Source organism: Dipteris shenzhenensis, chromosome 33, assembly GCF_047967505.1.
Source record: "Dipteris shenzhenensis isolate YYH24624 ecotype China chromosome 33, Dip_SZ_1.0, whole genome shotgun sequence".
NCBI lineage: Eukaryota > Viridiplantae > Streptophyta > Polypodiopsida > Gleicheniales > Dipteridaceae > Dipteris > Dipteris shenzhenensis.
Window position 1 is genome coordinate 14,849,295 of NC_141628.1, and position 72,089 is coordinate 14,921,383.

Consider the following 72,089-nt stretch of genomic DNA (forward strand, 5'->3'; position numbering starts at 1 on the left):
TTATGTTCCTACGCTTTAGGAAATAGTACTTCCGCGCTCTGGCCGGATGGCCCTCGAGCGTGTTGTAACCTAATGGACCTACTGTGTTGTGGCTCCTTATGTAGTACTGCTCTAAAGTTCGTGCTTTGTCTACGGTGTCTGTTGTTTCCAAAACTTTGATTTCGAAATTTTCTTCGAAGGGCTTGTAACGTTGCAAGTCCTCTTTCATTTTCGCCGGTGGTTTTTTATTGTGCTGTTTGATCCTCCGCGGCAGGTCCGTCGTGCTCCCTATGTACTTTCTGTTGTTGGGCTTGCACGTGATGTAGTAGACGACGAGGCTCGCGCGATTCCCTTGCGCGGGCGCTTCAGTGGAGGCTCCTCCTTCATCTTGAGGCTCGCGTCTTTCAATGTCGTACCTGCGTAAACATTGACAGTTACGTTAGTCATCGAGGTTTTCAGACTTTTTTTTCTCGTTTGACTTCCATAATAGAATGCATTATTTACTTGCCCTGGTTTTTCTCTGTTGGCGTGAAAGGATCGTTTCCAATACCGAAGCGCTCCTCGTATAAGTCCCTGTCGAAAATATACGACGTTAGCTTCTCCATTGTTATCACCGGGTGCGTCGCGTCGTGCATCCCTCCAAATTGTTCCATGAATTGTTCGAGTATAGCCGTTGCTTGATCGCGTGTCGTGTCCCTCAGCAATTCCAAGGATACGTTGTACCCGTAATGCAGCAGCTTGCATGCATACGCTGTGATTCCTTTCGTCTTCGTGTCTAGTAGCTTCTGGCCCTCCAAACTTTCCATCATCCTATCGGTCTCATCGAACTCAATGTCAAGCTTGACAAGGATCTCTTTGAGGAGTCCTGCAGGAGAAGTGCAATCGATGATGAGTTTGTTGTTCTTGCAACTCGTTAATTCTTTTTCTCAACTGTTGTGTTTTTTTTAAATTTTCGGAAGCATTACGCACCATTTGCGAATCTCAAGCCTCCCGGCTCTCTTTTAGCTGGCAAACGCCTATTGCAGTTGTCAATGAAGTCGCGTAGTTCCGCATACGTGTTGAAGCCGTTGATGTAAGCTCCCGGATGTTCTCCTGCATTGTTTGCTAGCCGGAATTGCTTTGTGGTTAGGAAGAACCTCCTCTTTGCTGGTGGAGGTTTTGTTGCCTTCGCATATAGCGCAAATAGCTACTTGCAGGCACGACTTATTACACCGTCTTTTCAAATGAGCCGTCTTTTTAAATCTTCAAGAAAAAAAGATTCTTTCATGCTGGTGGAATTTACCTTGTCTGCGTCCATGTCTTATGCTGCAATGTCCCGAGCTTTATGATTCTCTGCACCTGTTCTCGACAATAGACAAGATATTAATACCATTTTCCTTGCACGCATGTTTGACGCAACATATTCATGACTTGCCTCTGCCTTTTTAAATCTCTGGTAGTGAATACCTTTATGCACGTGGTTGTGTTGTCGGCTGTGAGAACTCTCGTGGAATTGGTCTGAATATGTCTGGATGTGGGCAATGTAGTATGCGCAGCCTCGTTCTCTCAGTCACTCTGGACAACATCACGTATGCCAGGCCAAGGGCAAACACTCCTCGGAATATGAGCAGCGCTTTGTTGGATATGGTTGCACCTTGGGATTTGTGTCCCGTGATAGCGTATGCTAGGGTCAGTGGAAATGTGGACTTGTGGAACCATTTTCCATTTATTGCCTTTCACTGATGCTTCGAGCGTCGTAATGTGAGCACGGCCGCTGTTGTGTCCACGACGACAGTGATACCGTTGATTTCCCCCCTGCTAGTTGCATTGATGCTCTTGATTTTGCACATTGCTCCATTTACGGCACCTATTGCGAGGTCGATGTTTTCCGTTATCATTGCCTTCGCCCCCACGCAAATTTTTCCTATCTCGTTGAAGCTTTTGTCCTCCAACCATTCTTTGAGAGCTGGTTCGCTCGCGGCGTTACTGTGTATTTGAACATGCACAATCGTCTCGGGAGTGTTGAATTTCTCCACAAGCTCATCGTTGAAGGTAGCGACATCGACTCTGTGTGTGCAAATGATGGTTGTTTCGGCATCGATGAAGTGGCATGCACCTTCCTTGTCGACAATGCACTGCCCCAAACAGTCGGAAATCTCGTCAGTTGTGGGCGTCCTGAGTCTTATGGTATGCAAGAATGCGAGGAACGGCATGTCTCGTGCATGTCGCACCGAGAATTGCATGTGGTACATTTTCGCTGCACGCCAGTGCGCGGAGGACGTGATGTGGCACGGCTCGCAGAGATCCTCGCGGTGTTTGCAGACTGGCGGTAATTGTGCCAGGTCACCAAAAATTATCAGCATTTTGTGTCTGAATGGCTCATGCAATGTGCCATTAGTGACATTGACGATTTGTCTTACCACGAGATCGAAAGTCATCCTTGTTAGCATGGACATCTCGTCAATGATGATCGCGTTGGCTTCCTTGATTGCGAGGTGTCGCTCATCCGTCTCATGGATGTTTAGTGGGTATTGACTGCTGCGCACAGGGATCTTGAATTGGTAGTGTACAGTAGTTGCAATCCCGCTCAACCGCGTCGCAGCCGCCCCTGTTGATGCACAGAGTATTGCCGTTTTGTTTTGCGCTACCAGATGCGAAACATAGTACCGTATCAAGAAGCTTTTGCCGCTACCTGGTGTTCCACAGACAACGTGTAGCCCCGAGCTTGTTGAAGCTAGGCTTTCGAAGACTCTTTGTTGTTCTACTGTCAATGCGGCATTGGCAATGGTGCGAAACTCGGCCATTTTTTGCAACATCCTCGCGCGTCTTGGCCCTTCGACGATTTGCTAGTCGATGTTAGGCGCTTCCATCGGGCAGTCTCGGATGATCACAACCTTTTGCAATATCATATTGATCAACTGGTCCGTGTGGTCAGTCGCTAGCAAGTTCCTTTGCGTGTATTCGGTCACATACATCTCGAGGTCCTCGTTGCTCAATATGAGGCCGCGCATTTGGCATTCGACAAAGTAGGATCCAGCTCTGTTGGCAGGTGATATGAGCTCCGTTTCATTCCTGAAGCTGAGTTTTCGCAAGAGCACGTTGTAGAAGTACCCCTCTGGTTGATGTCCAGGGTGGTAGTCAGTGAATCTGACTACTCGCTCACATTTTGCGATCCTGTTGCCGAAGAGGTCAAGACCGACCATTCCACGTTGCGTTTCCTTGGGCTTTCGTATCACATATTGCCTATGGTAATCGTAGAATGTGCTCTCCTCGATGACGCTCGGTCTCCCGCAGTATATGTCGACCGGGTGTAGGGTGACGTTGTTGTTTCGCGAGACGATGCGTCGTCTTAGAGATGGTGGCGAGGAGTCGACATAGTGAACGGTCTCGCTCCTTGTGATTGTTGGTATCTGCATGCAGTTTAGCGCGGCCTCTGTTGGAGAGGTTGGTTTTGATAGGAGGCTCGCGGCGATGAGTTTCAGCTTTACTTCGTCGAGATGTTGCAACCCCAAACGTGAGGCGTCTTCTGAACGGATGTTCAGTTTGCCCATTGGTTCAGATTTCATCGCGTACTTGAGGAGGTAGTGAGAGATTGAAGAGTTTGTTGTCACCCGCTGTATGTTCATGTGCGCACCCCACAACAGTAACACGGAAGGGTGGTAGGGGACGACGTTTCGGTGCTCATGTCCCGGCCGGTAATACAACCAACGTTGCGTCAGAGGGTCGAGGATGGGTTCATATTCTGGCTGTGTTGCGAAAGGGAAGCCGTGCTTGCAACTGTGGTGTGACGATCCGACGTAGCACGCTTTCCTGCATACGTGCAATTGCTTCCTGAGAACTAGTTCTCGCAACCTTGTGTTTCGAGGATCCAGGGCCTCGTCCCTGGGGACGTAAGCTGCAATCTCATTTTGCAATTCGCTGACGGTCATCATGGTGGACCCACAATATGACATGGGCGTGTAGGGAGCCCCTGTTTTGTATCTCATAACGAACGACATGGTGTTGTATTCGGCCAAGTAGACCGTCGGATGAAAGCAAATGCTTGCGCATGAACATGTGGAAGCGTGCGTGGAAAAGTGCCACGCATTCAACAAGACAGTCCTTCCAAGTGAATTGCGCATTATAATGCGTTGCGATGCTCTCGATCACATTAATTTCTTGCCACCGTGTATCGGTGACCTCGTCTGCAGTGAATGTCAGAAAGAAATCTGGGAGGCCCCAAGCATCGACCATCGTTATGAGGTCCTTCGTTGCTGTCGATGCCACGATGGGGACCCCGGCATTGTTGATGGCATGCTGTAGCGAAGCACGTGTCTCATTGCGTCTTCATCGGTCGTGGCAGGGTTGGCTTTCCTATATTGGTCGATGTCTCATTGCAAGCATGTAGAGTTGCTTGAATTGGCAATCATCACTGCCTGTTTTAACTGGAACATGATCAACAGGTACGGCTTGTAGAGCATGTAGATAGAGAATAAGGTGCATATTCTCATTTTCACATAGTTGCTGAACTGTATGCAGCCATCATAGTAGCCCCGTCCGAAAGGGAACAGGAATGGGAACACTGCTGACTCCATGGTTATGTCAACGCACGCACTGCAGCTGCTGCTACTCCGTTGATGTGGAATGAAGCGACCTTTCTTATGCTAAATATAATCAAAACCATTGGCACATAGCAAAATTTGCAACTAAATTTTGATCACATCGTTTAACACAATCATTAACAATTCCATACTAGTATTCATACTCACAAAGTAGCTCATCTCCGAAGGAGATATCCTTTATTGTTTGCATAGTAATGTAGCCATGGGCACTCAAATCTCCTTGTGACTTTTGAGCCCAAGGTGGTAGCTTAGGGATGTATACAAATATAACATTTGTTCTTTCTTTATAATACATTGAGCTATTTGTATATCCAGCAATGTTTCCATATAATAAATCTCCCACAATACATTTCACATCTGTCAATGGCTCAATGAATGGATCTTTTAACATTCCATAAATCTTTATCCTTGGGAAAAACTTGAGGAGAGATCTCCAAGTATCATAATCATACTTTGGACCATTATATACCATCAAATCTTGTTTCTTCTTGATGCTCATATGTACAAAGACCATATACTGCCCGAGGTATTGTTGATTTCTTTACTTCATAATGCATGCCATTCATTTCGAACACGTGCTCAAAGGGTATGGGCAATTCATGTTTCCATAAACCATTAGATGCAGGATCAAAATTTGTAATAAGATAGCTCTTCAACTTTTTAGGACAATCTGCAACACCTATTATCCTTAGGTATGTTATCTGACCAAGAACTTATCGGATGGGTGTGCCTCTTTGAGAAAATTTCAATACCACCTATGTTGAGGCATAGGAAAATTATTGTGCCCATCGGATATCCTTTGCATGGTCAATCGAGCATTAAATACTATTTTTACTCTAGTGTCATGCACATCCATAAAAAAACATGCTGCTAGGTATGTTATCCGATCAAGTACTTATGGCATGGGTGTGCCACTTTTCATGTAAGTAAATTGCACCTAGTTGAAGGTGTGTGCAAAGTATTGTGCCCATCGGATATGCTTTGCATTGTCGATTAAGCATAAAACTCTGTTTTTGCCTTAGTGTCATGCATAACCATAAAAAAACACGTCCTAGGTGTGTTATTCAAACATGTACTTCTCTAATGGGGGCTCTACTTTGCATGAAAGTCAGTTACAACTAGGTTGAAGTTCATGCAAAGTATTGTGACCATCAGATATGCTTTGCATGGCTGATTGTGCATTATACACCGTTTTTTCCCTAGTGATATGCACATCCGTAAAAAAACACGCCCTTAGGTATGTTATCTGACCAAGTAATTCCCGGATGGGTGTGCTTGTTTGAAAACATCTCAATGCCACCTAGGTTGAGATGTAGGAAAAGTATTGTGCCCATCGGATATGCTTTGCATGGTTGATCGAGCATTAAATACCGTTTTTGCCTTGGTGTCATGCACATCCAAAAAAAACACGCTCCTAGGTATGTTATCCGATCAAGTACTTATGGGATGGGCATGCCACTTTGCATGTAAGTATATTCCACCTATTTTTAGGTGTGTGCAAAGTATTGTACCCATTGGATATGCTTTTCATTGTCGATCAAGCGTAAAACACCATTTTTGCCTTAGTGTCATGCACAACCATAAAAAAACGCGGTCCTAGGTGTGTTAGTTCAACAAGTAATTCTCAGATGGGGGATCCACTTTGCATGTAAGTCTGTTTTAACAAGGTTGAGGTGCATGCAAAGTATTGTGACCATCGGATATGCTTTGCATGGTCGATCACGCATTATACATCGTTTTTTCCCTAGTGATATGCACATCCATAAAAAAACAGGCCCTTAGGTGTGTTATCCAACCAAGTACTTATCTGATGGGTGTGACCCTTTGAGAACATGTCAATACCACCTAGGTTGAGGCATAGGAAAAGTATTGTGCCCATCGGATATCCTTTGCATTGTCGATCGAGCATTAAATACCATTTTTGCTCTAGTGTCACGCACATCCATAAAAAAACACACTGGTAGGTATGTTATCTGATCAAGTACTTATGGGATGGGCGTGCCACTTTGCATGTAAGTTAAATCCACCTATTTGAAGGTGTTTGCAAAGTATGGTTCCCATCGGATATGCTTTGCATTATCGATCAAGTATAAAATGCCATTTTTGCCTTAGTGTCATGCACATCTGTAAAAAAACATGCTGCTAGGTATGTTATTCGATCAAGTACTTATGGGATGGGCGATCCACTTTTCACGCAAGTCTGTTTCAACTAGGTTGAGGTGCATGCAAAGTATTGTGACCATTGGATATGTTTCGCATAGTCGATCACGCATTATCCACCGTTTTTCCCGTAGTGATATGCACATCTGCAAAAAAACATGCCCTTAGGTATGTTATCTCACCAAGTACTTATCGAATGGATGTGACTCTTTGAGAATATTTCAATACCACCTAGGTTGAGGCATAGGAAAAGTCTTGTGCCCATCGGATATCCTTTGCATTGTCGATCGAGCATTAATTACTATTTTTGCTTGTGTCATGCACATCCCTAAAAAAACATGCTGCTAGGTATGTTATCCGATCAAGTACTTAAGGTTTGGGAATGCCACTTGGCATGCAAGTCAATTCCATCTAGTTGAAGGTGTGTGCAAAGTATTGTGCCCTCGGATATGCTTTGCATTGTCGATCAAGCATAAAACATCGTTTTTGCCTTAGTGTAATGCACAACCATAAAAAAACACGGTCCTAGGCATGTTATTCAAACAAGTACTTATCGGATGGGGGCTCCACTTTGCATGCAAGTATCTTTCAACTAGGTTGAGGTGCATGCAAAGTATTGTGACCATTGGATATGCTTTGCAAGGTCAATCATGCATTATACACCGTTTTTCCCCTAGTGATATGCACCTCCGCAAAAAAACACGCCCTTAGGTGTGTTATCTGACCAAGTACTTATTAGATGGGTGTGCGTGTTTGAAAACATGTCTATACCACCTAGGTTGAGGGGTAGGAAAAGTATTGTGCCCATCGGATATGCTTTGCATGGTTGATCGAGCATTAAATACCATTTTTGCCTTGGTGTCATGCACATCCATAAAAAAACACGCTGGTAGGTATGTTATCCGATCAAGTACTTATGGGATGGGCATGCCACTTTGCATGTAAGTCAATTCCACTTAGTTTAAGGTGTGTGCAAAGTATTATGCCCATCGGATATGCTTTGCATTGTCGATGAAGCATAAAACACCATTTTTGCTCTAGTGTAATGCACAACCATAAAAAAACACGATCCTAGGTGTGTTATTCAAACAAGTGTGAAGATAGTGGGAGAGGAAGGAGTCTCACTTGTGGCTTTCTCACAAGCACAATGGGGGAATACACACAAAGATGGAGGCTAAAAACAGTTTTCCTCTTCTTAGTTGTGAAAGCCAAAAGAACTCTATAAAGAAATAGAAGAACCCTATATGTGGGTCTCAAACCAAACTCAGCTAACTAAGGTGGCATACTAACTGAGCCACAAACTAGAGTACATAAGGATAGCTGTCATCTAGCTATTATTCATGGGCGATGTACCAACCGCATCTGCAGCTAACAAGTCGGTGACATAAATGCACAACGGTCACCTTGGCATATCACGAGTGGAGCTCGATATCTCAACACCCCCTCGAGCTCAATCCCAATTCGTGCACACCAAGCACATCTCTAAACTTATGCAGCTTCTCTGTGCCCAGTGCCTTCATGAATATGTCAGCTACCTGATCCTCTATACTGACATAAACTAGATCAATAAGACCTAATAAAACCTTCTCCCGCACATAGTGATAATTCACCTCAATGTGCTTTGTTCTAGCATGATAGACTAGGTTATTTGCCAAGTGTATACTTCTCATGTTGTCATAATAAATGACAACTGTCCCATCTGTAGATTGATGCATATCATAAAGTAGCTTATGCAACCAAGCTACCTCACATGCAGCCATTACTGCACCCCTGTACTCAGCCTCTGTGCTCGACAAGGCAACTGTAGTCTGTTTCTTGCTGCTCCAAGTGACTGCAGCACTCCTAAAAGAGAACAAATATCCACTGGTAGATCGTCTATCAAAAATACTACCAACCCAATCAGCATCAATGTATCCATGCAACTGTATTTGAACCCCAGCCTCATAAAATAGTCCATACTACAATGTGGACTTCACATACCTAAGTATGCATCTAGCCGCATCCAAATGTGGTTTCCTTGGAGCCTGCATGGCCTAGTAATAGTCATATAAATCAAACTTCCTACTATGCGTCTGTACATGGTAGGGTCTTCCAGAAGCTCACTTGCATTTGCGCTCAGCTTCACATTCTGCTCCAAAGAAACTGAAATAGGCTTACAGCCTATCATCCCATATTTGGACAGCATGTCCAATCCATACTGCCTCTGTAAGAGCCATATCCCACTTGGTGATCTAATCACCTCAATGCCCAAAAAATAACGCAGCTCTCCCAAATCCTTTATCTCAAACTTCTAATTTGCATGCAAGTATCTTTCAACTAGGTTGAGGTGTGTGCAAAGTATTGTTGTATATGAAACTCACAGTTTGGAGTGTGAATGTTCTGAATTAGCCGAGAAAAAAACATCATATCTTTGAGTTTAGCGAAGCATTTTTTGTCTCTTCTCGAAAAAAGGTGGGGTTCAAAAACACCATTTTAGTTTAGTTGGAGAAAAAGTAAGAATGCAACACTAGTCCTTGATATTTTGTCAAGTGTGCAAAACTTGCAACCACAAAGCAATGGTTTGCAAAAAAAAAGATAAAGAAAAAATATCAATGTCATACCTTCCAAATGTTTGTCAGTATTCAATTAAATTATCGTTGTGCAAGGAAAAAAAAGTCATGCTTTTCAAGTACCTTCACTCCATTGTGGAGTCAGCATCAGAGTTGGAATCTGTACTATGACACAAACTAGATAAAGCTTACTTGCATGCAATGGTTGGTATCTTGACTTTGATGGGGAGGTTGCTGCTCTTTGAGGAAACCTTCTTTGAGAGGTTACCTTTTGGAACCCATGACCATACAATAGCATCAACAGATTCCCAATGTGGAGGATCACCTTTATTGCACATTTAAATCTTGTTCCAACAATCTACATACACCTCCTCAATTTGTGCATTGCGTCTTTTGCATATAGGTGCCCAATATTGTATGAAAACCTTCTTGAAATTTTTAGATTTATTATCCTTCTGTACATCAGTTTGAGCAATGCCTAGCCAAATTGGGTAAATTTTTTTTGCTTGTCAGACCAAAATAAAGTGTCCTTTTTGTACATCAACCATTAGATCAAATGATTGTTTTGGCTTTTTCCTTTGAGGTCCACAGTAGTGATCATTTGACTCTTCAATTCCTTGAAACTCATAGTTTTCATTATCAACTACTTACACAGAATCAATATGTTGCATCTTTGGCCAAAATCTCTTGTACATGCCCTCTATACTATTGTTTGGTTTATCAAACTCATCAATCATGTTCTTCCAGTACTTCACTACCGGCTTGTAAAACTTTGTGAAAGATGCTTCTGGACCTTGCAGGTGTGCCCATTTTCCCCAAAAGTGTACATACTCCTTGATACCAACTATCACATCTGAGTGATCCTTCACATACTTGAACATGGGTACACAAGGTGGCTCTCCACTTGGTAGCATTGGATGACCATCCGGATGTCTCTTCCACAACTCAATGCCACTATCACTTGGTTGCCAATCTAACGATCATGGATGCACTTTATTTTGCATGATAGGAACTTCATTTCACATAAAGAACCGAAATTGGAGAGGCTTTGAGTGTCCCACTAAATCATCTTGCCCATTGCATAGGCATCCATCAACATAGCTCTTGAAATCAGGGACTTCCGTTACCAAAAATGGTGTTGGAGAAGACTCCTCACATTGTCTAAAAGTATCCATGAGATGTGCAAATGTCAATGTTTGGCTAGTTCTTAACCTCTCTGAAAACCTGCTGAACATTGCATCAATATCGTCATGTGTATGCCCAACCATCAAGAATCCCAATTGAATTGACTTGAAAATCCCTCGAGCAACAAGTAATGATAGGTATGCAAACAAGTACCTATTCTTGTTTTCAGAACGACAATTATCCAACTGCAACAATATGTGTTCGGGTAGTTTCTTATAAGGATTTTCTTGATGGGAACTTCCAAGTCCAAGGTCTTTGAATGTTCCACCCACTACTCCAAGATGAAGTTGTTGCTTGTCATTAGAAACATAGTGAGAATCCAATGCTTCTCTTGAGGTTAGTGCATTTAACAGAGCATTGTCAGACCTTGGCATCCCATCATGTACCAAATCTCCAAGTGCATGGTTATCAAATCTTTCAAGATTTCTCAAACACAAAGCCAATGAACCGATTGTGAAGTTAGGATCCGACGGCCTCAAGGATAAAGAAAAGTGGCCATAACGTCCTTGACCATGTCCATGTGTTATCATGCCAATCAAAGCCACTAGGTGCTGAAAGGATTTGTCTGTGTCCTTTGAACGATTGCATAATCTAGGGATGGCTATCTTCTTTTGGTCCATCTTATCATGGATAATGCACAAGTATGTCTGAGGATACATTTTAGAAAATCTGCACCAAGTGCAATACACATTTCTATAACTTTTTTGTTGTAACATGTGCTTTCTTCTATCTTCCATCAACTTATTACATTCATTTTGGCATTTTGTTGCTGCAAGCTAATTGCACTACATAAACCACACTTAGAGAATTCACTTTTTTTTGACAAAGTTACATGCTTGAATTTAGAGTTCCATATACAATTGAATGTGGAAGTTGACATCTCCTTACAACCCAAACTATGCTTTAACTACATGTTAACCTCATAGAGAATATCAACTTGCTTGTATACATCCAGTATCACCAGCTATGTTTCCCTTGATCCATCTTGAAGTGTTCTACTTTTGTGTGGCATACGCTCAAAATTGTTATCCACAAAATCTTGGATTATGGCTCTACCCAGTTCTGTGTGGTCCCAACCTCTCCGCATGATTGCTTTATTACCATGCACACCTTTGTTACCAATTTCAAATTGCTTCCTATATCGATAAAATGTTGTTTTTGGAATACCATGCATTTCATACCATGCTCTACAACAAACTTGAATACCATTCAATGAAAAGACATTTTTGAGCTGCCCATTGTCATCTTTTCGACAAGCAACCCCAAGAATGTCATATACATAATTGGTGCGAGCCTCCAAACTTTGGCCCCAATAAACTATGTGTAATTTGGATATCATTTGATGATCTGCAAATTGACAACAATTTTGTTTACAACAATCAGTCATAGATACTTATGTGACTGCATCCCTTGTGAGTCTAGATGATGCCTATGGCATGGCAATTTTTTAGCTTTCTTCTTTATCATGCAGTAACGCCTCTTTTTTGTGGATTTTCCTTTGGGTCCTCATCTTCCATGTGATTTTGCCTAGAACCACCTGGAAAATTCATGGTGTCATCGATTCTTAATGAAGTTCCATCTAAAAAGGTTATTTGTGCAATGGGCCATTTTATTAAGTGGATAATATCGATGCCTGATACATCACTATGATACTTTTTAATTCCCACACCCATACACCAAGCATCTAAAAATTTATAGGTTCAAATGGGTAGACATACAAAACAACACCCTCAGCAATGCTCTTCGTTTTCTGCTCATCCCATATTAAAACTTTCTTTTCCTTCCATGATTCTCAAATGGAAAACTCATCATATTCACATAGAGGTTCAACATTAATGGTATCGGATGTTATATCATTCATTGGTACAATAGCTCCATTGACACTGTCCACACAACTCATTGATCGTGCTTTCCAACGAACAACACTACCCAAATCCTCATAGACTAAGAATGCATCCATTGTAGGAAATGGAAGAAGTGCACTTTCATCCATACAAATATCGATCGCCACTGATACATTGTTTTCTTCCAAGGGCACACCTTGGCACATGTCATCATGTGATGTAGAGAATATTGTCCCAATGGCAACAATCTTTCCATTGACAAGCAAGTTGACTTTAACCCCCACTTTCAATGTGGCACCTGCATACACAACATTTGTTATAGTTCAATATTGATATCTGATGGTGTGACTTAGGATGAAAGTGCTTTACAAGATTTCACTACACAACCAAATCTTCCTAAACCTTGGTGCTTTGAATTTTAGCCAGCAAAATCTGGCTACATGGCCAAATATTCACAGACCATGGTGCTTTGAAAGGTGGCAAGAAGGACCTGATTGACCACAAGGGCCTTGCCTGCCAAAGATAGCCGAGCCATGTAGCAAGATTTGTCCACACAACCAAATCTCTCGAGACGCTGGTGCATTTAAGAGACCATCAAGATTTATCCACAAAACCAAATCTACTTAGACCTTGGTGGTTTGAAAGAAGCCAAATCTCCACATACCCTGGTACTTTCAAAGAAGCCCACAAGATTTGGCCACATGGTCAAAACCCTGGTGCTTTGAAAGGAGCCAACAAGAGTTGGCCACATGGCCAAATCTCCTAAGACACTAGTGCTTTGAAAGAAGCAATAAGATTTGGCCACATAGCCAAATCTACTCAGACCTTGGTGCTTTCGAAGAAGCTAGCAAGATTTGGATGCACGACCAAATCCTTCGAGACCTTGATGACTTCTTTCAAAGCACTGAGAAGATTTGGTTGTGGCCAAATCTTGTAGGCTTCTTTCAAAGCACTAGGGTATGGGGAGTTTTGGCCGTGCAACCAAATCTTGCATGCTTCTTTCAAATCACCAGGTTCTAGGAGATTTGGCTATGTGGGCAAATCTTTCAAAGCACCAGGGATTGACAAAATTTTGCCGTGCTTCCAAATGTTGCTAGCTTCTTTCAAATTAGTGGGAAGATTTGGCCACATGGCCAAATCTTCAAACATTCAAACATTAAATTTAAAAATTGAAAATTCAAATTTTAAAATTTAAAATTTAAAGTTCAAAATTCAAAATTCAAATTTTAAATTTTAAAATTCAAATTTTAAATTTTAAAATTCAAATTTCAAGTTTCAAATTTTGAAATTAGTATCTAGAGATCCTACTTTCAAAACCATCGTACATGCTTTTCATGATTCACGCTATAACACTTTAAAATCATACTTTTACTTTAAAAGCAAACCTGAAAATCTAAAACTATTAAAAAACGAAAACTTTAAAAAGCAAAGCTAAACAAAGCTTTTAAGCCAGCATAAAAAGTAAAACTATGAGAAGGAATTGAATTCGTCTTCATGGGAGATCAAGTGCTAGGCTCACTTTGTTCTCTCCCTTCCTAGATCTCAAATGTGTAACTAGGGTGGTTTGAGAGCCTTAGGACAATGTCTTAGATGGGGTAGTTCTTGGAAAACACTCCTCCACCCTTGGTTAGCTAATTGCAAGCAAAAAAGTTCAAAAATATGTCAAAATGAGAGGTCCCCCCATCCTAGATTTGTCCTAACAATGTGCACTTAACTATGTAGATTTTAAACTTACATTACTAATTAAACTTTCCATAGGTTCCACACTCAATAGTTGGATTAGAAAGAGGTCCTTTTTTTTTTTTTGGGCTCTACACCCTTTGTTGGGGGATTGGAGGGAGCATGCTTTTTGTGGACATTGCCTTCCCTCCAAGCTTCCCTTTTTCTCCATCCTTCCCTCGCTCCCTCGCAGCCCCCTCCTCCTCCTTTTGTTGTCTCCTCTTGCATCTTCTGGCCTCTTCTCCTTGCGCCCTCTTCTCATCCTTGCGCCCTCTCCTTGTGCCCTCTCCTCTTGTGTCTTTCGGCCCTCACTCTCGCACAGCCCTCGCTCGTGCATCTTCTAGCCTCTTGCACCCTCTCCTCTCTTCCACACCTTCTAGTTCTGTGCAGCCTCCTCCCTCAACAGTTCCGTGCTCGAGGCCTCTTCTCCCTCAATAGTTCCATGCTCGAGGTCTCTCCTCCCTTAACAGTTCTGTGCGGCCTCTCCTCCCTCAACAGTTCCATGCTCGAGGTCTCTCCTTCCTCAATAGTTTCGTGCAGCATCTCCTCCCTCAAGAGTTCCATGCGGCATCCAAAGAGCACAAGCTCACAAACAAGAATGGCAGCTCAATCATCCAAGTAAGAATACAAAAGAAAAATCAAGTGTACCTGATTCTTGCATGTTCTCCATCTTTTCCATTTCGAAACACTACGATTTGAAAGCAACAGTCTTGTAAAAGTACGAATCTTGAAGTGTGACTTGAAAGTAAGGTCTTGAGTATCTGATTTGACTTTCAGATCTTGAAATTTGAAATTTGAATTTTGTATCTAAGATTCAGAATTTCAATTTTGAATTTTGAATTTTAAATTTTGAATCTAAGATTTTGAATTTTGAATTTTCAAATTTGAAATTTCACTCTTAAGATTTGAATTTTGAATTTTCAATGGGGAGATTTGGCCATGCAGCCAAATCTTCCTAGCTTCTTTCAAAACATACAAGATTTGGCCGTGCAGCCAAATCTCCCTAGACCTTGGTGATTTGAAAGAAGCTAGGAAGAAACTTGCTACTTCTCCCTAGACACTCGTGATTAGAAACAAGCTAGCAAGATTTGGCCACAGAGCCAAAACTCCCCAAACCTTGCTGCTTTGAAAAGATTTAGCCGCATGGCCAAATCTCCCTAGACCCTCCTGATTAGAAAGAATTTAGCAAGATTTGGCTGCATAGCCAAATCTCCCCAAACCTTAGTGCTTTGAAAAGATTTGGGGAGAAAAAAGCATACCTTGGTACTTTGACATATAAAGTATTGAGGGAGCACAGTTGACACGAGTTCACTTATTTGTTTTGTTACCTAACAAAAGTGCATACACTTGTGTTGGATCGGTACAGCAAATCACAGAAGATGTGGTTGGAAAAGAGGGAGATAGAGGATTGTTAATCATTATAAATCAAAATAAGAAATTTCTCTTAGATCCTAGTGATTATGAAGCATCTCGTATGAAGTTTGATGTAGATGACAACATGCACTCAAGAGGCTAGATAAGTGTTGAATCAATTGATGGAAATGAAATTGACACAGTGACAACAATCATTGAATCATATCACAAAGTTTTAGCAACATTAAAGAAGCGCAAGAGTGGGGAAGATAGTGGGGAAGGAATAAAGAAAGGAAAGTTGACTATGGTTCAAGCACCGAGTGGTAGTGGAGAAGGGGCAAAGAAAGGAAAGCTCACTATAATTGATATACCAGAGGAAGGAGCACCAATAGAGGGTATGCTAGTAGTTGTGGAAAGAAGCAGTGGTAGTGAATTGGAGCCAAGTGGAAAGGTCATAGGAAAAAAAGCGCAAAAGAAACCATCAGGCTTGGTGGAATATGAAAAATACTACCCATTCGGGTTGCATGCAACATTTCCAATTCCAATTGCAAGATGTCGAAAAGCTCCTCCAAGCTATGTATATAGAGGATTGAATAAAGAGCATGTGGAGAATTTTGCTACAGACTTCAGTTATAACTCTAGGCCTCCTGCTGCTGTAGCAGATTTAATGCCTTTCAATCTTGAAACAAAGCAGCCCCTAGAAATTGTAGATAAAAAGGATTTCACCAAGTGCCACTACTGGATACTATTTGGACAACATTCAATATATGCTACTAAAATATTCACATCTAATGATGATAACAGCATGGCACAAAGAAAGAACTATTACTGCACCCGTCAGGTGAGGATTGTAGTGAATTGTCCCGCACACTTTTGTGTGGAGATATCAAAGATGGCAAACCTGGAGTCTCAAAATATCTTGAGACAATCTCCATACATTGATATACTTAAGCAAGTGAGGGGACAATGGATTCTCTTTAACAAACCCAAGAAAGCACAACAAGGGCTTGCAAAAGGACATCCAGATCGTGAGAATTGGGATGTCAGTACATATTTTAATTATGAATCATTTTTTACAAGAATTTTTTCTTAATTATTGCATTCTAATGGATTCATATATTTTTTATGCTTTCATTGACACTGGCAAGGTAACATTGGGCAATAGCTTTGCCACGAAGGATGTACATGTGATAATTACAAGCGATGCCATTCATGATGGTTGGATCTCCATCCTTGAGGATTACATTGCAGGCAAATATTCACAAGATGGAAAATGCCATAGGCAACCCACAGTCTCAATGTTTAGATGTTTGCGTGGATTGAGTGATGATCAAATTGGTCAAATTCAAAATGACATTAAGGAAGGTAGAGTTGTCATAACTAAAACAAAGACTGATGCCATGATTCTTGATATTGAAGGATGAGCTATGCACTACAAGAAGAACTTTATATGTTTATATCGGCAGAACGGCCTTCTTTAATGTTAAAAATTTGGGATGAGTGCAGATTACATTTTAAAATTACTCCAGAATTGTATCATCAGATTCGTGGTTGCTCTGATTCATGGTTAAAACTGAAGCTTCAATAGGGCAAGGAAACTCCACCATTGCCTGATCCTGCAAAGGGGTATCTGAGGTGGATTATGGGACAAAGTGAAGGTTCAAGTCATGGACCGAATTCCACCCAGCCTTGGAGGTTCTACACAGTCAGTTCAAACATGGAGGGAATGGAATTTATACATAATGTGTACCAAGAGCCAATGGCAATAGGGGTTGCTTTTTTGGATGTAATGTATGGACCAAGCAGAAGTAGAAATTGGAACGAGGATCGCTTTGAGTGTTTGTTGAAAAGCTTGATGACAATCGCTTCTCCCCCAGTGCAATTCCTTCTTGTGGTGTTCTTAACCATGGATCATGTATCTATGAAGATAGTGGGAGAGAAGGAAGGAGTCTCACTTGTGGCTTTCTCACATACACAATGGGGGAATACACACAAAGGTGGAGGCTGAAAATAGTTTTCCTCTTCTTAGTTGTGTAAGCCAAAAGAACTCTAGTACAAAGAAAACTCAGCTAACTAAGGTGGCATACTAACTGAGCCACGAACTAGAGTACATAAGGATAGTTCTCATCCAGCTATTATTCGTGGGCAGTGTACCAACCGCATTTGCAGCTAACAAGTCGGTGACATAAATGCACAATGGTCACCCTGGCATATCACTAGTGAAGCTCGATATCTCAACACTCCCCCTCAAGCTCAATCCCAATTCCTGCACACCAAGCAGGTCTCTAAACTTGCATAGCTTCTCTGCACCCAATGCCTTCGTGAATATGTTAGCTACTTGATCCTCTGTGCTGACGTAAACTAGATCAATAAGACCTAGTAAAACCTTCTCCTGCACATAATATGTTCAAACCTCTAGGAGGACAAGTGGAGGGTTGGCACAAGGAATCTTGCCACCTCATCCTACTTTCCCCATTATTTAACTTGCTCTCTTGGACCTTCTATACCTCCCCCACATGGGCCTATCCCATATGGAGGGAATAACTCAATATAATATCCATCTCCACCTATTTTATATTACTTCTCCCATGGACTTTGAGCCATATCTCACTAAATGCAGCCTAGGTGGAGGGGTGGCACATGGAGGAGCCATGCCACCTTACATTTTATAATATTACTATCATGGATTATGTACAACACACCTTATGGGTCCTCTTACATGGAAGGATGGCACATGGTCATGCCCTGCCACCTCAACCCTGGGCCCTATGCACACCATATTTTATTATACTATTGCCACATATACAAACACACACACATATTAATGCCTTTTTCCTTAGACAATATTATCCATAACAATTCCCCCCCCCAAGCAAGGAATGCATAGCATTTCCATGCCTGGGTCCATCATGCACAAAGAAAGGCTTGAGGTAATGCTTGTTGATCACCTTCTTGCCATATGGTTCATGCAGTTCTTAAACTTGTATAGACCCATTGCTACGTTCCTTGATGACTTTGTATGGACCAGTCCACAGTGGTAGAAACTTCTTATCCATTTGGTGTTCCAATCTGTTATCAAAGCATAGCACAACATCCCCCTCAGCAAAGTGTCTTTCCCATCCCTTGCGAATCTTAGCATCCAAGCGAGCCTTTTGTCGATTATTTTGGACCTTTGTTTGGTGTAGTGCAAGGCATCGGGTTTCATCTAACTTCTCAAGTTGTACCAATCTGGCCTCTACATGTTCATCTTCTATCATCCTCTATTCTTGTGCCAATCTCAAAGCTGGAATCTCTATCTCTAGTGGTAAAATGGCCTCAGTACCATACACCACCTTAAAAGGAGTGTGACCTGTAGATATTTTATGAGTGATGTTGTAAGCCCACACGGCTTCAGTGACCTTCTGATCCAATTGGCTCTTGTTCCCTATGGCCATTTTTCCCATGGTTTTACAAAGGAGGCCATTGGTCTGCTCTGTTTGACCCATGGATGTCGGATAATAGATGCTAGAAGTGTGATGATCAATACCCATGTGATCCATGAGTAACTCCACTACTTCATTTAAGAATGGACTCCCATGGTCAGAGACAATCTCCATGGGTGTCCCAAACCTTGTGCACATACGTTCAAATATGAAATTTAATACTGCCTTACCATTTGCAACAGGGAGGGCGATAGCTTGAGCCCACTTAGTGACATACTGAGTGGCTACCAAAAGATACTTCTTTTTGCGAGCAGTCATGGGCAAGGGCCTGACAAAGTCTATTCCCCACTTCTGAAACGGATGGATGGACATCACTGGGTGATGTTGCCCAGGATGCAAATTCTTCCTACCAAAGAATTGGCATGGTTCACAGGTTTTGCAATACAAAGGGACATCCTTGAACAAGGTCAGCCAATAGTATCCAGCATGTAAAATCTTCTTAGCTGTATAGTCACTGGCATAGTGGCCTCTACAAAATCCATCATGATAATGCTTCAAAACCTTAGGCACTTCATTTGCATCAATGGCCCATCTTAGTACCCCATCCATGCCTTGACGGTACAACACCCCATCAAGGAGGGTGTAGTGCCTACTATCTCTGTGAATCTTCTTTCTCTCATAGCTAGTACTTTCTGAAGGAAAGGAGAAAGCAGTCAAAAACTTATAGATACCACCATACCATGGACCCCCAACTTCTATGGCTACTACAAGGGTTACATCAAGGCACTCCTCTAAATCAATCAAAGCATTCTTCAAGTTGGAACGACCCCCTTTTACAATTTTGAAAGAAAAATCATATTCTTGTAGAACTGCCAACCATTTCACCAACTAGCCCATGGGATTTGGTGATTGAAGAACCTACTTTGCAAGACCAGTGCTACTGAGTATAATGAAGGACTTTCGAGCCACATAATGCTTAAATTTATCAATGCAAAACACCAAAGACAAGGCATGCTTGTCAGCCTCTGAATAGCATCGTTCAGTGTCGAGCAATTGTCGAGAAGCAAATCGAATGGGATACATGAACTGATCCTCCCCTTGCTAGAGAATAATTCCTACCAGAGTGTGCTCACCAAACCTAGAATTGATATAAAAACTCTTTGACCAATCTTGATTCCAGAGAATGGGTTCTGAAGCCAGAGCATTCTTGATTTGTGCAAACCCATGATCACAATCCTCATCCCAAGAGAAATCAACCCCATCTTTTAATAGCATAGTCATGGGTCATGTCAAAGCAGCATATTGATCAATGAAGCGGTGATAGTATCCTGCTAGATTAACAAATGAGCATACCTAATGTCTGGTTGTAGACAGGGAGAGCTTGAGGATGGCTTCTACCTTCTCGGGGTCAGGCTTGATGCCCTTGAATGAGACAATATGTCCTAGTAACCTCCCTTGAGTGGCTCTAATGGTGCATTTCTCAGGGTTGAGATTGCCATTTGCATCGTTGACCCTTTGGAAGGCTAATCTAACCTTCATGACATGCTCCTTACTTGACGAGAATTTACAGAAATGATCTAAAAACACCTCCAAGAAATCCCCCAAATAAGGAGCAAACATCATCTGCATAAATCTTTGAAAGGTAGCAGGAGCATTGGTGAGGCCAAATGGCATTACTTTGAATACAAATGTCCCCCACCAGGGTGTGGCAAATGTGGTTTTAAGCACATCTTCTTTGGCAATTCTGATTTAATAAAACCTAGAGTAACCATCACTGAAAGTATACATCTCATGACCACTTACCTTCTCAAGAATGAGGTCTTGAAAGGGTAGAGGATGATGATCCCTCTTGGTGGTTGCATTGAGTTTCTTATAGTCGATGTAGACCCGCCACTTGTTGTTTTTCTTTGGGGTGACTACCACTGGTGAAACCCATTCAGTATTGTGAACTGGAACAATAAACCTAGCCTCTACAAGCTTCTGCAACTCCGAGCACAAAGCATCGGTCTACAGGGGCCCTAATATCTGATACTTCTGAGTCACAGGCTTCGCATTAGGCTTCAGCTCTATCTTGTCCTCTATGCAGTCACATGGCGAAGGTGGTGGTAGCTAGTTGCAAAGAGGTCAGGGAAATCTTTGAACATTTCTAGAAACTCATCTTCTCACTTGGAGTGAGGTCTGGGGAAAGCATAGATTCAAGCTGTTGAGGACTAGCTGTTACCTTTTCTGCAAGTGGCGGGGTCGGAGACACCTCCATCATGTAAACTTCCTCCTCTGAGAATTCCTCCCCCCCATCTGATTCTTCCATTGATTCAGACACCGAGGATGAGAGAGTATCACTATCTTGCTCCTCTTCTTCTTCTGGTTCCATGGCACTGGGTTGCACCGGGATCTTCTCCTTAGAAGCACCAAAAGACATGTGTCCTATCTTCCAATAGCTGACTGCATCACTCTTTCTCAACCATGGTCTCCCAAGTATGGATGGGTAACTCGTGCCTATATCTTCAATGTCCACTACATAGAAATTGATAGTGGTGGTGAACCCATTAACAGTGATGGGCAAATCCTCAATGACTCCCAGGGTGGCAAGTCGTCGACCATCTGCTACCTTGATTCGAGTGGAGGAATGCCTTCTACATTTCAAATTCAATTTCTTCATGATTCGGGGCACCATGATATTACATGCAGCTCCCCATCAACACACACATTTTTGACATGGCAATTATCAATGATGACATCGACTATATGTGGGTGCCGATCAATTTCTTCAGAGATAGAGGATACCTCTCTTACCTTTCCCTTTTTCTTGTTCCTCCTTGTTGAGAGCCCTTGCTACAGCTCACATCTCACCTTAGGGCTTAATGCTATTAGTTGAGGGAGCATGATGCTCAAAGAACGATGAGCAAGGTCCTAAACGACCAAATAGTCTTCTTGCCCCGAGTCGATAGGAAAATTCGAGGGTGACCACTTACTCCTGTGGGATCTTTTAGTCTTCTCTATTGGTGGGTCTGCCATCTCAGCATCTAAGGGCTCTGAGAAGGACACCTTCTTCCTAGGGCAGCCCAGTCCACGGTTTGGAGAGGGGTCTGAGGTGGTGCGACTTATTTTCCTGAGGTCAAGGATCTCTACATCAGAATCCTCAGTGCCAGATTCACTTAGAAGATTCACCCTTGGAATATTGGGGCATTCTGTGCGATAATGACCCTTCTGGTGGCACTCGTAGCATACAACATTAGCACGGTCTCTTGGAGGGTGGTTGGCTTGATTTCTGATGCCCACCATCTCAAGCCAAAGATCATTTAGGGCCTTGGCTAGGTCATTGAATCCAGGTTCTGTTGCAGGGGGGGCCTCTTTAGCTGGAGGGGTCGAGGGAGTAGAAAGGAGGGGGGCTCGTGGGTGAGGCTAGGGAAATCTTTGAGGCAGAGGGTGAGAATATACACCTTGTTGAGGGTAAGAATCTAAGGGAGGACCATACATTTGAGGTGGAGGTAGTGGATACATCTCTGATGAGGGGTGGGGGTATGCCCCTGAGGTAGATCCCCCAGCTTGTTGTTGTAGGAATTGAGGAGGTTGTGGAGGGACAATCGTCTTCTTTGAAGAGGGGTCAGACTGAACTTTATCAAACTTTTGAGCAATCTCATGTGCTAGCACCATAGTTTCTGGATTCTCCCATTTAAGCTTGAGGTGGAATTCATCACTTGCTCCTGCTACAAGGTAGCCTAGCACATGCTGAGTCATTCCAGCTCGAAATCTAGCATTGTCCTCCTGTGTGGCAATTAAATGGTCCAGGAGCACGGCCGCTCGATCCACATATCGATGCGTTGTCTCATCTTCTGATTGCTTCAAGTTTGCCACCTACAAGTACACATTCTCTGGCTCCTCTTCTTTGCCGAAATGCTCAATCATCGCTGCTGTCAACCTTGGCCAGCTTTGGCGAACATCTTCGGCATGCTTCTCATACCACACTTGAGCCAAACCCTCTAGAAATGTGGGAAGAACCAATAGCCATCTGTCTTCAGTAAGAAAGTTGAGAGAAACACAACAGCGCTTGAAGGCCACAAGATACTCATTTGGATTTTCTTCCACCCATCCACAAAACACGGGAATGTCAGCCATGCTTGGAAGATGGAAAAGAGAGGCTTATCTATGGACAAACAATAGAAAGAGGAAGCTTGAACTGAAAATCGGGTGAAGATACCTCCACAAAGCACACATAGGTAGGGTAGGGTGTGACTGGTGTATTGTGAAATACTACACAGGAAGAATCTTTAGCATAGAATAGCACATAGACAATCTCAAAAGGACCAACCCTCATGATATCACATCCATCTTATCAAGCGAGGGTTAGAGACATGACGCTGCATAAGGTTGTTCATCAGCTTCTTCCAGTTCTTGTAGTTGCCATGCTATTTCTTCAAGGGGTGTGCGGTCTGGCATCCTTCTTTTGAGCAATGTCCTTGAGGAACTTTCTGATGATCTTTCGAAGTCGGTGAACTCGTATCAAGTATGCCCAACACTTAGTTTCATGATGACCACAACCTTTGCATTCCTTATAAATGGTCACCCTTCTTCATGGCTTGTGGCTTTGTTGGGGTGGTGCTTCCACTTGCATCATACGTGATTGAAGTACAAGCTTCACGTGCCAAGAGATCAGCAACTAGATTTTGAGCTCGAGGGATATGCTAAATTTTTACCTCTTCAAATTGGTTGCAAAGTTCTAATGCTTGTTGATGTCATGGAACCAAGCCTTTGATCCACACCTTCCATCTTCCACTAACTTGTTCACACACTAGTTGAGAATCTCCTTGCACTTCAAGTTGCTTGGCATGATGTTCTTGTGCCTTTTGTAGCCCAAAAATGAGCGCTGAGTACTCAGCTTGATTGCAAGTACTTGCAAGTGTAGACTTGCTGTAACAATACTCCTCACCACCCGGTGAAGTGAGCATCACACCCATGCCAATAGCCTTGGTTGAAGATTTGTACACTCCATCAAATTGAAGGATCCAAGATGTCATCACACCAAGACTAAAATTTAGACATCCCAAGTTTCTCGGTAGTCCAAGATAGGTAGGAGGAGAGGTTGAGGAGAATTCAACACTTGAGCCAAACGTTCAGTACCAAATAAACTTACAATCCTTTGTTGATAGTTTATCTTTAGACCAAAAAGAATTACAACTTGAAGCTTGAAATGAGGCACAAAAGGTTGATTAGGTACAAATGGATTCCTTGGTCGAAACATTACCAACCATAGCCAAGGCCTAGAAACCTTTGTAGTGAGATTGAGAATAAACCATTCAAGACGAGCTTATCCACAGGAATTAACAAGCAGATGCACCAAATCTCCCCCCAAGCTTGGGGAGCATCCCACCCTTCAATGAAGGACACCGTTTTAATTACCTCTGAAGCAGCAAGTACTTCGATCACCGCACAATGAGTAAAAGTAAAATCAAAGTTCTCCTAGCATATCAGTAGTTCTTCACCATGAATCATCCACGGTGTATCATTCCACCCATCATCTCCTTGAACAATGCACTAGACAATCAGCTGTTGAAGGTCGACATGAAGATCAAAGAAGAGATCTCATGCATTGGTAGCCGTAAGGTGCAGAGGACCAGGCACCAAATCCTTAAACGCGTCGAGAAGTGACATAAATATCCACCCTCCTTGTGTGGCGTGCATCCATGAAGTGAGCTTGGAGAAGTTCTGAATCGGCGATCTAGTAGGAGATGTGCATAGAGTACATGAAATGAAGTACTTTTGCTTTTTACAACAAGAGAAAAATCCCCACGGTTAGAGAGTTACAGTTCGCGAGATTTCAATATATAAACAAAAATCATTACATTTTCACCACTTCCAACTTGTTGGCCCAATGATAAGTCTCCCTTTTGTAAAGGGGGAGGTGTTGGGTTCAAATCCTACTCTTTAAGAAAAAGAGAGGAGAGGAGAGGAGAAAGAGAAAGAGAAAGAGAAGAGAGAGGGGGGCACGGGATCTACTGTTACAGTTTTGTAGAAACTCAGAAAACTATCTGCAACCAGAAGACGTAGCAGCCCAGAAAACTATCGCATGGGTGAACACAGTAGATGCACTGAGTGAGAAAACTATTCGTGACCAGAATACACAGCAGCCTAGAAAACTGTCGCATGGGTGAATGCAGTAGACGCACGAAGAGAGAAAATTGTCCGCGAGCAGAAGACGGAGCAGCCCAGAAAATTGTCGCATGGTTGAACACAGTAGATGCACTATTTTTACATATACTTTTGGACTAGTTTTCAGATAAAATTTAAGAAAAACCCAATCTTCAAAGCACATATAAAAACATAAAAACAAGCATTTTTTTATATATTTTTTAAGGACATGAAACTAAAATTATAAAATTTAACGCAATCTAGATAAGTTACATGAAAAAATAAGATTAGGTTGTTGTAAACTCTCTTAATATTTAATGGTGTTAATAAACACCTTCAAAAGTTAAGCCTGAGATAAGTTACACAAAAAAGAGTGGTCCATTAATTGTAAACTCACTTTATATTTATAATAGTGTTTAGGAAACACTTTCAAAAGTTACAAGTGGAAGTAGCAAACTCTCACAATATTTATAATTTAGGTGTTGAAAAACCCCAAAAGTTACAATAAGACTCTCATTGGAAGGCAAATTACACCAAAAGTAACAATAAGACTCTCACTGGAAGGCAAATTTATTTTCAAGACTACAGCCATTCAATTTGATGAATTTTCTATTTTCAAGTCCTTAGCCTAAATTCAACCCATTCAAGAGCTGAGCTCATCTCATCCTCATCGATGTAGTTAAAATTATAGAAGAGAAGTAAGGATTGATGAATTTTCTCCTGCATAACACTTTGTTTATTCCGAATGGCTTGCGCTTCCTCGGGGGAAAATCTTCCATAACGAGCCACACGCGAAGATATCTCACTTTGAAAGTCTATCAACTCTCTCCTATATGACTGCAATTTATCTATTTTAGTAGTAGCCATACTTATTTTTCTTTCCTCTTCCTTCTCTAAGCCCTTCTGACAAGCAAAGTCATCCTTCTCGTACTGGGTTAATGGAGCTGGATTTTGCTTTCTCTCCTCTCTCTTACCTTGGTTCTCGGCAATCCATTCTTTGAGGCTGCTAATGGCTTGCTCGACAGAATCGATTACCTTAAAAAGATCCATAATGGCTGCAAGATGAAAGGAGTATGCTTGAGAAGAGGAGGTAAGGCTGCGGGCAAGATGGAAGGAGCAAGCTTGAGGAGAGGAGTAAGGTAAGAAGAGTAAAGTGGAAGAAGTGTGGAGAGGAGTAAGGTAAGAAGAGTAAAGTGGAAGAAGTTTTTGCTGCGGCTGAGATATAGAAGATGAATGAGGTGAGGAAGGTAACGAGAGTGAGGAAAGATATAGAAGACTAACGAGGTGAGGAAGGTAACGAGAGTGAGGAAGAGAGTGAGGAAAGATATAGAAGACGAACCAGGTGAGGAAGGTAACGAGAGTGAGGAAGGTAACTAGAGGAGATAAGGCAAGATGAAAGGAGTATGCTTGAGAAGAGGAGGCAAAGCTGCGGGCAAGATGGAAGGAGCAAGCTTGAGGAGAGGAAGGAGCAAGCTTGAGGAGAGGAAGGAGCAAGGTAAGAAGAGCAAAGTGGAAGAAGTGTCTGCTGCGGGTGAGATATAGAAGATGAACGACTACTAGGGAATTTATAGAACTACAGATGCAAGACCGTAATGCGAGATGACCTCAGGGGGGTCACTATGTATAAACCCTCTATATCACGTGCGTTCAAGGCCTATATTTAAAATCCCTTATCTGTAAATTTTTTCATTAATAAAATGTACCCCTTTTCTATACAAATCTGTAAATTTTTTCCAACACTATTTTAAATAGTCCCTTATGTATATTTATTTTTGTAAATTTTAGAAATAAAAAATATCCTTCTGTTGAACTCACGTGATAGGGTTACATATGATGAGTGACCCCCCCGAGGAGATGACTAGATGCAAGATCGTAATGTGAGACATTATAAAATAAAATGATGGGATGCAAGACCGTAATGGGAGACATTTGAGACATATAAGATAGTGATAGTACATTGAAATCTATAAAGTAAAATGATGGAACACAGGAATGATATAATTAATAGAATCTCATCATGAAGAGCAAAGTGCAAGAAGTGTCTGCTGCGGGTGAGATATAGAAGATGAACGACTACTAGGGAATTTATAGAACTATAGATGCAAGACCGTAATGCGAGATGACTAGATGCAAGATTGTAATGCGAGACATTATAAAATAAAATGATGGGATGCAAGACCGTAATGGGAGTCATTTGAGACATATAAGATAGTGATAGTACATTGAAATCTATAAAGTAAAATGATGGAACACAAGAATGATATAATTAATAGAATCTCATCATGAGATACTTGCTGTACATAATAAATGATAGATTTTGAGTACATTGAAATCTATAAAATAAAGTGATGGAACATAAGAATGAATTAGACTTTCAAAAAAGTAAAACCTAATGTATTGTACATAATAAATTAGACTTTCAAAAAAGTAAAACCTAATGTATTGTAATGAAAAAATATCATAAAATATCCTAATGTATTGCAACATTTAACATAAGTTTTAAAAACACTATCATTAATCGATACAAACAAGATAAAAATCTTCAAGGACTCATGTTTCTTTCTACATGTTTTACAACTGAATAGAGTCTGATGAGTTCTCTTGAGGCTGTGATTCTCTAAGAGTACATTGAGTCTCTACTTGTGTAGATGGTGTACATTGAGATTCTACTTCTGGTGCAATCGGGATAGACTTAATCTCTTCCTCCTTTACAAGATTTGATGTTGTAGATGCACATTGAGTCTCCACTTCTTGTGTAGGAAGAATGCATTGAGTCTCTAATTCAAGTGGTTCTTCATTGAGTCCATCATGTTGTTTCCCAATGATAGCATTTAGATAGTGAACAGTCTTAGCCACAAAATCTTGTAGCTCGAGCTTGGTATATGCTTCTATGGAGACATGTTCAAAAATTTCATTGAGATACAACATGAAGTTGTACGCAATTCTCCACCCACTACTAAACATGTCCTTTTGGTCCACTGCGAGGCGTGTCTGGAAATTTGGTTGGTCTTGATGCTCCCTGATTTTCATAATCGCAGAAACTAACTTGTTTGCAGACCTGTCCATCATGACATATGACAAAGTGAATTTGTGTAGTAAATAGTAACTTGATGCATGTTCATAATGATATGATAAAAGAACACTTACTTGAACACCCCGTGAAAGCCTGTAATTGAGTTGACAAACCAACAATGGTTGTCATCAAGGTCCCATACTATCAGGCTCCAATGTGAACTACATCACCAATAAAGAGCGATAAGATTTATCACAATATTAAGTATTAATTGACACAATATTATAAATAAGAGAGTAAAAGAAAGATTGAGACCATACTTACTTCTCATAGTATGGCATAAAGACAAGTAGTATGCCATCCAAGTCTAAAGGTTGTAGAATTGAACAAACATCATCTACTGTCTTCTTGGTATCACTAAGTACAGCTGAAAGAAGAGAATCGAGCATACAGACGCGATTCTGTACTGATCTAGGAAAATGAGATATAACCGTACTGCAGCAATAAATAAACAAATGTTAGAAGCAGATTGAATCAAATGATTGAAGTATCAAGTCAAGAGATGTTCATATCAAACCTGAGGATGGCCATCATGACTTTGTCATTAGCCTCTTTCAAAGGGTCGGAGAGGATTGTAACTTCCTCGCTACCAAAAGTCAAAACACGAGGTTGCTTGCTAATGATGACCTTAACCTCAGAAGAGCTCCCCATTTCGTCCAATACAGCGGTTACATCAGGACAACTTATGGGCGTAGCAACCAATGTTTCCTCTGGATGCTCCACCACGTTATCAATAAATGCCTTAATGATAGATGACATAAATGCATATAGATGCAAGTCTGTATATGTGGACAATGAGGTTTCACCGCCTCTCAAATCAAAAATTTGAGCAAGGAGCAAGAAGCAGTTATATCCAACTCTCCACCCACAACTGTGGTCATCATTCTGCTTCGCTGCAGGGCATGTTACATACTCTATTTGATCTTCCAAGTCACCCTCCATTTGCATAAGTGCATCTATAGCACTTACCAACTTTTGAGCAGATCTACACATCAAAATAGAAAACATAAATGAATGTGTGCATTGCATAGGATGCATCTCATTGACATAATTATGACACAAGTAGGTTATACTTACTCTGACACACTGCCATGGATAGATGCTATTGAATTGACAAAGAAGCATTGCTTGGCTAAGATGTCCACAATTACCAAGCTCCAATGCAAGCTGCATTATCAATTAAGAATAATTATTATTTGATATAATCCTCCACAATGTAAGAGATAAGCTAGGTAGGGATTGATACTCACTCTTCCTGATATGCGGTAAAGATAACTCGCGCCGTAGTCAAATCAATAGGTTGCAACCACTTAAAAATGTCATCTATGGTCTTCTCCTTATTGCTAAGTACACTAGAAACAAGAGGATCGACCTATATGCACATCTTTGTATATATAGCGGAAGCTGTTGTAAAACCATACGGCAATAAAAAGAAAAGAATATTAGTTCATTTGATCCAATGGAAATACAAAAGCATAAAGTCAGTAAAAAGTTTGTGTCAAACCTGAGGATGGCTATTATAACCTTGTCATTGACCTCTTTCTTGAAGTTTATGAGGATTGAAATATCCTCTTCATCGAATATAAAAGTAAGAGGTTGTTTTCGAACTTGAAACCTAACTTGAAATGACTTCTCCATTTGCTGCAATGTATGATTATTTTCTAGAGTCATCCGATGGATAGCCAGAGCAGCTTTGCTTTCTTGAGATGAGCTTTCATGATTCTCTGCTCCAACTATGTCCTCCTCATCCTCCTCCTCTCCCTTCTCCTATAAAAGAATAAAATAATTATGAGATTCAAAATTTTAAATTAATTATAAATTTAAAAAGACCTTTAAATGAATAAAGAAAATTAAACATAAGTCTTCATACCTCTACATATCTTCGTGGTCTTTTTATGTAACCTTCAGAGGCAAGGTCAGTGTCATATCCATCTTCCTCTGCTTCCATGCTATTGCTGGTATCCTCACTATTATATCCAGAGCTTTGATCATTTTCATCATCTTTCTTGCTCTCATCGTACATGATCTGCTCTATGTCATCCTCTTCATGTGAGATCGGACCTTTCTTATCAAACTTTATTGTGAGAGAAGCCACGGTATCAAGGTATTCCAAGCAAGCAGGGCTCTCAATAATATTTACATTGTGTCCTTTTCTGATAAGAGCTTCGAACAGATGTCCCATTCGGCACAATGTGACTTCCCATCCAGACGGTAGCAAAAATTCCATCATACTAATTAAAAGATCAGCACTTTTTGCTGGCCTTTCATAGTGATTTGCATTGCGATGGAGGGGACTTGGAGCTTCATGCTCTTCCAGCAGTAGTTGCAATCTCTTTGCATTCCCTCTTATATTGTTTTGTAAGGAGTGATCATTATAAGGGCTCTTCATGCACAAGAAAAAGGTTTCCAGACTCTGTATCTTGAGACCGCATTCTCTCTTGTCCCTTTTTCTTGAGTATATCCCATTGTAAATCTTGAGCTCATTGCCATATTGTTTTTCTAGGGTAGCAGACATTTGTTCCTTGTCATCTTTATCAGCAAATATGACTATATTACATTGTCCCACTCTACCAATGGTGGTATGTAATATTCTGTCAAGGAGTGGACGGATGTCATCCGCTGATATTTCATAGATAAAGAAAAGCTGAGGTCTCTCCCAAGCAGTGTCGTCGGACAAAAAATCACTCAATGAAACTCCCTTGCACTCAACACTCTTTCCAGACTCTGAAATGATTTCATGTATGAAATAAAAGCCCTTGTTCAAAGTCTTTTCTTTTCTGAGAGTGTGGTTATTGATGACTTTTTGTGCATATGCATACACATTTTCCGGAATGTCACTTCTCATAGAGGGAGTAATTTCAGATCCATCATCTTCTACCTTCACCCATTTATGCGCCCAAGCCTTCTGTTTAGCTGACGGTAAAGCTGATGCCATCTGCCTCACAATGTTATGATCAATTTTACATTGGCTGATTGGAATATTTTTTTCTCCCAATAAATATTCAATTGCACTCTTTACTGCATCACGCTTCACCTGTTGGATGATGTTATCTTCCATGCAATGATCTTTATCCTTTTTGCCAAAAAACCATTCTTTTGACATTAATTTCTCTGCAGCAAGACTTGCGTATTTATCTGGTAGGTTTCTTAAAGGCCTCCACATCCGAGCTGTCATCTCTTTTTTCTCAATCTTCTTTGCCTTCTCTTTAATCAATGATGGAGCCTCATATGTAACATCTCCTTTCTCACATGCAAGACACACGTCTTTGATCTGATGAAAAACTTCATCACTACGGAAAAGTATGCTTGTGTAGTCTTGATACCTATCCCTTACTGTCTTGAAGCTTGTAATCACCTCAGCTCTTTCCTGCTTTCCCCTTGGTACAATGGCACTCAAGCATGTGTAGAAGTCAACAAGATTATCCGCTTCCACTTTAGTTGCAGTTCTTTTGAGAGTGGTCAAAGGAGAATTAAAAGTTTTCCATATGGTCCTAGCTTTGAGCAACATCTCTGAAGTGGAGGTGATTTTTCGTAGTGCATAAATGTCATGATTAAGTCTTTCCGACTCAATCAAATATTTCTTCTCGTTCTTGAAGATACAGATGCATGCAGAATAGTAGTGAAATTGAGGCACACTCGTGAAAGTTTGATAAGTAATTTCTCCTTTCTTGTATGCATCTCTAGAGCGCTCATTACAAGCATAGGCATAGTGCTGACCATCTATTGCCTCAAATGTACAATGAGCTAAGAAATTTCTCTTGGCATCCCTTATATGTCGTTCTAGATCATTCACTGAACTCTGTCCTTCTTGAAGTGAGGGAACTTGTTTTCCGAGGAACTTAGTGAATTGCATCTCAAAATCTATAGGCTGAGAGAAATTGATGGATTGACTATAATCTCCCATGACTGGCCAAAATGTTCTTGGACGGAGTACCAAATTAGAAACAACTGGTTTTTTTCCATCAATCAAAGCCTGAAAAATCTTTTCAGCATAGGCTGTATCTAAGGTCCTGCTGTTGGTGAAGACACTTGCTTTGACCACTGTTGAAGCATGTATAACTTGAGTCTTCTGGCCCCATATATATCCTGGATCCTCATCTGTCACAGCCTCATTCAAGCGAAGATTTAGGTTCTTCATTGATAACATTTCTGCTTCTAGATCTGACTCCATTTCAAGACCCTCCGCATCTTCTTCATGTTCTTCCTCTTCTCTTCTTTGCCCTTTCTTTGTATATGAACGACCTCTTTTTCCAGTTATAGGACTTGGAACTGTAGCTCATGAAGTACTTGCCTTTTGCATTTGACGTCGAGGTTTATTTTTTAGGGGCTCAATGTGAACTGCTTTAGATCGCCCTACTTCTTCTTCTATTGCCTCAACTTCAGGTATACTTAAGGGCTTCACTTGTTCTGTTATTCCATCAACTTCATGAGTTACACCATCTAAGTGAGTAATACCATGAACAAGAGATGTGTGTGCATGTCCTGTCTTATCTGATGCATGTCGTGTCTCACTCAATTCAATTTCTGTCTGAGATGCATGTGCATGTTCGGTCTCCACCAATTCAATTCCTGTCTCAGATGTAGATCCCTTGTAAGCATCCACGTGTACAAGACCCTCATCCATTGCTACAATGTGTTCTGTCTCATCCACTCCACTTCCTCTCTCATTTGTATTACCATGAACCAAATCTACATGGCGTGTCTCATCACTTCCTTTCTCATGTGTGGATTCTTGCACCTTAGGTCCCTCCAATGAAGTTGAACCTTGTTGGATGACACCCTGAAAGTATTCAAGGATAATCTTTGACTGCATTTTTCTTGCTTCCTCAATGGGAAATTCCTCCCACACATGTTGAAGGATCTCCAATGCAGGAACCAATTCAGGAAATCTAGGTGCTTTTGGCGGCGGCATCACAAAGTGCATTGCATCTTTCTTAGAAAGAAGAAACGATCTGTTGCTCATTCTTGACTTTGTGTAAATCATCATTGTAGTGCTGTCTTTTTCAATTTTTATTCCTACTAAGGTGCCCCCTTGAATCAAATTGCTCTTGGAGAAAGATACATTTGATGCGCACTCATCTTTCTCCAACTCTCTCTTTGTCATCACTAGAATGAGATTTCCTTTACTTAAGACCAAGAACCATGCTTTCTTTGTTGTGTCAACATCTGTCCAGTTTGTGAAGTCCTTTGGGGCATAAATTCTTCCATTGTATTTCAGTGTCATACCATTGACAAATGCTGTAGCCTCAAGATCCATCCTGTATTCAAGCACAACACAAATTTTAAGTACTTTGACAAACTACAATTACTTTGAAAAATCAAAAGTACAATGAGTCCCATTAATACACCTCAAGTTTGTATTCTTCCCAATCATATAAGTATCAATTTCATGCTTTGGGAATAGCCTAAAAGGCTTTACAAGGCTTAGAGCATAAATGCTTTGGGAATAGCCTAAAAGGCTTTACAAGGCTTAGAGCATAAATGTGAAAAAAAATAAGGATTTACAATGATCTCTGAATACAAATTTGAAGTCTGTCATATATAAGTACAAAATGCTCTGTCAACTCCTGCAACTGATATAAGTGTAAAAGGCTCTGTCAACTTCCACAACTGTAATCTGTCATGTCCATTGATACAACTTTCAATCATCTTGAAAGTTTAAAAACCTTAATCGTTGCTTAAATGGTAGGGTTGTTGTGACTGTGAAACCGAATGTGAATGTGAACGAGGTTGTCTTTTATCACAATTTTCAAGTTTTCACACGTTTGTCTTTTCAAACACAAGGATTCATAGTTTAAAAAAAGGCGAGAAATTTTGAAATTCTAGTGAGAAATTTTGAAATTCTAGTTTCCACACGTTTCTCTTTTCAAACACCAAGGTTTGTCTTTTCAAACACAAGGATTCATAGTTTAAAAAAAGGCGGGAAATTTTGAAATTCTAGTTTCCACATGTTTCTTTTTCAAACACCAAGGTTTATAGTTTTGTTTGTTTAAGTTTCGACTAAATCACACACCAATCTTCTCTAATATGCCTCATTGATCGTAGCTCCCAAATTCTTCCATCAAAACATCTCTCCTTTATCTCTTCTTGATCGTCGCCCACTCATTTTTTCTCCTCATTGGTAAGATTTTTTATCTCGATCGTACTTTCTCTTGTGCCCTTCCTCTCTAAATTTTCATCAAACACCAAGGTTTATAGTTTTGTTTGTTTAAGTTTAGACTAAATCACATACCAATCTCCTCTCATATGCCTCATTGATCATAGCTTCTTCATCTTGTCTCGATCGTCGCCCACTCATTTCTCCTCTTCATTGGTAAGATTTTCTATCTCGATCTCTTCATCTTGTCTCGATCGTCGCCCACTCATTTCTCCTCTTCATTGGTAAGATTTTCTATCTCGATCGTACTTTCTCGTGTCCTCCCTCTCTAAATTTTCATCTCTCTCACTCTTCTCTCTCTCTCTTTCCTCTCCGCTCTAGTCTACGTTTCCTCTCATCTTAGTCTACTCTCTCCCCTCCTCTTCATTTCCCCTCTCTCTCTCTCTCCCTTTCTCCTCACCTTTTTCCTCTCTCTCACTTGCGCTCCCCACTCTCCTCTCCACTCTCTCTCTCACTTGCCGCGATCTCCCCCCCATCCCCTCTCTCTCTCTCCTCCCCCTCTCTCTCTCTCTCTCCACCCCTCCCTCTCTTTCGCTGCCGCGGCAGCGGCCCCTCCCCTCCTCTCTCTCTCTCCCTCCCCCTCTCTCTCGCTCTCGCATCTCCCCCCTACTCTCTCTCCCCCCCCCTCCTCTCTCGCTGCCGCGGCAGCGGCTCCCCCTCTCTCTTCCCTCTCCCCACCCCTTCCCTCTCCCCCTCTCCCCCTCTCTCTCTCCCTCCCCTCTCTCTCACTACCCCCCCTTCTCTCTCTCCCCCCCCTCCCTCTCTCGCTGCCGCAGCAGCGGCCGCGGCCCCCCCCTTCCCTCTCTCTCCCCCTCCCCTCTCTCGCTCCCTCCGCCCCCTCCCCCCTTCCCTCTCCCCCCCCTCCCCCTATCTCGCTGCCGCGGCAGCGGCCGCGGCCCCCCCCCCTTCTCTCTCTCTCCCCCTTCCCTCTCTCTCGCTGCCCCCGGCCCCTCCCCCCTTCCCTCTCCCCCCCTCCCCCTCTCTCGCTGCCGCGGCAGCGGCCGCGGCCCCCCCCCCCTTCCCTCTCCCCCCTCTCAAGAAAACAAAGAAGCACATGGGGTATGATGTAGAAGACAAAATAAAATTACCGCAACCAATTATTACGCACATTACAGAGTTCACAAAGATGCTCGCCCGGGAGGAAGTAGAAGGAGATAGCGCAAATGAAGAATGCCCATGATAACACCATTCAAATATCGAGAAAGAGTGAAGGTGGTGGTGGTTGTCAGATGAGAGTGAATGAAGATGGCACCCAAGTGACAAGTGACGACAGAAAGGACATTTTGAACAAGCAAATGTTTGGATCGCTCATTTCTGTGATCATGATAGAAAAGGACATTCAAACAAGCAAATGTTTGGATCGCCCATTTGTACTAAACTCATTGTAAAGGAAAAATTAAATTATTGAAAAGGCCACAGGAGATCCTTTGTACAAAGACTCATCCAGAGCAACATTTGTTGTAAAACTTATGACATGATAATGTAAAATTGCAAGCATAGCTATTGCTACTTTTTGGAGTACAAAAGAGGCTTCCATCATGTCTCATGTGTATATAAACCTTTTAATTTCTTGAATATTCAAGAGTGTTATAGTTTTCTGCATTGAAAGTAAAAAGAGTCTTACAGGTCTCTTATGTATACATTTTTAAAATGTTGTGAATCCTCAATAGCATGGTTTTTCATGGATTTAAACTTATAACTCGGATTTTTTATTTTAAGAATATGATTCTTATAAACAAGAAATAGAAATTTAGGATTTAATAGTAGTTTTTGCATTATTTGTACAACATTGTAGAGAGATATTTTGAAATGTCTTATGTGAAAATGATAGTGCCAGAAAGTAAACTTTTGATTCTTGAATGACAGTTTCATAAAGTAAACTTTTCAGTTGGGAAGGATTTTAAGGAATAGTCCAAAAGTAGACATATGAGTCCAAAATTAATGAAATAAGTGTTTTGTGGACCAAAGAAGAGAGAGTTTATGCCACAAGTAGGTATAGAGGTCGATTGTTTTGTTATGGTTCGCCCATCAGATGATGAATATGAGAATGTGAAGTTTTGGGTTGCAAAAGTAGTTGATGCACAAAGAGATGACCAAGGGAGAGCTACAACATTTACAACGGTATGGTATGAGCCAAAGGGCAAGAAGGAGAATATGGATAACAACACATTGTATACTAATTGTATAATGAAGGAGTGGGTCCCAAATGATGAATGGTCTCACAGGTTTTGACGGATACTTTTTTAGTGTCTTGGCATTCAAGGGCAAAGAAATCAAAGAAGTGTATGGTATATGAGGTAGAAGGAAAAAGAAAATACCTTAGCAAAGTATTTTGCATATACATGAATTTTTAAGGATGCTCGCCATGGAGGAAGTAGAAGGAGACAACGCAAATGAAGAATGTCCATGATTAAAGCTTTGTATTGAAGTCCATTGAAGCATTTTATTTGGGTACTAGGCAAGAAGCCAATTGACAATTATAATCACAGTCATTGCCTCCTATGTCAAACGAGAGTCAAAATATGCACTGGATGTCACCCAAGGGTCAAGGCTTGGCAAGACAATAGGGAATTAATGCAGATGGCACCTGGCAAGGGACTGTCACATTGAGCAATAAGACAATGGGGAGTCAATGCACCCAAGGGGCAAGGCTTGGCAAGACAAGTGGGAGTTAATGCAGATGGCACCTGGCAAGGGACTATCATGACATTGAGCAATAAGATAATTGGGAGTCAAATTATGCAGATGGCATGAATTGAGGCTCTTTAAGAGCAACAATTTAAATTGTAAACATATGTTCAATCTATATCATTTTATACAAAGACTCCAGCTGAGAGCAATGTCTCTCAATGTAAACATATAATGATAGCTATAATTGCTATTATAATTCTTTGAATCAATACAAAACTTGGGTCATATGGCATCATGTCTTTTTTCTATTTATTAAAAGTTTTAAAAATTTTGTGCATATTGCGAGTGACAATGTTATTTACATGAAATATTTAAGTCTCCTTTCATGGATTTATACATTTATCACGTCAAGGAAAAATATTAAAAATAATTAAATCAACAAATAACTTATGTATAGCTAGAATTTCTAAAATAGGGTTATTTCAAATTCTTGCATGTTGGTGTAAAAGTATAGATTGAAAAAACAAGATTTTTATGTGAATATGATAGTGCCACAAAGTGAACTTTTGATTTGAAAAGAATATTTTCATAAAGTAAAATTTTGATTTGGGAAGGATATTTTCACAAAGTAAACTTTTCATTTGGGAAGGATTTCTGGGCTTCATCCAAAAACAAAAGAAAAAGTCCAAAATTAATGAAATAGGTGTTTCTTGCCCTTCTTTCATTGTGGCGCAAGCTGCATTTGGAACTTAATAGCTCTTATTAGATGAGAGTACACACATGTTTGGGGACTCTTATGTAGCAGTTCGTAATTGCAGCATCTCTTGGATGGTTTTTGTACAAAAAGCTCCAACTACTATATCCCACTTCTCATAGGTTGTTCCCAATTATCCTTAAATGTTTCCTCAACCTTATACTTATGTTTTGTGCACTATAACAAAAAGTATGGGTCATCTTCCTCATTCTCCCTAGAACTTTTGACAACTACAAAGTTATCCCCCTCTTCCAGATAGTCAATGAGGTCATTAAAACTCTCCCCAAACTGTGTGGTGAGTCATTTGTCTCTCCATTGTTTGTCACTCCATTTGGACACAGAGGGAAAACTTGAACTCACTCCCATGTCTTCACAGTTGCAATGTTCTCACAATTATGATGCACACACTAAAGAAACAAGAAAGTTTTCTCACTTTAATTAGTTGGTTGTTTGAAAAGCCCCATATGCTATGTAGACCACAAACTCCTTAAATTTTATCGCAATCATGCTGGCTTCTCCTTTGCACTTCATCCACTTTCACTTCATGAAACACTCAGCATACTTCAGTATTCTTAAGGCTTTGTTTACTGTATGTTGAATGATGTGTGCCTGTGGAGAGGTTGGCTATAAGCCATGTTACAGCATCATGGGCATCATTGAGTTTTTCTTGAGGGCATGCTAATTGGTGTTTAAACAAAGCTTTCTTAATAACAGCACTGCATACATCATGTTCAACCTTGCCATGGCTAAACCCAAAGACATTCCACATCATGTCTAGATGAAGCAGAATCCACGTGCTGATTTAAATTGAGAGCAACACCATCTGACCACACCCAATGTTGTTTTATATTTTCTGCATGGGGATTTTCCTTTTTCAGCCATTCCCAAATAGAAAAGCATGCTGCACAAATAGGGTGTCATGTTCCCTATCATCTAAAATGTAGAAATGGTAACTGTGTTGCACTAACCTGGACTCCTATGAGTTAGCAAGCAAATTGGCATCAAGCGTGGAAGAATCAAGCAAATGATTGTACATCATATGCACACGAATTGTTGTCTGCTTGTTGTACCAGTAAGCACTTTGTATCTCATCTTGTTCTCGAAAAGAATAATTTTTTGCAAAATCTATGACAAATACAATAGTGTAACGGGGAAAATTTCAAGGCATGTCTCAAACTGCTTATCCTGCTAGCAGGGATGTTTTTATCGAAGTTATGCTTATATATTAATATAAAATCTTGCCGAAATTTTTCAATATCATTTTTTAGTTTCACAATATTAATAGAGTGTAGTACCTTTTTTATATAATTTCTTTTGAATTTTGAAGGAGAAAATGTAAATCCTTGCAAAATTTTATATTTTTTTGCATAAAAGTTTCAAATCCTAGCGAATGTTTGAAACAGTTATTTTTATTAAAGCATACAAACTTTTGACAAGCATATAAAAGTTTAGCTTCTTAATGAAACTAACTTGAAAAATTTATCCCTGCCTGCCAACTGGCTGTGAAATTGTGAAGCACATATTTTGGGATGGATTGAACCATGTGACCTACAAGCTCCCTTGGCTGCATGCTCTTATATGATAGTACCCATCTCTTTTTATCAAATCCTTCAACATTAACATTTTCAAATCTCCTCCATTTTAGAGCAACATGGTTGTCTTTCATCATTTCATTTGGATAAACATTGAATGTCTTCTTCTTCAGCTTCAAACTGTAATGCTTGCATGTGCCGCAAATGCATTCAATCTTGTGCCACTCATGGTCTCCCTTTGGATGAACCACTAGCTCCCACAGAGGCCTCAAGCTACAAAACCTGCCCTCCCTTGCAACACATGATGAGGATCCAGGTGGCCTACAAACTGTGCATTCATTGGGGAGGCATGGGCATCGATCCCCATGAAGCAATGCTCCAAGACGACCAGATCTCAACTCATTCATAGCTTGCTAGGTGAGGTCCAAGTCTATGTGTGTTTTGCAACAACAAACATTCCTATCTTTGAGTTTCCTGACGTACCAGGACTTACAATGCTCAAAGCTCCTCTGCCCAACTGAAATGTCTGGATTTTGATCCACAAAGTTGAGATACAACTCCTTCTGCTATCTTAAAATGTGGGAACAACAAAACAATGAGCCCCCTTTTGCCTACTACTAAAAGAATACAAAACATATTCTAATTAAAGTATATAATGAAGCAAAAAAAATTTCAAACACCCGCTGGTTTAGGATAGTCACAATTTCAATCACCAGGGTGGTTTAGGACACGTTTAGGATAGTCAACCATCGGTCTAGTTTAGGACACATTTAGGATAGTCATAATTTCAACCACCATGATGGTATTCATCGCTATGTTGTTAATTTGACAACAATCTCATTTTTTTGAATTTGGTGAAGAAGAAATTTTAATCCTCTTGAATCCTAAGAAAGAGGTTAATGTCAAAGTCATTACAACCATCCTCAAGTTTGATGCATCCTTTTCCTTGGCTTTACACTTTGCTTATTTTGATTAAACCTAAGAAGCTAATACTTTTTTAAAAAATATAGTAATGTTATAGCAGATTTTCCTCAAAATATAGAAAGAGTTTCATATATGTTGGATCCTCTTATTTCGGAAGTGCTTAGCAAAAAAAAGAAACCATAAAGGATGTTTGCAAGTGGTTGAAGCACGTTCCTATGAATGAGGCACGAGTTATATTTACAGCATATTATGAGAAGTAAGCATCAAACCCTACTGGTTTTGTCTATTGCGTTGCTAGAATTATCTCAAACACAGTAATTATTCTTTATTGATAATGCAGCTCACATTGGAGTTTGGTGGTCATGGACATCTTTGCTAAGAAGTGCTTCTTTGCCAAGTCAATGACATCCATCCATGGCACTATGTTAGAGTAAGTATAGACTACACTTGTTGTCACTTCTTGACATGTAGATTGATATGCAATGCACATATTCACTGTTGTTATATGTTTTGATGTGCAGATCAGCTCGAAAGTTTGTAGGTGCTATTAACACAGTAATGCGGCAACGTGACTTGGCACAACAAATAGAGTATATAACATGTCAGCTATCACATCAAGAGGATAGCCACATTTAAAATTGTGGATGGAGGGTGGGCTACAATTGCTTTTCAGTACTTGGTCAAATTTTTGAGATACAAAATGACACCACACTGTCAACATATATGGACTTGCATCTCTATGCATTTATAACATGTACTATTTGAGCAATCATTAAGGGCAACATTATGGACCCTCCCACAAGTCAAATAGATAATGGCTCAGAGGAGTGCAAAATGAATGCCGTCAAAGAGTCAAAGGGAATAAAAGACCTCAACTCTACAAACTTGGCTTCATTGAAAGAATTGGGAAGCTCTTTTAATGTTAGGGTTATGATTCAACATAGACCTCACTCTCTTGAATTTGGTGGAGAGGAGATTTCAATCCTCTCGAGAGCTTCAAATGAGGTCAATAACAACGTTATGATAGCCATTCTTAGGTTTGATGCAAACTTTTTCTCTGCTTCATAATTCAATATTTTGATTAAATCTAATAAGCTAATATTCATTTATTTATTGGTGCAGTATAGTTATCTCATGATTTTGTAGAGCCATACAAAACCATGTGTATATGTTGGATTCTCTCCTTTCTCCTATACTTAGCAATAGCAGAAAGAAGATAGCCGATGTTTGTAAATGGTTACAGTCTTTACATTTACATGGTGTGCGAGTCCTATTTACGGCATATCATGAGATGTATCATGGCAACCTTTATTTTCATCTTATATTGGCAACATTGTGTTAAATAATAATGGTTCTTAATTATTTGTGTAGGGAACATTGGAGTCTAGTGGTTTGGGACCTTGAAGAGAACTATTGTTGGTTTGTCAACTCGATTGCAGGCTTTCATGGCTCAATGCAAATGTAAGTATTCTATTAATCTATTGTTACTTCTATATTATGTACCTTATGTAATAGACAGACTAAGTTTTTTTAATATGTCATGATGAGCAGGTCGGTTGAGAAGTTGGTATCTGCTATCAGAGAAACATGACAATACAAAGACTCGCTAGACTTCCAAAAGCGTTTAATAGTAGAGTAGGAAGATGGGCATAGTTGTGGGTGGAGACTTGCCTATAACTGCATGTTGATTTTCAAAGAAATTTTCTCACTTAAGCCACAGGTCTCATTGGAAGACTCTTTGGAGCTCAAATATTTAGAGGAGGATATATAATTGTTTAGGGCTAAAATCATTCGAGACCTAATTGCTTCCATTAGAATACAATGTGCAACTGAAGCAATATCAGAGCTTGCATTTAAGGAAGAGGAGACTGAGTCTACTGTGAAAGCATTGCACACTACAGAAGAAGTAGAGACTCAGTGTACACCTACAGCACCACAGCCTCCACTGGAAGCATTAGAAGAGTTGCCATAGCCTCTACTTGCACTTAAGGAAGAGGATACTGAGTCTACTCTGAAAGCACTACATACTACAAAAGAAGTAGAGACTGAGTGTACATCTAGAGCACCACAGCCTCCATTAGAAGCATCAGAAGAGTTGCCAGAGTCTCCACTAGATGCATCAGAAGAGTTGTGATGCATGTATGATGTTGTGTTTGTATATATGCATGAGGAGCATATTCTCATGATGTTGTTTATTCCATGAATATTATGGTTGACATTTATTTGTTACAATGTATGAATCATGATGTAGTTTTTGTTGATTATACACCAATTTGTGACTTATTACTCAAGTGGCATTTAGTCATGATATTTATATATTTATTTCATGCACATGATTTTATGATATGAATGTGTGATGATCTGATTATTTGGAAATATAACCTTGTGTGTTGAGAATATTGATATGAATGTGTGATGATGTAATATTTGTAATATATTTCACTCCAAAGTATCAATTCCCAATGCTCCACTTAAAGTATAGCATTCCCAATGCTTTGCAAAATTTTACTCAGTTGGACAGTCTCCACTCACTTAAAGTAGAGCATTCCCAATGCTTCTCTCACTTTATTCCAACCCTTATCCTTATCATAGCGAACACATCATGCCTTAGTGCACTTGTATTCTTCCATCCTAGTCCTTCTACAAACACTCTCTTATTTCTTACATCCTAGTCCTTCTAACTTGTATTCGTCTTTCACTTTAGTCTTCCCTCACTTTCTATCCCATCAATACACTCTCTTATTTCTTACATCCTAGTCCTTCTGATTAACTTGTATTCGTCTTTCACTTTATGTCTTTGCTCACTTGTAATATATTTCACTCCAAAAAATCGATTCCCAATGCTTCACTCACTTAAAGTAGAGCATTCCCAATGCTTCTCTCACTTTATTCCATCCCTTATCCTTATCATAGCGAACACATCGTGCCTTAGTGCACTTGTATTCTTCTATCCTAGTCCTTCCACAAACACTCTCTTATTTCTTACATCCTAGTCCTTCTCAGTAACTTGTATTCTTCTATCCTAGTCCTTTCACAAACACTCTCTTCTTTCATCCATCCTAGTAACTTGTATTCTTCTATCCTAGTTCTTCCACAAACACTCTCTTCTTTCATCCATCCTAGTGCTTCTCATTAACTTGTAATCTTCCATCCTAGTCCTTCCACAAACACTCTCTTATTTCTTCCATCCTAGTCCATCTCCCTTTCTTTATCATCTCCCCACCCATGGATATCCTTGGCATTGTCGAAGACATGGAGTTCAGAATTAACAGTCTCAAAGAATGGATTGCTGACCAAGGAGCATAGAGAGAGGCCAAAATTCGACAAGGTTCTCCTTTGATACAGATGGAGAGAGAGGAATTTAATGCACAAAGGCACGTAGAGAGGGAGGAGACTCTCAAGATAGCAGAGAGTAAAAGACTTTCAAGACATATTATAAAAGCACGACAAGATCTCTTAGACTTCTTAACTAACCTTTGTTATCATAGCTCTCGTCATGGGCGATTTGATGCGGATGCTGAGAGAACAATAAGAGCCTCACAGAGAAATTATAAAGAAACAATTTGTGACTGCTTAAATTACTTCTTTGCATGTAATTATGTTGAGGATACAGATGTGGAGGTAGAGAAAGATTGGGTTATAGAGAAGATAAGAGAGACCAATGATGAGATGTTCTAGACTTTGGGTGATTAAGAAGATAAGAGAGACCAAGATGAGATCTTCTAGGAGCTAATGTAAGGTGTTCTTTGACACCATATGGCTTTGAGTTATATGATCTACTTCTTGTACAAATGTGATGTGATCTCTTTTAAATGTACTCTAGTTTTGAGAGACCAATGATGAGATCTTCTAGACTTTGGGCTATTGAGAAGATAAGAGAGACCAAGATGAGATAGACTTCTAGGTTGTGAGCTAATGTAAGGTGTTTTTTGACACCATATGGCTTTGAGTTATATGATCTACTTCTTGTACAAATGTGATGTGCTCTTTTTTAAATGTACTCTAGTTTTAATAACATGTCATGAAATTTTTTCTAATTTTATTTTTTAAAATATTACTTTTTGTATCTTTTAACAATGTGATGTCCTCTATTTTTAATGTACTGTAGTTTTAATAACATCTCACGTCATTTTTTCTAATTTGATTTTTTAAAATCTTCCTTTTTGACTCAATGTTTTGTTCTATAAGAGCCTCTTTTTTTTAAATTTTTTATCCAAAATTATCTCACAAAATGAATTTGGATAGTACACCAGTCCAAAATTAATGAAATAGGTGTTAAGAGTGTCTTCAAATTGGATTTAGACATGCATGAGCACATCTTGGGGTGTCTTGGAGTGGTGGATGAGGACGATTGAGATAGTACTAAGAAAATGTATGTAGTCTCATTGCAAGGAAAAAATATGTCCACTTGTCCTACAAAATGGAATTTGTATTGAGACTTCTTCTCTTTAGTATATCCTAAAAAACCATCGTGTTGGTTTATTAAACTATTTTTGTAAATCCCAAACTGTAAAACCCATGCTTGTTTTTAGTATATCCCAACAACCACCGTGCGGTTTTCCATAACGAATCCACAATCCTACAAATCCATTCATTTTGTAATAATAGAAGCAAACCACCATGCTGGTGGCTATTAATATCCTAGTGCAAACCAACAACCTCGTTGGTAATAACTTATCCTACACTACTACCATGCTATCCCTACACTATTGCTGTGCTATCCTAAGACTTGTTGCACAGTGCTATACTAAAACAGTGCCCTTTAGACTATTTGTCATTTCATTAACCATCAAATTTCATCCTATGCTTGCTTTTAGTATATTCCAACAACCACCGTGCTGGTTTTCCATAACGAATCCATTCATCTTGTAATAATAGAAGCAAACCACTGCGCGGGTGGCTGTTCATATCCTAGTGCAACCAACCACTATGCTAGGGATAACTTATCTTGCACTAATCTTGCACTACAATTGTGCTATCCCTACACTACTGCCATGCTATTTTAAAATTTGTTGCACAGTGCTAGTGCCCTTTTAGACTGGTTATAGTTAACCATCAGATTTCAACCACTAGGCTACTTAAAACATTTAAGTACTAACATGGAAGTAGGTCGATACAAAATTAGGTATTACGAGCACCATGAGAATATCCACAAGTTCAAGCAATGTCTACAAGATTTTTATTATTTCAAAATACGACGACATTTTGCTTTTTCAAGGAAATTCCAAACTCCCAACTATCTTATCAACCTCTCTATAGCAAGCATCTCCCAGCTCTTGAGACTAGTCTGCTGCACAATCATAGACCTCTTCACACACTCGGATTACACACTGTTTGCTTGACTCTATCGACTTATATGCCCATAGTAACTCCTCCTTTTGCTCAGGGTTCTATTCATCCTACTCTTTGCACTCTATACATCTTCGTGCCTCTATCATGTCATGGCAAAAGAAACCTACATCATGAGCTTGACAAGTACCTTAAAGGAGCAAGAAAAACAATAGCCAATGAAATTAATATTCACCATTTGTGCTGACTCCAAGTAATACACCCACCACTGAAGCATGTCCTCCTTGAATCTATTTTCCTCCTTCTATGGGTTTGTTTCTACAAGGATGCCATCCAATATTGTTTTTAGATAGAACAAAAGCATTCCAAAGTATTTTGGGTATGCCATAGATTTGCAGTAGGTGGATTGGTGTATAGAGTTTGGATCGTTGTACAGAGGTTTGGGCCTAGATTTTAAAATAGGCTCTTAGCTGTGTCTACACTACACTTAAATAGAGAGAGAGTTCATTGAGCCCGACCTTCTCATTCTTCAGTCTCATGTTAGTTGTCTAATCTAAATCTTTCGTCTCACATTAGTTGTCTAATCAAAATCTTTCGTCTCACATTAGTTCACTAATCAAAATATTTCAGTCTCACATTAGTGATCTAATCAAAATATTTCATCTCACATAACTTGTCAAATCAAAATCTTTCATCTCATTATATCACCACGCTGGCGTGGATCAAAGGACACTATCTAGTCACATAGCTGAGAAAACATTACCCAAGTAAACTTTGGAGATGATTAACAATTCAATAGATTACACATAGATTACATAGATTGCAATCTCAAAGACTCCTTCACTTCATATTACATCTCAAGGACTCCTTGTTGAGCTCCCTGATTGTAGGCTCGGCCATCCTTGCTCCTTTCTAGAATAGGGCTGGTTCCTTCTTGTAGCAGGGGCCTGGCCCTTCCCTTCATGCCACTTCCTCTTTCCTTAATTTAAGCTTCCTGGCTGTAGGCTTGGCCCTTCTTTCTCCTTTCATAAAGGGGGCTAGTTCCTCCCCTCAGGTTCCTTTTCCTTGCAGTTAGGCTCGGTCTTGGCCTTCTTCAATATGAGCTCCTTGTCTTTAAGATTTTTTGCCCGAATGGTAAATTGAGCTGTAGCATCTACTTTCTCATCATAGATCGATGTAGTAGGCAGGAACATTTGATCTGCTGGGCAATGGCAAATGGCATCCTCTACATAGCAATTTTGTATGCAACAACACTCCAAAGCAAAAAACGTGCACAAGGTGGTAGCACGCAGGCCATTGGGTATAATAGTTATCTATGATGGGGGTATAATGGAAAACCATGCATTTTGGACCCTGTTGCATAGTAGGATAGGCATCCAATTTAACTATTGCAGCCATCAATACCACAGTCTTGCTTTGTACATGATGAAGTTGCTTCTTGATTCCTTCCTCCATGATCCTAAGGCTACAGATGTTCTCCTTCATCTCCTCCACTTTTTGCTCACTCTGTGCAACAGCTTCATCTGAGCTGTGTAAATTGCTAGAAAACATCTTCATGGGCCAATTCCAAGGCTTACACTCTAGTTTGGAAATCTCTCCGGATGAAACTATCAAAAGCCACGGTAAGCTCATGCAAACATCTATCCTAATCTTCTTGAAGGGTCTTGTAGCTTACTCTTTGGACTTCCAATAGTGTTTTGAAAAAAAAACCCTCACCGTGGTTGCTGCGAATTGCTCCACTATAGTGGCTAGAACTTGCTCCACTATGGTTGCTCTCTACATCCTTCCTCACCTGGGGAGCTGCCTCGATGTCTTCTCCACCCTGGCTGCTCTCTGCCCCATCCTTCCTGGCCTAGAAGCTCTCTCGCAATTCCTACATCATCTTTTTGGTTTCTGCATTCTCCCTTTCTAGCTCCACCATCATCTAGTCTTTTACAATGTTCAATGTGTTCTGATATTGCAGAGCCATTTGTAAAGACCCTCCTTTTCGGCTCTCTGATCTTCAAGATCCTTTCGCATGTTTTCTAGCTCCTTGTCTACCATGTCCCTATAATTTCTCACTTCTTTGAGGCTATCTCGGAGCTCCTTCATGCACTTCTTTGCTTCTTCTCTTTTATGCCTTTCCATGTAGACCAATTCTGTAGTGGCCTCAGCTTGCTCTTGTGTCTGTAAGGTCCCTTGTGCCTCCTCTACCTTGGTTTTTGCACCTTCCCTGCGGCTTTTCTAAGGTTGCGCTGCCTTTGCTGCTTCGGTGGCTCTCTTGTAAAAAAGTCACCTTTTGAGAAATCTACTTATCGTATTGCTCAAAAATCCCTTTGAGGGTAGATTCCATCAGGTGCATTGCAACTCCAGTTGACTGAGATGACAATTGGGATTTGCCATCCATGCAATTCTTTAGGTTGGCTAACACGCTTTTTGAGATTGCCCTTGAGAAAGATACATCATGTCCTTTCAGTTGCTGCTGCTTGAACCTACCAGAACTTGCAGGTTCCTCTCATATCAAGAAAGAAGTGAATGACCTCTTCTTCAGCACATCTTGGATGTCTGTTGGCAAGCTCGAAATCTTGACTCCACCACCTTTACCAATATGAGTGTTGGGTTATACATCTAGAATATACTATCTCTTCTACTGCTTCTCAAAAAAGTGTGCTTGCAAACTGCCTCTAGAAATTCCTAGAGCATTTTCAACATTGATGGTAATCTTTTGACCTTGATAGACTAGTTGCCCCTCCTTCACATTCACCTCCTATACCAACTTGGTGAAGTTTTGGGAGAGAATACAAATTGGGCTTTTGAAGAGCGAGAGAGGAGCTCCCATACGTCACAATTTGAAGATCAAGGGAGGAGGGGCTCTCGCACTATGCTATAGAGGGGGAGGAAAGATTGTGTCGGGAGCTCCTAGACTCTGTAGGGTCCATTACAAGAGGGGATAGAAGTTGTAGGAAGAGTGTAAGGGAGATAGAAATGGTCGAGAGGGATAGAAGATGAAACAGTGAAGGAAATGGAATAGTGAAGGCTTGAGTTTGCAGTCCGATTGCAAGAGAGAAAGAAATGGTTGAGAGGGATAGAAGATGAAGAAGTGAAGGAAATGGAATAGTGGTTTTTCGCCCGACTACATTGTCAAGGTGAGAGCCACCACAGTGGTTGTAGCCCCGACTACTGTAGACATGGTAATGAGTTATTAGAGCTTCAAGATTTACCTTTGTGGGAGTTACTTCCCGGTGGTGATGGCTCTCATTAGCCATGTCTATCATGGCTAGCGTCTCATTATTATGCTAGTGTGCCTTCATGACATCAGGAGAATTTTTTATGAGAGGTCAGGTCCATGCAAAATTCAAATATTATCCCAGGAGTGCATCACGTCACGGCCCCAAAATGGCCCCGAAAATAGTTCCATGATTGGCTACACCCAAGCAAACGTTGACCCTATTGTATTTGCATACAATGGTGGCCACACTGTGGTCATGGGATATGGTACGTTGATGTGCGTAAAGCACATAGGAACCTCCCCCATCGGAAGAGTTTAGTCATTTGATTTGACCATTATGTCTCTAAATATTACACTTTTACCTTTTGCATTAGCAAGTTGTTTGATTCCTTCCTCCCTCATCTCTAGTCTGCAAACATTCTCCTTCAACTACTCCATGTGGTGCTTGTAATTGGTAGCAACTTTATCTGATTCCATCAGCTACTTGTGAAGTTGTTTAAACTCTTTGGAAGCATCTAAGTAGGCATCCTACAAGAGTTGCAATCTCTCTAGGTCTCAAACAATGTGGATGACTACTTCTCCAAAATTTCAAGAGCCTTTGCAAGCTCTTGCATAGTGCCATTGTAATTCAGTAGTAGAGAATCATGCTTACCTATGAAAATTGCACATTCTCATGCCCACATTGCTCTCTACTATGGTTTCTCTATACTTGATCTACATCCTTCCTATCTTTGAAGTTTTTCTACAACGCTGGCATCACTGCTCTTATTTGCACATTGTCACTTCTTAGTTGTGTAATCATGTCATCTTTTTCAACATTTACTGCGTTTCACATGTTGCAGATCTTTCTGTAACTCCTTTTTTCTCTCTAAGATTCAATAACTTCTTTCAACTTGTTAAATTAGCCTTTGCATAGTCCTCATCTACTTTAGTTTCTTATAATTGTCAATAGAGATCCTCAATGTGCTTCTTTGCTGCTTCTCTTGTCTACCTTTCTTCCTTGAACATTCTTGTAGCCTCCCTTTCTTGGGCCTCAATAGCTCATCTTTCTTGCATGCTAGCAAGGCCTTTTCTTGTGGCTGTTCCATCATTGCTTCTGCATCTATCCTGAGTTCTTTCTCAAGTAACACATACGAAGTTGCATTGGTGGCTTTCCTCTTAAGCTTGTTTACTTGTTGTTTATATTGCAGCAAGTATTTGTCCATAATTTCTTTGAATATAGTTCCCATTATGTATGCTCCAACTTTGATGGTTTGAGGTTTCAATCTGTATTTCCCCTCTATTATATTTTTGAAGTTGTTTAAATCAGTCTTGGAAATTATCGTCGGAGTAAGAAACCAGACACCCTTTTAGTTGCTCTACCACTCCATGAATTTGTTAAAACTTCATGATTCCTCTCAAATCATTAAAGAATTGCTTTGTCTTATTTAATGCAGCCTTAACATTGTGTGGCAAGATGGAAGTCTTCACTCCACCACCATTGTTGCTAAATTGAACACCTAGATATAAAACTTCAATGTCCTTTTTCTTCCATGCAATGTCCATGAAAATAGCTTGCACATCTAAAGAACCTTCTCAATCGTTTAAATGCCAATGAGAATCTACTCATCCTATAACATACAATAATCCCTTTAACATTTATTATGTTGACCATTTTGGTGAAGCCAACATTGTTACACATATCTAAGGAACACATCTTCCTTAGATGGCCAGATTTGAAGATTGAGGGGGGAACTTTCAAACTTTACACAAGGATTCTAGGTCTAGATTTCAAGATTGAGGGAAAAGTTGGATTCAAGATTGGGGGCAAAGTTAGATTCAAGAAATGGGGAGAAGCTAGATGGCTAGTACTGTGGATGGCTTAGGGCAAGATTGGGGGAGGAGTTGGATGTCAATGAAGGATCCATTGTGTAAGGAGGGGGGGGGGAGCAGTGATGGATAAGGTCAAGACTTGGAGAGGAGTTGCATTTAAGATGCGTGAGGATCTAGATGTTTATTTTTTAGGATGGCTCAAGATTGGGGGGGATATGGATGGCATAGATGAATCCACTGTGCAAGAGCTAGATGGCATAGAGGGCTTCATTGTGGAAAGGAGATGACTAAGTGAAAGGTACAAAGCTCAAGAGGCCGGTGGATGAGTGCAAGGCTAGGAAGTTTGAGAGGTAGGAGTTCAAAAAGGTCGACTACATGCTAGGAAGATCAAGAGGAATAGTGAAGGGAGAGAGGCTTGAGAGGAAAAAATGAGGGCCATCGGGCTTGCATGCAATTTAATATAGTCCACTTTGGTAGTTTGATTTGCAAAACCCTAAAAGTTAGGCTATAAAAAGCTCAATGCATTAAACAAATTGCTTTCTTTCTCCTTTTCATCCAAAATCTTGGAGGAAATGCCCACTTTAGCCCCACCACGGTAACCATGAGTGAGCCACTCCCATCGTGGTGGCTCCATAGCCACCATGGTGGTTTGCATTGCATGTAGCTAAAATGTAGCCGTACCCATCATGTTGGCTTGGCTGACTTATGATAGTATGTGATCATGCAAACTGGGGATATGGGGAATAAAATTTCTTACATGGTGATACCCTTCTAATGGGCCCCATGAATGAGTCGGCAAAGTGAGAGGACCTGCCACTTGTGTTGGCTACCGAACCACCTACTGGTTTGATTTGACAACATGTACATGGTGACGATAGCTAGTTGGAATCTCATTGATGCCACCTTAATGGTATGTGCGACTTAATTTGGTGTCTTAATGTGTGATGGCTCATGGTTAATTGGATACAATTTGATCAAACGGGCCTTCGCAATGGCGACTTCAGGAAAATGGCTAGTTTTGGTTGATCGAATGATAGTCGGGCATGTGGCTGACCCATAGTTACTTTCCATGTGTGACTTAATTTAGGGGCCCATGATTAATTCGATATGTATGGCATGAATTTTGATTATTTAATGTTTGATACTATCTAGATTACATGGGGCACCATAGTGAAACCTTGTTGGTTTTGATCGATCAAATGGTAGCTAGATAGATGGCCTTCACATGCAGTTAATTGCTAGTCACTATTGTGGATAAAGCATCTGACTTGGCCGACATGCATGAATTAATTTGGCAACTCATGATTAATCATCATTGCAAGCTCAAATTTTGATTATTTAAAATATGGGGCATTCTTAGTGGTAATTCCAAGAAGTTGCATTGGTTTTGAGTGATTGAATGTTAACTAGGCACATGTAGGAATTTCAAATAGCTAGGCACTTGTACATCTTGCCTATGGTTGTACATAACTTATGCGGGAGTTCTTCCATTCCATAAAGATTTGAAGAAGGAAGCCGGCGTTGTATCCGGTTGTGCCTTATGTGGACCTAAATGAGGGGATAAGGCTTTGTATGGAAGAGTTTCAACCACTTACACATGTCACCAATTGGCTTCTTGTATCTTCCTATCGTTGAGTTCCTTTTTTATATTTTTTGTGAGGACTTGTAGGTATGGAGAACAAGCAAGCCCAATTACCAACCCTAATGGTGCTTTGGAATTTTTCAACTTGATGTACCTGTGCCTTCAAGACCCAGTTCCACCTATTTTGAGATTGCATGCAAGCTTATGCTAATATATGTTTCATGATGGGACAGGAATGAGAATTGACTCCACCCAATATCCTAAAGAGATGTTATTGTGTAAGGTGAATTTTTGTATAGAGCATGTATGAGATCCATGGCTTACACTATTATGTTACTGAAGCGGTGTAGAAGGATGAGGCTTGCAATATATTTTTTAATGCAATAGACTCTCCTACTGAGGCTTGGAATATATTTACTCTCTTCTTTTGCAAGACTTATGAATAATATAACAGGTGTATACCTATTTCTTGTATTTTAATGCAAAGAAAAGAATAGAAACAAAAGAATAATCATTTTTTATACATTACCCTTCTGAATATATTACTGTGTATCCAATATATTATTGTATAAAATATTCTAACTATGAGTCTTTTATGAATGTGTTTGAAACGAGCCTAGTTGTAAAAAAAGATAGGTTGATCTAAGCTTACTGCGAGTCTTTCTTAAACATGTTTGAAACCAAAAAAGTTAGGCTTGCCAAATGGCTCTAAAATGCATAACTTGTGGCATGTCTAAAACCAAAAAAGCCAGTTGTGCCAAAAGGCTCTAAAATGGATAACTTACTAAGTCTTTCTTGAACATGTCTGAAACCAAAAATCTAGGCTTGCCAAAAGGCTCTAAAATGCATAACTTGTGTCCTATCTAAAACCAAAAAATCCAGGCTTGCCAAAAGGCTCTAAATTAAAATGCATAACTTGTGGCAATTGTGCATGGTGTACTACTTGTATAAAAAGCTCTAAAATTGTGAATTGGCTTTTTAGAGCTCATAAGTAAGCTATGAAATGTGTAAATAGTGGCGACCATTTGTCAATGTTGTGAAAAAGGTCTAAATTTGTAAAATAAAATTTTATCTCTCATGAGTATGCTCCAAAAAAGACAAATGTTACATCTCCACTTTTTACTACTTAAGAGCATAACATAATCACATGCCTTTGCAAGGTTTCTGCCTTATTTCTCCATACCCATGTTCTTCACTATATACACATAAAAATAATCCAATAATGTGAATAAGTTTCATATTCAATTTGTCACTCAATAAGTTTCTTATCTATGTTATGACATGTACCTCCTGAGTTATGCCTCATCAAACAAGTCGCTTTATTGTTTGAATTTGTTTCATAATAAGTTTCGTATTGAAAATATGGTTTCCACATTACTCTAACAACATTATGTATGTGAGCTAGACCTCAAAAAGGAGCAACCATACAATCGTCTTACCCCCTCTTGACATAATTAGAAGATTATAGACATGGTAATCTACCCATGGAAATAGGTGTGGGATGGCAAAGCTTCCTTTTCCCACATCCCTCTCTCTCTTTAGTAAGCATCTATTTGCACTATGATCATTCACAACATCATGCTCTATATATGAATGCCAGTATTTCACACACACTAGTGCAATAGCTTGCCATACTTAACGTCCATGTGGTAGTTCTTTGGCAGCACAATGACTACCTTCCAACCATAAAGACCCAACAGCTATTTTAAAGATTTGAAAGCATTTTGACACATTATAAATAGCTTGAAATATCTACAAACTGGCTTTTGATTTAGAATTAACCAAGTCCTAATACATTGCAAGTCTTTTTACACATCATAAAACAAGGTATGTCCTTGTAGAATTATCCTATCATTAATGAAAAAGTTATCTGTATCATGTAGAAGTTCTTTAAATAGGAAGATTTTCAACAAAATGACTCTAAACCTTGTTGCAAACGAAATTGAGATTAAAAGCATTGGTCTAGCTCTACAATCATGACTAATTGTTGATATCTTTCCAATGAATGTGACATGTAAGAAAAAGAATAATCGTAATTTCTATAATGTTATTTCTTTCCATGGAAGTATGCAAAGAAATAGGGTGATACGGGACTTAAGGATCGCCTAGCTATAATTCTAACCGATTGTTGGTATCTTTTCTTGGGGGGTTCCCCTCATAGAAATTTTTAGTATACCACGTGCATTCAAAAGAAGGGCTATTTTAATATTAACTATGATTTTTAAAAATAGGATTACAATAACAAGAGGGGGCTTTTAACTCAAATTTATGAAAAAATCCGTTAGTTCATAAGTAAAGAGGTGTTGTTTTAATTATGGATGAAAAATTTTAGTTGAGGGGTTTTTAACACATCCCTTGAACACACTTGATACATAGGGTTTCTTAGTAGTGCACCCCGAGTCATTACAACATGCAAGAAAAGCAAAGATGCAAAGGAACATGTGGTGATATGGTCTTAGTGATCTCCTGTTGCTCAACAAATTGGTGTTGCAATAGGAAATTAAAGGAAGCGCAATTACAAAGACATACCAAAATGGCCATGGGATAAATATGCTGCAGAGTTCTTTGATCCCAAAAAGGGGATGCACATGTGGCAATAGACCATATCTTGAATATAGGCTTTCAGGTCTACAAGTGAAGAGCACAAAAGGAAGTTAGAGAACTAATGGGAGCAATTTGGGAGATATAGGGCTAAGTCCATAGCCATGGGAGGTGATGATTTTGACGAGGCGATGCATGGAAGTGGTTTGGAAGGCTTTTTTGATGGGGGGAAGTGGTGGCTTAAGAATTATTTTTTATTAGTGATCTCTTGGTGATAAAGTTTAATGAACTTATTTTATTGAGTGACTTATAAAAGAATAGCATGACACATGATTGAAAGAGAGTGCAAGCTTTCACTTTATCCCATTATGCTCCCTACCTAAACACAAACGTGGAGCGTTGCAAACTCAACCAAAAATAATATCATCTCATGGAACTCGAGGTGTGCTAGTACATAACAAGATGTAGATCCAAAGCATTCAAAGCTCTCTTTTACAAGCTTTAATACTTGACAAGGTTTTAAGAATAAAACATAGAGCTTCTTAGACAAGAAATCAACATTACAATTCCCTCAACAATTTGGGAGTGAAAAGTTGAAGCATGGAGCCTTGAAAAATAAGAATTGAAGCATTACAATTTCAGCTGTTGATGTGATGAGTTTTCCATCCAGCTGGTGATCCAGCAAGATGGATGTGATGAGCTTTCGATCAAGCTGGACGTCGGACGCGGGCGTTATCATGGAGTTCGTGAATTTACAGTGTTGCGCTGTTCACTAGATAAGGTGCATAGATATTCTGCGTAGATACAAGTTGCTCGATTGGGAAGCAAGCTGCAGATAATTGGAGCAGTTCGTCTAGTGCAGAGGTATCGAAGGTCGCCATGGTCTCGATCTCCGACTTCTCCTGTTGATGTAAGTTTCCGTTTGGCCATCCGCTTGGCCAGTCCAAGATGAACGACGTGGGTCTTAGCTGATCGTTTGCCTCGCTTGTCAATTCTACCATCGCGCTGATGTCGGCCGAATTCGCGCTATTGCATTCGAAAACTGGGCTGGTCTCAGGAAAAGTGATGAGCTTTTCAGGTTCTTTCGTCACGACGGGAGCTACCGTCGCTGATTTGTAGCTGTTTGAGGCTGATGCGCGTTGCTTTGGTGCGATTCTCTGTGGAGGTTGGGGGGGGGTTTGAACCGATCCTGATCGCTTAAATATGCGGCAGATGGCCAACGATTCCTGCTCCGATCCAGAAGAATCAGTCAGAATATATAATTAGCTGCCTTGCCATCGCTGAGAATCAGCTTCGTAGCAAAATTCCAACTCTGCTAAGTTTGATGAACTCGTAATGAATCTCTTCATCTATCCTATCATCGCTCTGAGTATAAAGAATCGGCATACTAATTGCAAGAATGAAAAACCTACATTTAAAGCTTCGCTATCACTCAAGTTGGCGTAACTCGTCCGGCAGCTGATCTCTTCACCCTCCAACAATCTAAATTCATGCATCATCCAGTCCGTTTTCACTCCTTTAGCGGATTTCCCTCTATAGAACACAAGGCTCTTTTTGAGGCCGATGCACTTGCTACCATCTGAGGAGTATACAAGTCTATCTGTGCCCGTTGCCTTCCAAAAACCGGAACATGTAGCTCTGTTCGGCTTGGCACTATTGGGATATTTTTTGTCTCTTGGGGTGTAGAAATAGCATTCCTTTTGAACTGGCACAGCAGCCATACCTGGAATTTGCAGCACATTTTCATTAACTTTTCATGATTTCAAGACGAGGGACGCAAAACTATGAACGAAGACGAAGATCACGGAATTAAAACTTCTGCTGATTGCTGGATAATGCGTGGAAACAGATTGCCAATTTCAGAAGGCAAGAAAGTAGAGCGGACTCGACAAGGTAACTAACTTGGAAGATCCCATGGATCGTATTTATAGATGTTGAGGTATCTGATGAAATCTGTGGGCAGCACTTGACCGCGAAGTTTTCTGACGAGATAAAAGCTAACCAACTCTTCATCTGTGGGATGAAAGCGGAAACCGGGGAGGATTGTGTCCTCGGCGTCTTCAGATCGACTAGATTGGAATTCCATATCTTCAAGAGGATTCCAAGGAAGTTGTTTCGACTGAGTCCATCGGCTATCTCAAGCTTCAGATATATAAGAGCGAGATCTCCGCCCTCGTGTCGAATCAAGAAGACATACACTAGCACAGAAGCTATTTTAAAACTATATTCCATGCATGTAGCGGGAAAAGTCCTCGAATCGCTGCGGGGAAAGTACTCTTGCTTGGTTACAAATTATAGTTTTAGCCGATCACCTGATTATTGCAGTTGTGTTTCATTTGGCGGCCCCATATGGTTGCTGTATTTTGGAGAAACGACGTATCAAGTTACGTGAGATTGATGCAAGGGAATCTGGACTGGGCCAACCTTTGGCAAGTACTAGCCAAAATGTTCCTTATCCTGTGTTGGTCATAAAAAATAAGTGAAAGAAATGAATAACTTTTGTCATAAGGCCCAAAATGTTAAACAAAGGAGGTATGAATAGAGATAGAGACTCAATGACAAAAAAAACGAGGGGCCCTAGGTCTTGAATGTTCATTGCCAAACTCGTCTCAAAGCCATTAATCAAAGCATCACAGCTATTTTAGAACTAAATTAATCTTAAAAATCTCGAATTTCTGCTTTACAAAATGAGAATGATTGCTAAGGCTACTTAGAGGGCAGGCCAAAAACCAACAATACACACAAGGGACCCTTGACGGGTTGAATGAGGCAACTTCGGCATGAATTGTGAGGTTGTGAAGGTCAGTGATGATTAGTAGAGAGCATTGGTTCTAAGCGTGTTGATTTTAGCGACAAAATAGGTTTCTAATCTTCGAACAATATACAAAATAGATAGACTGCTTTTGTGTTCCTCTCCTATATAAATATAAAAATATACACATACATATTTATGTGGAAGGAACTTGTAATCATATACAATAAATGTTGCTTAATTATATGATTGTAAGTTGACTCCATCCAAACATTTAGTGTCCTAAGTTGATTGCATGGACACTATATGTTTGGATTGAGTCAACTTGGAATCATATAATTTAAGTCACTCCTCTTCCATGTATGCGAGGCCTTGGCACTAGGGTTTTGTTAAGTACTTTTTAATTTTAAAAATATGTTATTTTTGAATTAAAAATGTAAAAAATGCTCAAAATGCACAAAGCCATGTTTTCCCCCACCAGCTTCACGAAACTGTTTGACTGGGCCTATACCACATGCTATGATCTATTATATTATGCGGTAGCTCTCTATTACCATGCAATGCTTTGAATGCTTACATGTTTGGCACGTGTCACCACATGGATTCATGTGATTCGTTGGGATTACCGTGCAATAAACAAAACTACCACATGGTGCTTTTGGCCTAGGTGTCTAAAAGGGGGCTACATCATTGCATTCAATACATTCTCCCACTTGTTGCTTTTGTGTTGGTCACTTTTGGTGAGTTTTCAGTTTAATTTTTAGTCTTTTTTTGAGGTGCTTTTGTCAGTCAAGTCTAGGTGGATGGCTCACAGTTGCTAGGCTTTATTGCGTCACCCTAGCTTACATTTATGGTTTCAATTGTTAGTTTTCTTTTGCTCATGTTTATCAGCTAGTTCATGTTTGTGAGCTAGATATGTGCCTTGATCACCTCACCCTAACTGACACGTACTATTATTTTCTAGGGGAGAGAGAGAGAGATTTTGAAGAAACTTTTTTCATGTTAGACCACTTAGTTTTCTAGAGGAAGAAAAGGCACCCTTTAAGTTATGCATGTATCTGATTGGGGCTTTCATACCCATGATAATGCTCTTCACCTAGGTCTACTCAAATGTTGTCAAAACCCAAGGTGCCTTTGGTAAAATCACCTTGCTAGCATGGTTTTCTCTTGGCCGAACAACTCTTTTAGTTTTCATCACATTCAATTCAGCTCGTGCCTTTGGGGTGTCTCTCTCCCCAATCATATGTTTCCACAAAATTTTATACACAGTTTTGAATATATGCATTGGGTCCAATAGATATGTGAGGTTGTGTTGTCTCAAGTAAGGAAGAGTATTAAATATGGAGAGACGCTGCATGCCAGGTGGAGGTGTTTGGATTTTTGGATCATGCCAAAGTCACTCCCAATCTCGAAACCTCATGATTAGAGGAATAAGAGCTAATTTTGCCCCACCAAAAGATGGATACACACGATACGGATGGTCTATAGGAAGAAATCTCACGTGCTTCTCATATACTACCTTGTTTAGATATTTTGAATGCCGATTGCACAATGGTCTCCACAATTCGGACATGCAAAGTATCCAAACACTTGGAGACATATTAAAATGCAAGGACACAAGTTATAGCTTGTAGAAGAGAAGGACCACTAAGACAACAAGCATCGGTAACGACTGAAGTTACATCTTGCATTTTAATAGGCAAAAGAGAATTGAGAGGAATAGAAATTTGGTACCTGAGCAATCATGCAACCCAAGATAATCATGCATGGTCCACCCTAGAATGCCTTTCACTTGAAAATGATGTTGATCCAAAGGATTTGAAATGCCATAAACTTGCATGCCATCCCATAATATTTGCAACTCATCCACCAAAGGGGTTGGATACACATCCATGTTTTTAACCTTGTGTTTGCCTTGCACAATGAGTGCCTCCTTTATTTGTAATCCAAGGAGGAGTATTATATATTGTGACTACTATTGGCCACGTGGACCATAATGTGGACTGATGTCCAAAGGGATTAACATCGTCCATAGCTAGCCAGATCCAAATGGCAAGGCTCAAGCCCCACCTCTCCCCTACGTGTCTCCAAGCCTTTCCATCTACAAGGATCCTCAATATTCCATCTGTCAAGAGGTTGCGAGATGCCAATCCATAAGTTTAGCTAATGATTCACAGTAAAACAAGTGCACGATGTGTGTTAGGATTGGCATGTGTCATAGTACCTTTCCTAAAATCTTGTTGGTATTGAGTGCACCACGTTGTGGAGAGATTGTAGAGTGCTCATATGTTCCTTTGTAAAGGATGCAATCATTGGGGCATGCATGAATTGACTTGTAATCTATTCCTAATGATGCCAGCTTCTTCTTTGCATCTTTTCTTGTGTTGGGCATTGTATTTCCTTTTGGAAGTACTGTTTGGAGTAACCTGGGACATTGACCCATTCAATGAATTTGAAGCAACAATTTGGAATTCATGCTTGAAAATATAGTTTAGACCACATTAAAACACTTATGAAGGAGGGACGTAATGCTAGTGTTTGACCATCCATACGTTGCTTGTAAATTCAAGATCAAAAGAATGGAGGTAGTATGAGAATGGCTTGCCCCTTGGTACAACATGGTGCTTGCTTCACGTCACAAGCTCTCCTCTTTAGGACTCATGTTATCCTCCCTATTCACTTTAACCACATCTTAAAATCTTTCATTTTGTGGAAGGAGCATCAAAGTAAGTGTTTATCGTGTCTTGCATTATTTCGTCCTCATTCAGGGCATCTTCCTCTTCACCACTTCTATTATGTTGCTCTTCCAGCTCTCCATCTTCCCTTAGAGTGTTTCGATATCCTTGGGTCAACTTCAACTCGTGAGGATGATTATGCAATGTGTGCTCTCAAAATTCATTGAATAACTCATCTTCTTGCATGAAAATATTTCACTTAATCATCTCACATAAGTCACATACAAGCACAAAAACTTAGTACATGAAATGACTTTGATGAATTCACTCATGAAGAAGCTAAAACATGACTTCTACCTCATCGTTCAACTGTATCTCTGGTAAGGGTTGAAAGCAAACATATCTCTTTATGTGTGTTGTAGATATGTTGATTAATCCCCTTATTTTTCCTTTGCATTGTGCACAATCACACAAGACTCATTGATAAAGATTTGCTCTACTAGTGTCTTCTTCAAACTCTAATGAGCTTGAAGACATCTACAAAGGATACACGTGTTCATTAAAACAACATAATCCATACATGAGAACAAAACATGCCCAAAATTGAACCCATTTTGTTTAATCATTGATTATGCCCTATTCAGTTGATATTTCCATCGAAAAACGTTTTGGAAATGATCCATTGGTGCTATTTTCATCGATATTAATGTCAAAAAAAGCATCGATAATGTTTTGTTCTAATCAAGACATTGAGCATTGTCCACAAAAAAAGAAGGATCGATCATATGGAGCTAATGGGGGCTCCATAACATGTGCTCACACCATTTGATGCATAAAGCATAGCATTACAGCAGTGCATTATGATTATTATGAACCAAAAGAGGGGATGCATGTGCAAAAACATGAAAATGTTCATTCTTGATTATGCAAATGGGATCCAATGGCCATGAAACTTGGGCCTTAATCTAGGTGAGTTTGAGTCCCTTGCAAAGTATCATGGCCATCAGGTCCCATTTGCATGACTAGAACACCACCGATGCATTATTTTGAACTAGAAGAGGGGATGCATGCACAAAAACATGGATGTTCATTCTTGATCATGAAAATTGGATTGGATGGCCTAGGTGATTTTGAGTCCCTTGTAAAGTATTGTGGCCATCAGGTCCCATTTGCATGACTAGAACACCATTGGTGCATTATTTTGAAATAAAAGAGTGGATGCATGGGCAAAAACATGGAAATGTTCGTTCTTGGGTCATTGTTTGCTTGGGTGTAGCCATTTTTGGTGAGGTTAATCATTGACTTTTCTATATATATGTATCTTGCATGACCCATAACTTATGCATTGCTCAATGGAATTCAGCAAACTTTGTCTTCAAGTTGTAGTACCATTCCAAACTTTAACATTAGAGGAAAAAATAATGGAATAAGAATTTGGAATGAGACTGTTAAAGCAGTATAAGTGCTATGTTGCATGTGAAGCATGTATCTTGAAGACTATAGGATATATCAATTTATAAATGTGATTGTCCTAAACCAGCTTGATGGTTGGAACATCATGTAACTGTAGGCTAGTTTAGCTCAATTACCAATTATGTGATTATCCTAAACCAACATGGTTGAACATACATTAGTTGTTGTCCATCTCGGTGGCCTGGTTGAGCGGAATTTAACAACAATATATTTTGCAATAGAATAGCAATATATTGTTATTTTACTAAACCAACCCCGTGGTTGGAACATCATCCAACACGTCTGCTTTAGCTCAATGATTAGTTATGTGATTGTCCTGAACCAACGTGGTTGAACAGAGATTAGATATTGACCAGCTTGGTGGTTGAAATTATTATGTTTTTGAGTACTTAAATTTGTTAAATTTATTTTCCTACTATTCGGGTCATATACCACTATTTCTAGACTAGGATGGCTTGGACTTAATGTAATTGTCCTAAACTAGCCTGATGCTAGTTCAAGACAAACTATTCACAACAAACAGCAAGCAGTTACTGACATAAATAATTAAATTATGAAACTTAAAAATGAAAAGAAACATATTGTTATTTTCTAATTGTGAAATTCATAAATGAAAAGCCAATATATACTTGTTATTATCTAATATGTGAAGTTGAGACCGTTAGGCTAAACCAGCCTGGTGGTTGACTGTCCTAAATGCATCCTAAACTAGCTTGGTTGTAAACTATCCTAAAGGTGTCCTAAACCATCCCCGTAGTTGAAATTGTGCCTGTCCTAAACCAGCACCATGGTTGAAATTTGTTTTTTTCATTATATACTTTAATTAGACTATGTTTTGTCTTGTTTTAGTAGTGCAAAAAGGGGCCTCACTATTTTGTTGTTCCTGCATGTTGGGTTAGCAACAAATAGAGTTGTATCTCAAGTTTATGGATCAAAATCCAAACATTTCAATTGGACAGAGGAGCTTTGAGCATTGTAATTCGTGGTACATCAAGAAAGTCAAAGACAAGAATGCTTGTTATTACAAAGCACACATAGACTTTGACCTGGCATGGCAAGCTATATTGAATGACTTGATATCTAGTCGTGTTAGAGCATTTCTCCATGGGGATCGATGCCCATGCCTCCTCAATGAATGCGCAGTCTATAGGCCACCTGGATTCTCATCATGTGTTGTAAGGGAGGGCAAGTTTTGTAGCCTAAGGACTTTGTGGGAGCCAGTGGTTTGTCCAAAGGGAGACCGTGAGTGGCACCGCATTGAATGCATTCATCCAGATGAAAGCATTGTAGTTTGAAGCTAAAGAAGAAGACGTTCAATGTTTGTCCAAATGAGATGAGGAAGGAAAACCATGTTGCTCTAAAATGGAGGAGATTTGAAAATGTCAATAATGAAGGATCAGATAAAAAGAGATGGCTACTGTCATATAAGAGGACTCAACCAAAGGAGCTTATATGTCACGTGGTTCAATCCATCCCAAAATATGTGCTTCACAATTTCACGGCCATCTGGCTATGCTTAGATGGAGTGACAAACAATGGAGAGACAAATGACTCACCACAATTTGGTGAGAGTTTCAATGACCTCACTATCTATAAGAGGTAGATAACTTTGCAGTTGTCACTGCATCTGGGAAGAATGAGGAAGATGAACCAACCTTTTTGTTGCAGTGCACAAAACCTAAGCACAAGGTTGAGGAAGCATTTAAGGATAATTGGGGAACAACCTATGAGAAGTGGGATGCAGTTCTCAGAGCTTTTGGGTGCAAAAAACATCCAAGAGAGACCCCAATTATGAACTGCTACATAAGAGTCAACAAACATTTGTGTACTCTCATCTAGTAAGAGCTATTAAGTTCTAGATGCAACCTGTGCCACAACGAAAGAAGGGAAAGAGTGTCTTCAAATTGGATTTAGACATGCATGAGCACATCTTGGGGTGTCATGGAGCGGTAAGCAAGGATGACTAAGATAGTACTAAGAAAATGTAGTCTCATTGCAAGGAAACAATATTCCACTTATCCTAAAAAATCAAAAATGTATTTAAGACTATGCTTCTTTTAGTAAATCATAAACTAACCATTGCACTTGTTTTTGAAAATCTTAAATGATAAATCTCATGCTTTTTAGTATATCCCAAACAACCATCATGTTGGTTTTATTAAATTATTTTTGTAAATCCCAAATAGTAAATCCCATGCTTGTTTTTAGTATATCCCAACAAACACCGCGCTGGTTTTATTAAATCCCATAATGAATCCACACATTCACAAATCCATTCATCTTGTAATAATAGAAGCAAACCACCATGCTGGCGGTTGTTAATATCCTAGTGCAACCGACCACCGTGTTGGCGATCACTTATCTTGCACTACTACCATGCACTACTACTGTGCTATCCTAAATTTATTGTGCAGTGCTATACTATAAGAGTCCCCTTTAGATTGGTTATCTTTAACCGTCAGGTTTCAATCACTAGGCTACTCAAAACATTTAAGTACTAACATCGAAGCAGGTCGTCACAAAATCAAGTCGAGAAAGTCCACAAGTCTAAGAAATGTCTACAAGATTTTTACTTTTCCAAAATACAAAGACATTTTGCAGCTCAAGGAAATTCCAAACTCCCAACTATCTTATCAGCCTCTCTATAGCAAGCATCTCCCACCTCTTTAGGCTAATCTGATGCACTATGGCTCTTCAAACACTCAGATCACACATTGCTTGCTTGACTTTGCCGACTTGTATGCCCATAGTAACTCCTCCTTTTGCTGGGGGTCCTCTTCATCCTAGTCTTTGCACTCTATACAACTTTGCTCCTCTATCATTTTTGGCCAAAAGAAACCTACATAATGAGCTTGATAAGTAACTTAAAGGAGCAAGGAAAAAAAATAGCCAGGGAAATTAATATTCACCATCTGTGCTGACTCCAAGTAATACACCCACCGCTGAATCATGCCCTCCTTGTAGCTATTTTCCTCCTTCTCTAGGTCTATTTCTACGAAGAGGTCATCCAACATCATTTTCACATAGAACAAAATCATTCCAAAGTCTTTTGGCTATGCCATTGATTCATAGTAGGAGGATTGGTGTATAGAGTTTTGGGGCTAGATTTCATAATGGGCTCTTAGTTGTCTGCATTGCACTTAAACTTGAGAGATTCCGTTGAGCCCGACCTTCTTATTTTTCAGTCTCACATTAGTTGTCTAATCAAAATCTTTCATTTCACATGAGTTGTCTAATCAAATTATTTCATTTCTCACATTAGTTGACTAATCGAAATCATTCAGTCTCACATTAGTTGTCTAATTCAAATCTTTCTTCTCACATTAGTTGTCTAATCAAAATCTTTTGTCCCACATTACGGTCCTTGGGCTGAGAAAACATTGCCAAGTAAACTTTGAAGAAGATTAAGAATTCAATAGATCACACACAGATTACATAGATTACATCTTAAAGACTCCTTTCCTTTAGATTACATCTTAAGGACTCCTTTCCTTCAGGGAGCTGGTTATGCATTGCTTTGAGTAGGTCGCTTTTTTGAGCTCCTTAATTGCAGCCCCGTCAACCCTCCTTGCTCCTTTCCAAAATGGGGCTGGTTCCTTCCTTCAAGGGCCTAGCCCCTCCCTTCATGTTGCTATCTCTTTCCTTAATTTGAGCTTCCTGGTTGTTGCAAGCTCAGCCCTTCTTGCTCCTTTTCTCTGAGGGGGATGGTTCCTCCCTTTAGGATTTTTTTCTTCACAGCCAGGCTTGGTCTGGGATTTCTTCAATTTGAGCTCCTTGTCTTTTGATTTTTTTCCCCAAATGGCAAATTGAGCTATAGCATCTACTTTTTTGTCATAGATAGCTGTACCAAGTAGGCACTTTTGATCTATCCATGACTTGGGCAATGGCAAATGGCATTCTCTACATAGTGATCTTTCATGCACAAACACCCCAAAGCAAAAAACATGCACAGGGTGGTAGCAAGAAGGCCATTGGATCATGTAGTCATCTATGACGGGGGTATGGAATACCATGCATTTCAGACCTTGTCGCATAGCAACATAGTAGGATAGGCATTTGATTTAACTATTGTGGCCGTGAATACCACAATATTGCTCTATACATGAGAAAGTTGCTTCTTTATTCCTTTCTCCCTCATCCTAAGGCTGTGAATTTTCTCCATCTCCTCCACTCTTTGCTCACTCTATGCAAGAACATCTAAATCCCTCAGCATTTGTTGAAGCTACTTAAATTTCACAAAAACATCAACATGGGCTGTTTCCAAGACTTTCACTCTAGTTTGGAAATCTCTCAAGATAATAGACTACTTTTCAAAATTATCGAAAGCCATGGCAAGCTCATGCACAGCCCTATCGTAATCTTATTGTAGGGTCTACTTACTCTTTGAACGTCCAACTATTGTGGCTACTGCTGCAACTTGCTCCACTGTGGTTGCTCTGTGCATCCTTCCTAGCTTGAAGAGCTATCTTGTTGTCTTATCCACCCTGGCTGCTCTCTACCCCATCATTCCTAGCCTTGAAGCTCTCTCATAGTTCCTCCATCACCTTTCTGGTTTCTGCATTCTCCCTTCTTAGCTCCTCCATCATCTAGTCTTTTTCAATGTTCAATGTGTTTTGCATGTTGTAGAGCCGTTTGTAAAGACCATCCTTTTAGCTCTTTGATCTTCAAGCTCCTTTGGCATCATTGCTAGCTCCTTGTCTGCAATGTGCCCATCACTTCTCACTTCTTCAAGCCTATCTTAGAGCTCGTTGATGTGCTTATGTGCTTCTTCTCGTCTATGCCATTCCATGTGGACCATTTTTGCAAAACGGACTCAACTTTCTCTTATCCTTGCAAGGCCCTTGCTTTTGCCTTCTCTACCTTGGCTTCTGCACCCTCCCTAAGAATTTTCTCAAGTGGCACTGCCTTTGCTGCATCGGTGGCTTTCTCTTGCAGGAAATTCACCTTTTGAGACATCTTATTATTGTATTGTTCAAAAATCCCTTTGAGGGTAGATGCCATCAGGTGCATTGCAACTCCAGTGGACTAAAATGAGAATTGGGATTTTCCATCCATGAAATTCTGTAGGTTGGTTATCACGATCTTGGAGATTTCCCTTGAGAATGATACATCACATCCTTTCAGTTGCTCTACTACTACTTGAACCTGCTACAACTTCACGGTTCCTCCCATATTTAGAAAGAAGTGAATGGTCTTCTTCAACACATCTTGGAGGTCTGTAGAAAGCTTGACTTCACTATCTTTACTAATATGAGTGTTGGGATATACATTTAGAATATCCTGTCTCTTTTTGACCTTGACAGATTAGTTGCCCCTCCTTCACGTTCACCTCCTATACCACCCTGGTGAAGTTTTTGAGAGAATCCAAATTGTGCTTTTGAAGAGTGAGAGATGAGCTCCCATATGTCACGATTTCAAGATTAGGGGAGGAGAGGTTCTCACACCTTGCTACAAAGTGGGAGGAAAGATTATGTGAGGGGCTCTAGACTATATAGACTCCATTACGAGAGGGGATAGAAGTTGCAAGAAGAGTGTAAGGGAGATAGAAATGGTCAAGAGGAATAGAAGATGAAACATTGAAGGAAATGGAATAGTGGAGGCTTGAGTTTGCAATCCGAGTGCAAGGGAGAAAGAAACGGTCGAGAGAAATAGAAGAAGAAATAGTTACAAAAATGGAATAGTAGAGGCTTAAGTTTGTAGCCCGACTACACTGTCAAGGTGAGAGCCACTATGATGGTTGGCCTGAATTTTGATTAATTCAAGGCGGTAGTACTAGCTTACATCTTGCATGCATGATTACTACAAGTGCAGTAAATTACCAGTCACCAGGCTTGCATGCTCAGGAGAGTACTACAGTGCATGATAATGACTGATTAGAGGTAATTAGGCTTCATTATTTATTTTTGTGGGAATTACTACCCAGTGGTGGTGGCTCTTATCAGCCACATCTGTCTGGCTATGATTCCATCAGGTTGGCAGTCAACCTACCACCTTAGCAGCTTAAGCATGCATGATCACTACGAGTCTTGTAAAATTTACTAGTCCTTGGGATTGCATGCTCAGTAGTGTACTAGAGTACATGGTAATGAGTGATTAGAGGTGATTAGGTTTCATGATTTGATTTTGTGGGAATTACTTCCTGGTGGTGGTGTCTCTCATCAGCCACATCTGTCACGGTTACGATTCCACTAGGCTGGCAATTAATTACCAAAAACCATAGTGTCCACCACCAGGATTAAGCATGCATGAACACTACAAGTAGTAAAAATTACCAATCACTACACTCGCATGCACAGTAGAGTACTAGAGTGCATGGTAATGAGTGATTAGAGGTGGTTAGGCTTCAAGATCTATTTTTGTGGGAATTACTACCTGATGGTGGTGGCTCTCATCAGCGACATCTGTCATGGCTACGATTCCACCGAGCTGGTAGGTAATTACCAGGCACCACAATGGCTTGCTCACCCACCACTGAGCTTAAGCATGCATGATCACTAGGAGTGTAGCAAAAACTACCAATCTCATCACACTCACAGGCTCTCAGTATAGTTCTAGAGTTCATGGTGGTAAGGAGTGATTAGAGGTGATTAGGCTTCGTGTTTTAATTTTGTGGGAATTACTACTTGGCGATGGTGGCTCTCATCGGCCACGTCTCTCATGGCTATGATTCCATTAGGCTGGTAGTTAATTACAAGGTGCTGCAATGGCCTGCTTACCCACCTGCAGGCTTAAGCATGCATGATCACTATGAGTGCAGTAAAAATTACTAGTCATCGAGCTCACATGCTCAATAGAGTACTAGAGTGCATGGTAATGAGTGATTAGAGGTGATTAGGCTTCATGATTTACTTTTGTGGAAATTACTACCCGGTGGCAGTGGCTCTCATTAGCCATGTTTGTCGTGGCTATGATTCCACTGAGCTGGCAGTTAATTACCTACCACCACATCGCATCTGCTTCATGATTACTAGCCCATCTAGGGTGGTGCCTAAGATTCCACCACGATGGCCTGCAATTAATATGGATGGAACCCTGAGCTCCAGCCACAACGGTGGCTCAAACTTTATAATCTATAATATATAATATCTGTGGCATTTGGCATTTTACTACATTTCTCCCATTCGCCCCTACTCTACTACTTTGCTCCACACCCCTCCTCTAGCTCTTTTTCACCCCTGATCTACTTTGCTCCATGCTCCCTCCTCCAACTCTCGTCACTCATCTGTTCCCCTACTCATCTGAGGCTCACCCACTCATCTTCACCATGCCTACTACCAACCCCCCTCGATGCATAGTGATCCCCATGTTATCTGCCTCTTCATATAAGACGATTGCGTTGCACTCACCTGGAGTAGAAATGCTAGCACTAGTGGAGACCCTTCATTCCCACTGTCGATTCCCCCCATATTTGCATGTCACCAGCTTAGATGACATGCTCATCTCTAGCCTCTATATGAGTGTGCTATATGGGTTCCCCCTAGACGTTGATGAAGGCCTCAATATTTTCATAGTGGAGTACTCTCGACTTGTTGGGGGGGCCATAATTTGACTCTTGGCAATGTGCATGGTCTTCAAACTCTCCATCATCTCCTCCTTTGGCTCCCTAAAAAAATTTAATGCAACAAGCTAGACTAGTGGAAATATTGAGTTGTACAAATTCCTTCTTGCTCAAACAAGGCTCATAACCACTCAGCAATGGATGGATGTAATCTTTTGGCCTTTAAGGCTTTCAAGATCTTTTGGCTCATTGGATGTAATGTTTTGTTCTCTAAGGCTCTCATCAATTGCTGAGTTTTTATTACATTTATGTAATCTCTTTTTGTTCAATTTGAGGCTCTTAGTATGCACTGTTGTTAACTTTTATATTTGAATGGCTATGGTCACTATCTATAATATTTTGGCCTTTAAGGCTCTCAATAATTGTCCAGCTTTTATACATGTGAGATCCTCTGTTCAATTTTCACTTGGTATACGTTGTTAACTTTTATATAACTTGTTATTGGATGTAGATTACATTGTAATCTGTTTTGCTCAATTTTCACTCCATAAATTATAATTGATTATCTGGATGGAACCATCGGGCCTCTAGTCACCACAGTGGCCCGAAATAAATTTTCCCTCATTTATATTTACTAGAATAAGGACTAAAGTACCAGTAAAGAAGGGCTATAATTTTCTTGGTTTATGGCCAAAATAGCACTAAAATAGCTCCAACAAACCATCATTGTGGTTGCATCTAGAAAAATACAATTAAACTTTCAAGAAACGCAAATGACAATATGAGCCTTGAGGGGTCCACTCTAGGGGCAAGGGCCATATCGACATGCAGTATACAATATTAGGATGCTGAGAGAGAGAGAGAGAGAGAGAGAGAGAGAGAGAGAGAGGAGGGTACAATGGAGATGGAGGATGATGATGATAGCGAGATAGAGGAGCTTTTGAGGGTGATGCTGTAACTGTACACCCGTACTCTACGTCTCCCATAAACCCACTAGATATCTCTTTCGATTGAACGCATGTGATATATAGCATTTATACATATTGACCACCTAGAGGTTGAAAATGGCTAAAAAGACAAAATGTAAAATGGCTAACTAGTGGGTTTGATGCTCTGAATTAAGAAATGGAATCACCTTTGACATGCAAGGTAGTGAATAAGAAAAGAACCAATGCAAAATGAAAATAATATTGCATTTATTCAATGAGCATTGCAAGGTAGTGAATAAGAAAAGAACCAATGCAAAATGAAAATAATATTGCAAGGTGTGTCTCATTGCAAGGTAGTGAATAAGAAAAGAACCAATGCAAAATGAAAATAATATTGCATTTATTCAATGAGCATTGCACATGTATCAATTGAGTTTTTTCTATTCCATCCATCTATGGATGAGTTAAGCTACAAATATCACCAAATACCAAAGTTTTAAGACCATCATGTAGTAGGTCCATAAGCTTGGAGTGCATTTTTAAAAAGAATTTGCCTTTTCAACCAAATTGGATATGCTCTCATATGTATGCATACAATTGCAACATAGTATTGGAAACACCCTAAACCATAGCAACCATTCTCAATTTTGGTTTATGCGAAGCTTAAATACTATGCTTACAAATGAACAATTCCTTCCACATACGTGTAGAACAATTATTTGACATCTTTAAAATATTTGGATATCCTATACAATCCAAGATGCATGCTTCATAGATAGTACAACATTTGCAATAGTTTCATGATCTCATTCAAGTTCAAAATGTGTGGATTGAATTACACAACAAGTTTTTCAGATTCCATTGAGAAATGCACAAGTTACAAATCAAGCAAGTTACCCACATGCAATATATTCCTTGAACTTCACAAAAAATGGCTACATGGAACAATGCATTGGCCCTAATATTGAATCAATTAATGTATTTTACAATATAATCAAATTGGAGCATTTATGATGTAGCAAAGGCATGCACATAGAGTACAACTCAACCTTGAATTTCCCAAGTTGTAGATAATTCTAGAAAATACCAATGTATGTGATGCCCAACCGCTTGATGCAAGTTTTTGAATGTCCTATTGCATAAATAGTACGTAGTCTTTGTAATCCTTCATTCGAGACAAGGTCGAAAATCACGTTTACACATTTGTCTTAAGGCACAAGTTCTTTTCTCCAAAATAGCAAGAAAATGGATGAGTTTCAATCAAGAGTTGGGACACACTAAACACTCCCATAGGTAATATCATTATTGGTAGTAGTATGACTATTCTCCCTAATAAAATCTGGTAAAATGCAAATTACCATAGTAGTGTTCTCAATTCGGAAAACTTCTGCCAAAAGTTTTATTTTTACTACCAATTATCTTATATCGGGTAGTAGTAATTGAATTGTTGGTAATTCTACAATTGTTAGCAAGAATGTTTTCTATAGATTCAAGGTTTCTTGCACCATTATCCTTTAAAATACGGATGAGAGAGAACAAAGGACAGCTCTTCATGTTGTGAGATTGTGTTTCATAGATCGAACTAACCATTAGGTGAAGCTTGATTTCTATGATATCATGCACTGAGGGTGAGTGAGTGTTTATTGTACTCTTGGGGGTGGTTCACTATTGTGATTCCTTGCATTTTGGCCTTTGGGAGTGGTTTATTCTCAATCCCTCACATTCTAGGGAATTAGTGGACCACAAACAAAAGCACTAATGAATGCGAAATTGCCAAGACATGAGTTCATAGTGGTCTCCTTAGGTCTAGGTTGCAAGAATCAGATCCTGTTCTCTTCTTCAAGTGCTCGTGCTAAAATGTCGTGACTGTTTAAGAAACACGAGTGCTACATTAAGGAATATATTTATAACTAGAATTCAATGATATTGTTTTGAAATTATTAAACCATTTAATGATGTTTATCATGTTAACAATTGTGGTAGTGTGTAGCTGTGAGCACATGCTTTGACAAGTATTATATATCAAATTTGAATTTAGGGTTTCTATTGTAAGCAATTAATGTCACTAATTAAAGATTTGCAAAATGTTTTGGATTATTCCGCTAAGTCGAGATAACGAAAGGATTTTCAAGCTCTAATGGTAGAGGCTTATGCAATAAGAAGCTGCAATGACTGTAATAATGGTAGTGGATCATTGCACTACTTCATGGTAACTAATAGAGTTTTCAGTACATATCTAAACATCGTAGATGTGATAAAACACATATGAGATGTGGCGATTAGCTCGTGATTTTCCGTCGTATGACGATTGCAAGATATCCTGCTGTAAAAGTTTATTCAGG

The 72,089-nt window shown here is 39.9% G+C and overlaps 1 pseudogene; it reads left to right on the forward strand.

Moving 5' to 3' along the window:
- Positions 1-15,490: 15,490 nt before the first annotated feature.
- Positions 15,491-16,793, forward strand: LOC147879735 (uncharacterized; annotated as a pseudogene).
- The last annotated feature ends 55,296 nt before the right edge of the window (positions 16,794-72,089 follow it).